The sequence below is a fragment of the Dendrobates tinctorius genome, unplaced genomic scaffold (assembly GCF_039654945.1).
Source record: "Dendrobates tinctorius isolate UK_male_01 unplaced genomic scaffold, ASM3965494v1 ptg000008l, whole genome shotgun sequence".
Classification (NCBI taxonomy): Eukaryota; Metazoa; Chordata; class Amphibia; order Anura; family Dendrobatidae; genus Dendrobates; species Dendrobates tinctorius.
The window spans coordinates 28,852,156-28,924,244 of NW_027361676.1; the positions used below are offsets into that span (position 1 = coordinate 28,852,156).

The window sequence follows — 72,089 nt, forward strand, 5'->3', positions numbered from 1 at the left end:
TCGGCCTTCGACTTTTCACGATAATCGGCCGATTGCGTTCGACCCGACTTTTGAGAAAGTCGGGTTTCATGAAACTCGACCCGAAAAAAGGCAAAGTCGCTCATCTCTAGCAATGAATAGTCTGATGCAAATTATTTATTTCTAAGACTTTTAGAAAATATACACAATCCTGAAATATTATTTTTGGGCCTAGAAATGGCAACGACAGCTGATGCTAATTTTTTTTAATTCCCAGACTAATATAAAATACACATGTGAGAGAATCAGGGATGATTATGCAAATGCCCTAGTGTTAAACTCTGTCAGCGTTTTATCCGAGTATTAGGGCACTGTGCTCCAATTGTATAAAAAAATTGGAGCACAGGTGCGCAGAAGACGAAGAAAGTAATTTCTCCATCTTCCTCATTGCCTGTGTCCACAGTACTTGCACTACACTCAGATGACATCTGAGTCAAATCTGATGTTTCACACACACCCATAGACTTGTATGAGTGCTTGTGAACCAAGTCTGTAATAATGAGAAATAACACAAGGAAAAAGTGTTTAAAACATGAAGAAAAAGAGGTGCAAAAGGCCATGGAAAGTAATGACACCAGCTAAAATCTGCCGTTAATTATAAAGCAATCCTTCAACTTAATGAAAGCCTATAATAAAGGCACCCCACCTTGATAGGTAAAACAAGTGATCTGTCTCAAGACTTTTGCAACCTTATTGTTGTAAAATGTACTGATGGCAATGGTTACAGAAGGATTTCTAAACTAATTAAGGTTTCAGTGAACACTGTTGGGGCCATAATCCAGAAATGGAAAAAAAACATAACTTCACTATAAACTAGTGAAGACCAGATTTTCCCTGCAAGTTTTCAGACAGAAGAGTGAAAAACAATTATCAGAAGAGTTGTCAAAAAGCCAAAGACCACATGTGTAGAGCTACAGGAAAATCTGGAACCAGCAGGTACAATCATTTCGAGGAAAACCATAAATAATGCACTCAACCTCGATGGTCTGCATGACCTTACACTTCGCACACAACATTCTCATGTTGATTCTGATGTTGATTGTTTAAGTAAAAAAAATTGTCTTTCTTCTGAAACTTTTTTGCCTGGTATGATATCTGAGTGAATGTAAGGATGTGGTTTGTGTTTCACATTTAAGTAAAGCTTCTGCTCTGTGTTTTGAATGAATGCCAAGGTCCAGTCTGGAATTTACATTAATATATGGTTTATTTCTGGGGTCAGAAATTTTTTAAGTGTCTTGTTGCAGTCTAATTTATTTTAGGGACTACAATCATGTCCAACTGTCATATTGCTAAAATACTTCTTGCAATTTAACATGCAAAGCTCCTGAGAGTGAAGAAGAAAATGGTGATATAACAATACTTTATAACTGCACCATTGGCTTAGAGACAACAGTGTTAATCTCTATGAGAATCCAGACTCTAAGGCAGGTATGGATTGTTGAGCCTGACAATCACCATTTATTCGTACATATGAACTCCATCCTAGCTAACAAAACTTCAACAGTTTGGCAAGCAAGTATGTCAACTTTTAGAAAGCTGCTAAGTACACCCAGACCTATACACTCACACTCTACACTGGAATTACCACTTAATATATGCTTCTTGAAAGAAAAGAATAGGTTTGAATTTAATTTTGCAGCAACTAATTATTATCCATTTTTTAAATATTGTTTTCATTCTGACTCTACAGTTTTTGTAGGTACAGATAAAACCTGATTTAAAACACGATCTTTATTATTTTGTATGTAAAACATAAAATTTGTTTTCTTTTAAATAATGCATGTGTTACTGAATTTTCCTTATATCAAAAAAGATTTTAAGAAAAAGTGTTAGCTATTGCAAGGTGGTATACCATGCTCAAATAGAGAGTAATACTTGGAACGCCTAATTTGCTTCAAGCTGTTAGTCTAAACACCACTGTGATGCTCTTTCAGTAAAGGCCCTGTCACACACATCGATCTCGCTAGCGAGATCGCTGCTGAGTCACAAGTTTTGTGACGCAACAGTGATCTCACCAGCGAGATCACTGTGTGTGACACTTAGCAGCGACCCGCCCCCCTGCCGGGTATCGCTGATTATGCTCGAATGGCCTGGACATTTTTTTGATCGCTGGTCTCCCACTGGCCAGCACGCATTGCTGCGTGTGGCAGGTGGGAGACCAGCGATCAGCGTGCTGGAGCCTGGTAACCAAGGTAAACATCGAGTTTCTAAGCGCCGCGCGGCGCTTAGAAACCCAATGTTTACCTTGGTTACCAGCTCCCTGCACCAGCGCTCTGGTCTCTAATGTACACTGTGGGTAACTAAGCAACGCGCGTCGCTTGTTACCCGCGCGTCACTGTCCTGTTCACTGCTGAGATCTGCCTGTTTGGCAGCTCACCAGCGATCATGTAGCGACACACCAGCGATCCTGACAAGTTCATGTCATTGTAAGGATCGCTGGTGAGTCACTATGTGTGACGGGGCCCTAAGTTACATGAAAAAGTGGATTATGCAAATTGTCTCTTCAGATAGGAAGGGGACCTGATCTCCAGAGCCACCTATTGGAAATATCAATCCTACAAGTCATTATTGACCCTTTAACTAACCTTGAAATATGAGAGGCTAAAAGACAATTCTTGATTTGTAGACACAGTGTTCTAGGTATTGCCCCTCCTCAGTACAAAGTATGAGATCTGATTTGGCTAAGTGAAAGGCTAAGACTAGAATCTAAGGGGTAAGATTTTGCATTGTGGAGAGTGACCTGCCAGGTCTGAAGGGCAATACCCGGAAACACTTTGAGATTCTGATTTGGCTTTAACCCTAAGTCATATTTCAAGGCTCATTAAATTTCCCAGAGGAGAATGCAAGCAATTAAGTCTCTTCATACCTGACCTGGCATGTCACTCTTCACAAGGAGACACCTTACCCCATGAAAAATGGACTAAGTTTCATCACTATTTGCGATCAAGACAATGAAAAGTGTCTTTGGCCCATTACAATGTAAACAATAGACAGCACATGTATCATATATGGATGACATCTAAGTGCTGCCTGTGATTTTGATGAAACTGTATACGTACATGGGTAATTTTAGTCATTGACTTGGATCAAAAATAGACATGTCTCCGTGATTTTTTTGGGAAAATATCTAGTCTGCAAAAAAACTCGGTCATATAAACAGCACTCTCAAGTGTTTTTTAACTTCAGTTCTCATGACCCCCCAACAAGTCATGATTTTTGGATATCCTATAAAGAGAACATGTGTCAACTTCTGATACATTGCTAATAGTGAATTTTCTCAAATGAAATGGAAAAATTTCTAACTTTCAACTTCTGAAATGTGTTCTATGTTCTGTTGTGAATAAAATATGGCTGTAAGAGATTTCCAAAGCATTGCATGCATGTTTTCTTTCAAATTTACACATCTTTCCATCTCTTTTGGAACATGGGCTGTATATGCCATCCAATGGAGCATCATGTCATCATATTTGTTGTCAGATGCATACAGAATTCAAAGGAAAAACTATGTGCCTAAGTGTAACATTTGACACATATGGAGTTACAATGATGGCATCATGCACTTGGTTGCAATATATTGGAAATGTGTCTTACTCACTATCAAATACAGAGTACTGTATAGTGATAATACACATTTGTTTCATTGGGATTAAGGAAAGTTAGACATTTTTCCTATTTTGGTATAGCTATGCAGATTTACAGCCCAAATGCAAGGGTTCGCATGCTATGCCTATTAGGTCTGTTCTTAATTAGCATTTTTGTTAGATTTCATATTCTTCTATTAATTAATCCAGCAAATATTATGTTGAAACACCTTGTCAATTTAAGCCATAAGAGCTAAATTTTCTACATATTCATGAAAAATTTTATTTTAATATAGTTACAGATTAACAGTGTGCACACGACTTTCTATCATGATTGGCACCTGAAAAGCCAAGATATGGTTATAAATATTCTTAGAAATCAACTTTTTCAAAAAATCAAAGCTTCTTAGCCTGTTTTGTGATATTGTTCTCTTTTAGAAGTATGAACTCTTTTAATGCTGCCAGTCAGCTTAGTAAACAAGTGTCAGTGGTTTGAAACACAGAAAATGACAAAAGTTTATTAATAATTCACACTGTAATCAACTCTTGAGATTTGATGTTGTGGAAAGTAAACTTTTAATATGTTGACTTTTTCCACTTGGCAAATGCCTTTTTCCCACTATGCTTCCCTCTTGTTCACTGTTTAACAATGGACTGGATAATCAATCTTTATTGAGACAGTTATGAAGACCTTTCAGCTTGAAGGTAAAGTCAGATGGCACAGTGGCTATGCAGTTATAAACTGCACATGGTAAACCTATTCAGTTATTGCACAGACTATGACTGTATTTTTTACTTCTATACAAAGGTCCTTAATATCACAAATGCCCATAAATCAAAGGCTGCACTTACTTCACATTACAATTTTACCACTTATTTTTTTGTATAAATACCTCATCAATTCAGGAAACAAAAAAAATAATTTTGAAGTGACACAAAGGTGATATTACAGAAGATGTGCTCCGTAGCTCAGGCATGCGCCATCATACCTGACAAAGGCTGATGTCATTAACTCAGAGTATTTTCTTGTTGGATGATTTTTTTCCTTCACGCATGCGCACTTTGGACCTAGCAACCACTGATGTCATGGCAGGCAATTTTTCTATTGGCAGAACTTAATATTTATACATAGCAGGACACGCCCCAAAAGAAGCACGTTGGGGCAAGGAAGTTGTGAGTCTCCTGACAGCGGCACCTCATTTTTCATCCAGGCGCTAAGGTAAAGTGTCAATATGACACATTATATCCTCCAAATGATTGTATACTACTTGTGGTTAGAAATCCTACTCGCAGTAATGGCAGCAACAGGATAATTAATTGATTAACAATAAGGCCAATCCAATAGAGAGAGGGCAGAATTTGACATATATATGATGAGGTCTATAGAGCTAGTGAGTGTCATTTGCAATTAACTTGGTATTATAACCTATTTGGGGTATAATAATCCTATCTTGTGGCTAAATGATGAACAGCAAGGTGTTGACATATCATTTAAAGTTGTTTTTCTTTTGAATCTTCTTTATATGAGATACTAAATAGCACTAAGCATTTCTTTTCTCATTTATGAGATTTTGTGAATAAGCCACTTTTGCACATTTGCACTTTGAGATTTAAAATTTGTATTAGCACATCTTTTTGTGATTGTACCATAAGATGGATGTATAGAATATTAATTTAATTATATGTCACTCAAATAGTCATCTGAGAACTCCTGTTTTTTCAGTACCTTTATTCTGCAAATTTTTTAAAGCTTTTTTAATGAAATATGAATAAACTTATTTCTTAATTGAATTCTTTTTGTGTCACTTCAAAATTATTTTTTGTTTCCTTAATTGATGAGGTATTTATACAAAAAATATGTGGTAAAACTGTATTTTTTAATGCATAATGCAAATTTTATAAGTTATTCTGATCAATGTGAAATATGAGTAGCACTAACTCAGTTGATCAATATGCAATTAAAAAAGTGAAGTATATTTATTTTTATAATTTATGCAGCAGCCTGGGGTTTTGACAATTGATAAGTGGTGTGAAAAAGCTAACCTGTTTTAGATTCCCGCTGTACAGCGTAAATACATATTATAGATACTGTACATATTTATACATTCATTATAAAAATATACGTACATAACACAGAGAAGGTTATCCATATTATACAGTATATACAGTACATATACTTTTATATATTTTTCCTGAAGATCATTGTGACTTCCATGCAAGGGAGAGGAGACTTGATTAATAGACCTTGTTTCCTGCCTGAGCTGCACTCCTTGTCTATTAAAGGGGATTTCCAATACTAGGACAACCCCTTCTTAAGCTAAATCTTCCGCCCCTATATAATGAACAAACTGTGGTAGAGTAAAGGGTGTTTTACTGGATGGAAGATATGCTTCTCCTAGCAGATTAATGTTTGGCCAGGTCTTTCCTTAAAGATGGGACCTGCGATGATGTCAGGGTCACGTGATCAGCCCATGTGATGTCTACCTCACTGGTGGGAGGGGTTAGGCCCTATGTAATGGAGGTTGGTGATTGCCACAGTGTGAGTGTGTTTCTGGAAGCTACAGGAACTTGTGTGGACTCAGCCTGGAACTTGTATATAGTATTCCTGTGCTGCAGGACTATCGCAGCAAGACTCAGAAGAACCCTGAGAATGGCACCTGGCGGATGCCGCAGGACCTGGCAGCCGCTTAGTTATGCCCATCCCATGCAAGGGGTGAGTCTGGGACCAGTGGTTCTCCAAGCTGGAGTATGTGTTTTATTTCCCTTATGTTTTGTTAAGCTGCTGGTTACAGAGTGACATTAAATCCAATGAAATTGGACTTTATGCCTGTGTGTTGTCTCGTTACTGCCGCCCAGCTATTGCCTACCAGAGTGAATCCCTACAAAACCTATGCTCACCTCTCATGTCGACTCTGTTCCAGCGGTGCTCGGCACAAAATCAGCACTGGTGTCACTGTCTCTGCCTTTGGACAAACTGAACAGGAAGAGGAAGTCCAGGATGCAGCTGATCCCTGACTTCCTCATCATGGTCAGTTCATATGAAGGTGGAGACAGTTATGCCAGTGCTGATTGGGTGCCGGGCACCGCTGCAACAAAGGCGGCATGAGAGGTGAGTATAGGTTTGCTTATTTTGTCGGTACTCAACATTTAGTTTAAGAAGGAGTTAATAGTGGACAAGCCGTTAAGTTTGTCTCAATATTATTTATTACTATCATAATTATTTTGCTGTACATGTGAAAAGGTGTTTACATACAAAATACAAATATATATATAGGTTACAATGAACTTAAATATCACCTGGTCATAAGTTTTCAGACCCTTTGCTCAGTATTGAGTAGAAGCCATGAGTCTTCTTGGGTATGATGAAACAAGCTTTTCACACCTGTATTTGGGTATCCTCTGCCATTCTTCCTTGCAGATCCTCTCCAGTTCCATCAGGTTGGATGGTGAATGTTGGTAGACAGCCATTATCAGGTCTGTCCAGAGATGCTCAATTGGGTTTAGGTCAGGGCTTTGGCTGGGCAAGTCAAGAATGGTCACAGAGTTGTTCCGAAGCCATTCCTTTGTTATTGTTAGGAGTCAGGTTCCTGCGTCTGCTCTGCAGGAATCCAGACCCTTACATTCTGCGGTCTCTCGCTCTTTATCTATCGCAAAGGAGATTGACTTGCAGCAATCTCCCCAGGGGCTAAGTCCCTCTGTCCTCCTACTGAGCATGCTTATGAGACGGTTTCCCATTGGAGATCGGGAGTCATGTGCTCAGGTCCTGCTCCAGATCTCATTGGTCCATCTCGGAGATCTGGAAGCTTCCGGAAGGTCCCGGCTGCTATAAAAAGCGTGCATGGCCGTTCCACGCACAGTGTCCGCCCACGCACCGCCCACACTCTTCCCCCTCCTGAACAGGATGTGCAAATAAAGAAAGGTTTTTTTTTAATTCCGATATTTCTGTCCCATTGACTTGAATGGGACTTCCGGTATCGGAATCGGCGATACCCGATACTTTTTGGGTATCGGTCTGATCCAATCCGATCTGATACTTCACGGTATCGGATGGTATCGCTCAACACTAATCACAAGGAAATGGACAGCATGTGACTTAAATATGAGTGTTTGAGCAAAGTGTCTGAATACTAATGACCATGTGAAATTTCTGTTTTTCTTTTTTAGTATATTTGAAAAAATGTCTACATTTCTGTTTTTTTCCTTCAAGATGGGGTGCAGAGTGTACATTAATGAGAAAAAAATGAACTTTTTTGAATTTACCAAATGGCTGCAATAAAACAAAGAGTGAAAAATTTAAAGGGGTCTGAATACTTTCCATACCCACTGTAAATTAAGCAGCTGATATTAAATTTATCAAATTGTTCAGTAATATATTGCATATAGTACATAAGGTGTAAACAATACTTGAATAAATCTAATTCGAAATGTCTGCTAGATGGTTAATGACTTGTGCCAAATATTGTCTCAAACAACAGAAACAAAAAATATATTAAACAATTAGAAGTATGACTTATCTAGCAAAATGTAAAACAAAAATACAGTAAAAAGTACATATTCTTAAAAGAGTAATCAAAGTAATACACATATTAACATTTGCGTATGTACCATCTGTCTTGTTTGTTTTCATTTTTCATTTAAATCTTTCCCAGTACCACAATTTCACTGTAACATTAGATAATTCCATTCATTGGCACTTTTTTTTCTTGAATAAAGAAAAGGAAACATTTGCAGCATGCTGTTAGTAATTTATCAAACTCGTTTAGGCACTGTGAGATAATTTTTGTAAAACTGCCTTGACACTTAAAATTGTTTGATGAATCATCCACTTAGAAAATTATTTGCTATCTGGAGAGGACCTTTGGAATATAAAGTATATAATAGCTTGAAAGTGTTAATTTATGGTAATGAAAAGTGCAGTACTTCTCTGCATATGTTTGAAAGAAAAGCAAAAATTAATAAAAGAAAAGAATGTTAAATTATTGGGGCAAAATACAACAATAAAAGAGATGTTCTTACTATGCTTAGAATGGCTGTACATTAACCCCTTAGCGACAGAGCCAGTATGCAGCTTAATGACCAGGCCAATTTTTACAATTCTGACCACTGTCCCTTTATGAGGTTATAACTCTAGAACGCTTTAATGGATCCTGCTGATTCTAAGATTTTTTTTCGTGACATATTGTACTTCATGTTAGTGGTAAAATTTCTTCGATAAGTCTTGTGTTTATTTATGAAAAAAACGGAAATATGGTGAAAATTTTGAAAATTTTGCAATTTTAAAACTTTAAATTTGTATGCCCTCAAATCAGAGAGATGTGTCAGACAAATTTATTAATAAATAACATTTCCCACATGTCTCCTTTACATCAGCACAATTTTGGATGCAAAATTTTTTTTTGTTAGGAAGTTATAAGGGTTAAAAGTTGACCAGCGATTTCTCATTTTTACAACAAAATTTACAAAACCATTTTTTTTAGGGACCACATCATATTTAAAGTCATTTTGAGGGGTGTACATGACAGAAAATACCCAAAAGTGGCACCATTCTAAACACTAGACCCCTCAAGGTGCTCAAAACCACATTCAAGACGTTTATTAACCCTTTAAGTGCTTCACAGTAACTATAGCAATGTGGAAGGAAAAAATTAACATTTAACTTTTTTTTGCAAAAAATTTACTTCAGAACCAATTTTTTTTTATTTTCACAAGTGTTAAAAGAGAAAATCAACCACAAAATTTGTTGTACAATTTCTCCTGAATGCGCTGATACCCTATATGTGGGGGTAAACCACTTTTTCAGCACACGGCAGAGCTCGCAAGGGATGGAGCGCCATTTGACTTTTTCAACGCAGAATTGGCTGGAATTGAGATCGGATGCCATGTTGCGTTCGGAGAGCCCTTAATGTGCCTAAACAGTTGAAACCTCCAACAAGTGACCCCATTTTGGAAACTAGACCCATTAAGGAACTTATCTAGATGTGTGGTGAGCACTTTGAACCCCCAAGGGCTTCACAGAAGTTTATAACGTAGAGCCATGAAAATAAGAAATCTATTTTTTTCCACAAAAATGATCTTTTCGCCCCCAAATTTTTATTTTTTACAAGGGTAACAGGAGAAATCATACCCGCAAAGTTGTTATGCGATTTGTCCTGAGTACGCCGATACCCCATATGTGGTGGGGAACCACTGTTTGGGCGCATGGGAGAGCTCGGAAGGGAAGGAGTGCCATTTTGGAATGCAGACTTTGATGGAATGGTCTGCGGGCATCATGTTGCGCTTGCAGAGCCCCTGATGGGCCTAAACATTGGAAACCCCCCACAAGTGACCCCATTTTGGAAACTAGACCCATTAAGGAACTTATCTAGATGTGTGGTGAGCACTTTGAACCTTCAAGTGCTTCACAGAAGTTTATAACGTAGAGCCGTGAAAATAAAAAATCCATTTTTTTTCCACAAAAATGATTTTTCGCCCCCAAATTTTTATTTTTACAAGGGTAACAGGAGAAATCATACCTGCAATGTTGTTATGCGATTTTTCGTGAGTACGCCGATACCCCATATGTGGTGGGGAACCACTGTTTGGGCGCATGGGAGAGCTCGGAAGGGAAGGAGTGCCATTTTGGAATGCAGACTTTGATGGAATGGTCTGCGGGCATCATGTTGCGCTTGCAGAGCCCCTGATGGGCCTAAACAGTGGAAACCCCCCACAAGTGACCCCATTTTGGAAATTAGACCCCCTAAGGAACTTATCTAGATATGTGGTGAGCACTTTGAACCCCAAGTGCTTCACAAAAGTTTATAAACGCAGAGCCGTGAAAATAAAAAGTCTTTTTTTATTTCCACAAAAGTGATTTTTTTTAGACCCCAATTTTTAGACCCCCAAAGTTGGCAAATAGTGGAAACCCCTCAATTCTTGCTCCAACCCTAACCCCAACACACCCCTAACCCTAATCCCAACCCTAACCCTAATCCCAACCCTAATCCCTAATCCTAATTCTAACCCTAATTCTAGTTCGCCCTAACCCTAATTCTAACCCTAGTTGTGACCCGAGCCCTAACCCTAGCCCAGCCCTAGCCCTAGCACAACCCTAACCCTAACCCTAGCCCTAACCCTAGCCCTACCCTAGCCCAACCCTAGCCCAACCCTAACCCTAGCCCAACCCTAACCCTAGCCCAACCCTAACCCTAACCCTAACCCTAGCCCAACCCTAACCCTAGCCCTAACCCTAGCCCTAACCCTACCCTAACCCTAGCCCTAACCCTAGCCCTAACCCTAGCCCTAACCCTAGCCCTAACCCTAACCCTAGCCCTAACCCTACCCTAACCCTAACCCTAATGGAAAACTGAAAAAAAAAAATATTTTCTTTATATTGGCCTATATAAAGGAGTGATAAACGGGGGGGTTATGTACTATTTTTTTTATTTTGATCACTATGATCGTTTATCATAGTGGTCAAAATAATGAATGGAATCTGCCAGCCGGAGCCGGCAGATTCCCGGCGGGCGCACTGCGCATGCGCCCGCCATTTTCAAGATGGCGGCGCCCATCGGAGGACGCCGGCGGGACGTGGGACCACCGGGAGGGGACGGAGGGCCACGGAGAGATACCGGGGGGGATCGGGGACCCTATTTCTCTCTCCTCTGATGTGCGATCACATCAGAGGAGAGAGAAATTAAATGTAAAATCGCGGCTTTTTTTTTTGCGGTCGCCATTATAGGGTTAATAACGGCGATCGCAAAAGCGGGGGTCGGTAAAAAATGACCGATTCATGTTCTCTGGGGTCTCGGCTACCCCTGGCAGCCGGGACCCCGGAGAAAATCTGACACTGGGGGGCGCTATTCACTTAAATCACAGCGCCGTGAATTAACGGCGCTGTGGTTTTAGTATCCTTAATTACCGCCGTTAAAAGGCGTATCGGCGGTCGTTAAGAGGTTAAACACAAATTGCCAAAATAATGCTCTAAAAATTAGTATAACCATATACTTACTCATACCATGTATTTTTCATTTTGCGTACTGTAGTACAGTATAATGCCACAGAATATATTACAACATGTTCAATTTGTCACTTTTTTTGCATTGATGCTGAACATTTGTATGATTTTTTTTTCCAGTAACTCCATATATTAGGTAAAATATACTGCACTTATAAAATAATGACTCCGCCTTATTCCCGCATGGTACTCTGTCAGCAAGTGCCATTGTAAGTGTAAAGGACAGACTGGTGGGCAAATCAGGTGCAGCATCCATACAATGTACATCCATTTTGCCATGCTCAGAAACTCAGCTTCTACTCAATTTTAGCCCTACGTGTAACATAGAATTAACTATATAATGGCGGCAGTGCTAGTTATTAGTAATTTTTATCATAACATGATTTTCTTGCCTGACATCTGACACACATAATTACCTAAAAAAGTGTGGACTGGGAGATGAAACAACCTCGAGAGGCGAGGGCTTGGAAAATGCTTTGTTATGCCTAAAGCATGTGACACTTCATTTGTTTATGTACCAAAATAAAGATTTTTTGGGAATGTAGCCACAAAATGAAGATAAATTTGTCAATGAATTAAGCTTTCAAAACCCTGCGTGAACATTTACAAAGGCATGTAAAAGTTTGGGCACCTCATCTCTAATCGTTAGTAGCCCTAATAAGAGTTGTTGGTGTTGAAATAAATATAATTGTAATATAATCCCAGACTATTCGCACTTAAAATTTTCTCTCTAATTCACCAGCACTTCTCCCTCTCTCATGGCCTCATGGGTCTTAAGGTACTGTCACACTTAGTGATGCACCAGTGATCCCGACGAGCGATATGACACGGTCAGGATCGCTGGTGCATCGCTAAGTGGTCGCTAGCGAGCTGCCACACAGGCAGATCTCACGAGCAACATAGCAGCGGTCGGGGGTCGCTATTTACCTGTCAGACAAGGCGATCCTGACGTCCTCCCGCCCACGTCCACGCGCCGCTCATCGGCGCCACAGGAAGCCCAGCAGGAAGCTGATGACGAGAAACGGCCCAGGACGTTCTCACACGATCAGCGATAGCCAGCGGGGGAGCTGGTCAGAGGTAAGTATCAGACATAGCGATATCGCTAGCAATATCGCTATAACGTCACAAAAACAGTGACATTATAGCGATATTGCTAACGATATCGCTTAGTGTGACAGTCCCTTTATATAGACCCGATGATGCTATGTGGCCAGCCAATCACAGTAATGCCACAACCAAGATGTTTGCAGCATTACAGTGACTGGCAGGCAATCCCCGCAGGTTTACAAGCTAAAAAGCACCAAACATGCCAGACTGGGACTCGAGCATTCAAAAAATACTTGTCGAGTAATGATCATCTCATGCACACTGATGCGTGAGCGAGTAACTAGTAATGATGAGCATGCTCGCTCACCACTATTACTAAACTAAATTATGCAAAATTCCATGTATTTTATGGTGATTTACTTGGCAAATACACTCTTTTCCATGTCTCTGCACTCAGACTATATGATTGTCCCCATGGCCAAAAACAGTGGACATTGATGGTGTTTGCACAAGGTGCCTAAAATTCACTGACAATGTATGCTACCAAAATGTCCTCCATTTTGCAAAATTGGATTCCTTCATATCCAGAGTTTGTGTTGCTCCTGTATGCGAATGATTTACTGTTTTGTTGTCCTGATCAAATATCATGACATGAGTCATCTATCTCTTTTTTGTGTTTCCTAGCCGAACATGAATATAAAGCCTCTAAGAACAAACTACAGTTCTGTCAAGAGAAGATAGTCCTCTTAAAGAGAACTTGTCAGCAGGATTGTACTGAGTAACCTACAGACATTGTTAGGTTGGTGCTGTTATGCTGATTAAAATGATACCTTTGTTGATTAAATCGGTCAAAATAATTTTTGATATTCGTGTACTCGCACCAAATAATGAATTCAATGCAAATAAATGGGAAAGCCGAATATATTTCTGCTGGACCCAACAAACAGGTCTAGGGGGCCTGAGAAAAAAGCTGAAATGGATGGGAAAGTGCTAAAACTTAATGAAAACAGCATGGAGAAGATGCTTGCATGCATTTTTTACTCACATATGTTATCTGGGAATAATGCCAGTTTTACAGATTTATAAGAAGACCTAACAAAGCAAACTCATTTTTTTTTAAGGAAAAGTGCTAAGAAACATTTTTTTCTTCATAACTACTTGTATATAACATAAAATAAAAATTAAAAAAAAATATTAGACATTCTGCCACCACCATAACCTCCACTGCCATGTCATCATGCAACCCTCATTTCACATTTTCAGAGGGCCAGCAGATGCCATGAAACCTGAGGTTGGTAAGGGCCCTCAGGTGGTCCTGTATCATTCATTTGGGAGGTTCCTCCTTCATTCAAAATTGTTCGCTAGATAGTGGAATACATTTTCCTCAGCACTTTGTATTGCCAGCTAAAACATGCCCATTTGAATTCTGGGCTTCACCCTCCACCACCACCATGTCCATTTCCATGTCATTATACTGCCCTTGCTTCAAGTTTTCAGAGGGCCAGCAGGTGCCGTGAAACCTGAGTTTGGTAAGGGCCCTCAGGTGGCCCTGTGTCATACATTTGGGAGGGCTTTCACTCCTATATTTGGGAGGTCCCTCCTTCATTCCAAATTGTTAGCTGGATTGTTGAATACATATTCCCCATCACTTTACGATGTCAGCTAAAACATGCCCATTTTAATTTTGGGCTTTGCCCACCACCACCACCGTCCACCTCCATGTCATTATGCGGCCCTCGCTTCACATTTTTAGAGGACCAGCAGGTGCTGTGAAACCTGAATTTAGTGAGATCCACAGTTCATTATGGCCACCGGATCCCAATGGAGCCGCTGTCACAGCGGGTGAAGCCATTGTAAGTTGAATATATTACAGGAGTTGGGGGAGCTGTATGATCAATGTCACTAAATTGGTAAATACCAGACACCAAAAGCATTAGAATTCATTTCTGAATACAGTGTATGCAGGCAAGGGCCTGTATTGTGGTCAGTCTGTCAGGCCTGACACCCATGTCAGAAAAACAAATAGAAATAATGAAAACATAAGGTAAAAAAATTCAATTATTATTTATCAAGGAACCTTATATATAGAATAAAAATATATACTTTATTAAACCTATTTAAGGACAAGATAAAACCACACAGAAAACCACCCAACCGTGCTGCCTACCATGGCCCTGCAGTGGAGCCCTGATTGCAAACTACCTACCAGTGGAGGTTGGCACCCTATACACAAATGAGATTGACGCCCCCGCTCCACATCGGTTGTCCCTCAAAAACTCCTGTGTCACCCTGGACTGGTGCAGCATACAGTCATCAAATTATAGCCAGGAAAGCAGCATACAGAGGTTGCAAAATTGAAGGTAGTTGGGTAGACAACAATGAGGCTATGTGCAAAAAAAGTTAAATCAATATGAGATCCAAAATAATTATGTCAAGTGCCACAATACAATATCAAAACCCGTCTGTTCCACCGGAGGTGTTAATTATCCAGGAACAGAAACAGCACTATACAAAAATCCTCATAAAACATATATTTTATTAAGACATGTAAAAACAATGAAACAAACTGATGAAACCTCTGTTGTGGGACACGAAAAGAGGCTATATACATCTATGAACAGAGACTAATGGTGCAAAGAATGAGAGACCCAAAAGATGCATGGCAATATAGCAATCACTAAATGCAAAAAGTTCAGTTACCATTCAATAATTAGCCAAACTAAAGAATAATAGCATTCAGCCTGATAAAGCATCACAGTGAAATGCTATATTAAGTAAGGCTCCCATAATTATAACAAAACTTACAGCATAAATAACGATATACAAATATCTCTCCAAATATCATTGACCGCTGGGTATTTATCCTTGCATAACAGATGGTAGTAAGTGGCCCGAAAAAAAATCATAGCCTGCTAACACCGCTTTAACTAAGCAGATGAGAGCTACATAAATTCATAACCCGTGATCCAAGAAGTGCACAATAATAAGTCAAATGCTTACATAGATCGGGAATAGCCGCGTGTCCCTCACCCCGACGCGTGTTTCGTCCTCTTCCTCAGGGAGCGTGTGTCAGATTCGAGGAAAAGCAGGTCTTTTAAACAGCTCTACACCAATCAGGTGTTAGGTTGCACAGCCCGTGTCAGTCAGAGAAGATTATCCTTTTAGCGGCGCACCGCATCATTAAGCCGCTGCCTTTGAAAGAAACTCATCAACACCAGTCAGCGAGATGCAAACACACTGGTAACCATGGTAATGGTCACGTGTGTGTCAGCAATCCCTGTATCGCCGGGGAACTCTGAGTCATGCAGCAGGCAAAAAGACCGGCGCGCACTTTGGAATTCAAACTGTGATGACAATGCCGTTCATGTTCAAAAAATGCTCAAAGTGAACTAGTGCTTATTCAGACAACAATTATTTCATTATATATTATAATAAAAAAATAATTAATGATGAACATAATTAATAATAAAAATTTAGAAAAATGTGCAAAAGTGCAATTAATAATCATGAATAATATATATACATAAAGTGCTAAGAAATTACTGTAAACTAATATTAATAAATATATAGTGATTACAAAACATAAAATTACTTATATTACTAGACATATTATTTCACATGCATAAGTGTGTTTTGCAAAATAAAGACAACAATTTATCTCTATAAAAATTAATATTAACAGTGAAATATAAACCGATAATCAAAATACACAATTTACACATTATTATGCACAAGAACGTATAACATGTAACACAAATATTTCTTATTGTTGATAGAAGTTTTCACCACTGCATATAGAACCAACCAAAGGGATGCATCTTCAGATGAATGTGTAAATTGTGTATTTCTATCACAATTTTAATTTTAACTGAGGAAGCAACAATATGCGAAACATACGTTAGGGAATGGGACCAACGCCAAGGCAACAGGGGTGTAAATACCAGGGTCTCACCGGTCGCCACTGCGACTGGGCCCGGGGGGAGTCAGGGGGCCAGCAGGTCAGACCATATCTCCTAACGGTGCCGATTCTCGTGGGATAGTCCCATTTTTGACCCCCCCCGCATCCTGCACTGAGCCGCCATGCCCCCCCATGCACCCCATCCTCGCCCTGGCAGATAGACCCACCGCTGCTGGCAATGAAGCCCTTTTCTGTGCGCACAGGACCTGTGATGAGGTCACAGGAGGGAAGGAGTTAGGGGTGACATGATCAAGAGCCTTGTTGTCTGCATGACTCTGCTGTGCTGGTTGTCATGTTTCTGTGTGGGGTCAGGAGGGGTTTACAGGGTGGATGTAGCAGAGCCGTGTGTGTATGAGGTGTGCGGAGCAGAGCCGTGTGTGTACGAGGTGTGTGGAGCCATGTGTGTTCGAGGTGTATGGAGCGGAGCCGTGTGGGTATGAAGTGTACGGAGGAGACCCGCGTGTGTACGAGGTGTACGGAGCAGAGCCGCATGGGTACGAGGTGTACGGAGCAGAGCCGCCTGTGTACAAGGTGTACGGAGCGGAGCTGCATGTGTACGAGGTGTACAGAGCTGAGCCTCGTGTGTCCGAGGTGTACGAAGCAGAGCCGCCTGTGTACGAGGTGTACGGAGCAGAGCCGCGTGTGTACGATGTGTATGGAGCAGAGTCGCATGTGTACGAGGTGTGCGAAGCAGATCCGCGTGTGTACGGGGTGTATGGAGCGGAGCCGTGTGTGTACGAGGTGTACGGAGCACAACCACGTATGTACGAGGTGTACAGAGCGGAGCCATGTGTGTACGAGGTGTACGGAGAGGAGCCGCGTGTGTACGAGGTGTACGGAGCAGAGCCGTGTATGTATGAGGTGTATAAGGTGTGCGGAGCAGAGCGGCGTGTGTGCGATGTGTATGGAGCAGAGTCGCGTATGTACGAGGTGTACAGAGCAGAGCCGTGTATGTAAGAGGTGTACAAGGTGCGGAGCAGAGACGCGTGTGTACGAGGTGTACAGAGCGGAGCCGCATGTGTACGAGGTGGACAGAGTGGAACCGCATGTGTACGAGGTGGACAGAGCAGAGCCGTGTGTGTATGAGGTGGACGGAGAGGAGCTGCATGTGTACGAGGAGTACGGAGTGGAGATGTGAGTGTATTTTGGCATGGGGGCCCTATTTGAAAGTTCGCACTGGGGGCCCATAACATTGTAGTTACGCCACTGCAAGGCAGGACTCTAATTATGGGTAAATACTAGAAATGACACTAATACTTCTCTTTCTCGCAAATGTACCCTCTAACATATAAGAGTTTGACACAAATCACCATTTTTCTTGCCTTGCCATTGGCCCCTTTTTTACCCTGGGTCATGATAATAGAGATATATATTTACCCATAGAACTCCTTTATTTAAGTGTTTCACATCTATTATAATATTATAATAAACTTTTGTATCGAATTTTACATTGCATAATTAATTCTGTTTCTCCTTGTTTACTAATTGTTCTGAGTCGCCAACATATGGTTACATTTATCATGGTACATTTATTATGTGGAACTGGTACCTGTGTCAAACGAATAATTATAGTGCTGCAGACACAAACTCCTCTCTTCATCTCAACTCACCACTAGAGATGAGCGACTTTGCCTTTATTAGGGTCGAGTCGGGTTTCATGAAACCCCACTTTCACAAAAGTCGGGTCGAATGAAATCGGCCGACTATAGGGAAAAGTCAGAGGCTGACTGAAACAAGAATCCCAATGCAAGTCAATGGGGAAGCAAAGTCGGCTGGGAGTGTAAGACAGTAAACACACCTACAGTGCCCATTTCAATGCCAAAAATATCAATTCTTAGTACTGAAGCTTGTCAACCTTAATTTCCTTCATAATAATAGTTATGCATTGAAAACTGGGGCTTATTTGGCTAAAGTTGTGGGGGGGTAGGGCTGGCTCCTGGTTTTCGTGTGCCCTGGGCCAAAGAGTGTCAGTGCGCCCCTTTAACACATACCACAACTCATGATGCTCCGATACGGTACAGAAATATAGGTATAGTACAATGACAAATGCTTCACTGCTTACATGACATGACTGATCTATTTTAAATTGTACAATAGCTCAAAAAAAGGACAGTATATTACTCCATACAGTATTATGGCCACCACATTGTGAGCCATACAGAATAATGAGCCCCAAATATTTCTCCATACAGAATAATTGGTCACATATAATGTTCCATACAGTATATGATGAGCTCCACATAATGCTCCAGTATATGATTGGCCTCATGGATGATGCTCCAGTGTATGATGGGCCCTAATAATGCTCCATATATAATGGGCTCCATTTCTAATGCTCCAGTGTATAATGGGCCCCTTAAATACTGCTCCAGTGTCTGATGTCCCCAACCTGGAATGCTCCAGTATATGATGGGCCTCATGGATGATGCTCCAGTGTATGATGGGCCCTAATAATGCTCCATATATAATGGGCCCCATTTCTAATGCTCTAGTGTATCATGTGCCCCATAGATGCTGCTCCAGTGTCTGATCTGCCCCATTTATAATGCTCCAGTATATGATGGGCCTCATGGATGATGCTCCAGTGTATGATGGGCCCTAATAATGCTCCATATATAATGGGCCCCGTAAATGCTGCTCCAGTGTCTGATGTCCCCAACCTGGAATGCTCCAGTATATGATGGGCCTCATGGATGATGCTCCAGTGTATGATGGACCCGAATAATGCTTCATATATAATGGGCCCCATTTCTAATGCTTCACTGTATAATGGATCCCATAAATGCTGCTCCAGTGTCTGATGTCCCCCATTTGGAATGCTCCAGTATATGATGGGTCCCATTTTTAATTAACCCAGGCATGGTATGTGAAAAGAGCTCCATGGAGTAATCTGAAGTGTGTGGTACCGCATCCTTCACTTTTGGTGTGGGTGAAGGACACAAGGAAAGGGGTTGCTCCTGACCAGAAGCCTGCACTTACGACTCAGTTCTTGCATTTTTTTAAACTTCAGAAGAGGAGGTGATAGAGCTGGAGGCTGTTTCAGCAATGTAAGCCAAAAACAGTTCCTGATGCTCTGGCTTTAAAAGCAGTCTACCTACTCCCAGAAAACGGAGCCTTATAGGCCTTCCAGAGCTACACCATGATGCAGGCTCAACAACTCCTGCCTTAGCTGCTATTGTGTTTTTGGCACTACCAGCAGATGTACCACCATGACCATCAGAACCAGGTGTCCCCCCCACGCCCACGTCCGTGTCCTCTTCCACTATACTTCCTTATGTTTTGGAAAATGGACCCAAAATACCAGCAGATATATGGTACTGTATCAGAAATGTACAGCTCTATACAGTCTAGGGATAACTGTAAATCTGCGTATATATTTCATGAGTCATACACAGATGCACACAGGCTTTTTATCCAATAAAATAAAAAGTTGAAAAAAGGTACAGTATCACCAGATACAAGGTATATATAGTATAGTGTAAACATTCTGAATCTCCGCATACATTCCAGGAGGCAGACACAAACGCTCTCAGGCCCAGTATGGATTACACAAGAATATGAAAAGCTGTAAATGGGTAATGCAACACAAGCGTATAGCTGTATACAGTGTTGGGGTAATCTTAAAGCTCCAAATATATTGCCGGAGTAACAGTCAGATGTTCCCAGGCTCATTATGGATTACACCAGAATCTAAATAGCTAAAAAGGTTACTGTATCCGAAGTGTACAGCTGTATACAGTGTTGGCCAAATTTGAAATCTCGGTATATATTTCCGGAGTCACCCTCAGACGCTCACTCAGTCTGGGTTTGACCATATTAAAAAATGTTGTAAAAAAGGTACTGGATAACAAGTGATATAGAAGAGTTAATGGTTTGCTTTTATATCCCTTTAAATGCCTTTAAGACTTCAATTGCCTTTTGCCTTATTATTGCTAGAATTATTCTTATGTAGACTAGTAGTCTCTGTCTTCAAGGAAACTATACTTGTTATCATATTTGTTCTCAACAACGTGTTCTGGGTATATTGTAAACAAGGTACGTACGACCCTGAGGTGATGGTGGGGGCCAAATGAGCTCCAGAGTCACATATTGTTGTAAATGGTATAAAAACATGTCTTATATTTCATTACGTCAGATAAAGTGATTTGACCACGACCCGTGTGTGTTGAGTCCTTTGTCTCCAAGCGCTTGTCATCAGAAGGGCGACAAAACCTCTCAATCCGGCCTCACTGGTGATCTGGAAAGATCTGACGCTTGGTCAGAACAAAAACAGCTACGACAGTTTGGCGCTCGACGGGGACCGTGGAAACCAGTCTATTCGGAATCCGTATGTGGGAGCTTCCTGGGAGGTTGAAAATGCAGAATCCAGGCTGCAGCAGGTGAGAACATTTATTCTTACATTGATTCTGCATCTGCAACCTCTCAAAGGATGTCCACATACCTCTGGGTAAGACTGTAACAGCACGGTTCAAAAGAACCCACATCACCAGTGAGGGGTGAGTATGTCTGTATGAGAGTTGAATAATAGAGTAATAAGATAATAATTGTCATCTGTATTATCTGTTAAACTGTTCTGGCAATATACTAATATACTAACTGGTTGTGTACTGGTGTACTGTGTAGCACAAAGTCTGGGATAGACTCTGTGCAGTGGTTGTTGTTTTGGATTGGCAGTAAATCATATGAGGCTGTATTTTGTATAGGGCTGTGGTTTTTTGGTTGCTCTGGTTTTCAATGTTTCTTGATGTTTAAGAAGTTGGCTTTGGTGTTCTCGGAGTGTCAGTGGACACTGCTGTAGGTTAAAGTGTCAATCAAATCCAAAGTGCAAGATAGGCAGGCTGTGTGAATCCTTGTATGTATGTCTATGAGAACCTCTGAATAAGATGAGAGATGAGTAATTGAAAAAAAAAAAAAAAAAAAAAAAAAATCCGTGAATGAGCACGTATAAATGAATCATCACACATCATTTTTGTGTCAAGAGATTTGTTACCTTTCTAGTTGTGGTGGAATCCCGGACAGATGCGTTATAGATATTTCAAATCTACATCTGAGACTGAATGAATTGAGTAATGATATAGCTTGTGTTATATGTGGCATTACATTGTAAAGTTTCCTGAATGCATTTGGCCATAAAAGGGGCAAGACTCAGTTAATCTCATTATACAGTCATCTGCTCTTACAGTGAAATCCCGTGATTTTGAGTTTCTTTGTAGAAATTGATTTTGATAACTCTAAAGAGCTACAGAATTCAGTGAAGAACGCTGCATTCTGATGGGAGGGGGGAATGATACCGCTGCTCAGTTTTTTTTCTCCCTTCGCTCTTATCTCTGCTGAGTGTGAGCTGTGCTCAAAATTCTCTGTATCGTTCCAATTTTGTACGCGCTGAAAGATTTGTGCATTTTAAAGCAACAGTACTTAATTGAAGTTGGAAGTTAAAAGTAAAATATGGTGCCTAATTTAGAAGGAAATTGCAAGTGATTGTTTGGTCATTAATGTGTTTGAACCTGCTTCTAGTTGTGTGATTGATTTGTATAGCAAATTGTGTATCAACAGAGGAGGTAGCCGACTGTACGGCTGATAAAGTGGGTTAGAGTCCTATCACACCTGGGACTTCTTACTTTAGTCAGCAGGTTTTATTGTTGTGGGTGAGAGGCGAGGGTGAGGAGCCCTCTGGATATACCTTGGCAGGCTCACTCTGACTTGCTAAGTGTGGCCTGTAAGACAGAGGTCCAGGCACACTGGGAGGGCATTTCAGAAGAAAGGTGAGCTGTCTAAGGTTGAAATAGCCTTCCCACAACAATCCATGGAGCTGGGCTGGAAGGATGCAGGCCTGATCCTATTCTAGCCAGCTGATCTAGCGGGTGAGAGGCAGAGAGCCTTCCCGCTACATCCTGTAGGTCTACCGGGTGAGAGGCAAGGAGCCTTCCCGCTACACCTTGGCAGGCTCTCTCTGACTTGCTAAGTGTGGCCTGTAAGACAGAAGTCCAGGCACACTGGGAGGGCATTTCAGAAGAAAAGTGAGCTGTCGGCAGAAAAAGGTTGAAGCCATGGCAACTTTTTCTGTGTACCGTCGGTGCCCCCAATGAGATCCAAGAGAGCTATGCAAATTGAAAAAGACAGAGAAGAAAGGAAGCAGTAATACAGGTTGGACCAATTTAAAAAAAAAAAAAAGGCAAAAATACCAGAGTGTGAATGTTTGGATGTACAAAAAGGCACAGACAAGGGAAGAAAATAGCAAGTGAATAAATGATGCTTGAGAATGAATGTGCAGCAGTGTGGAAGGTGTATTATGAATGTTTTGATTGACAAAGAGTAACCAGAGACTCAGACAAAACAGATGGACTTGTAAACACTGTGATCAGACTCAGACAAACCCAGACTGAATAGCTACTTGTGTGACCTGTGCTACTGACCTAAGCGAGTTGCGCTAAATCCTGTCCAGACAAGATCATATGTAGTGACATAAGAAGCTGACATAATAGAGTGGGTAGTGGGGACATTGACCTTTGAGGAGTAAGCTGACAGTAGACATCAGACGACCAACCCCATCAGTGCGACTAGAATAAGAAAGATGCAGGTGTATTATCCCTGGAGCCCCTCTGACCAGCTAGCTTTGTTGAAACAGTTGCCTGACCCTGAAGACCAACCATTCCCATTTTACAGACACATACAGGAAATACAGCAGACATATAAGTGTACCTGGGCAGACCTAGAGAGGTTGGTGAGTTTAAAGGCAGGTGACGCACTAGGACATATAATTAAGACACACACAGATGTGACAAAGAATCAGGCTTGGGGCATGGATGATAAATCTGCACTGTCTGGGGAGACATACTGTGAGTCACTAAGACAATGGGCTACAGTGGAACAATCAGAGCAGTCTGTACTCCTGATTAACGTGACACAGCAAAGAGGAGAGAGTGTAGAGATGTACTTTGGACGGTTACAGCTGAAATGGGCAGACATGGGGTACATTTGCATAAACCCACTTGATGTTAGAATACTGGTGAATACATTCATTTACGGTATGAACAAAGACTTGCGAGACGCAGTACAGACAGCCAGACCTGAATGGAGACATGTAGATCCGAAAGACCTCCTTAAGGTAGCTAAAGAAATTGAGCAAACAAGGACAATAAGACGACCTGTCATGTATGCTGGAGCACAAGGAAAACAGTGGAGACGTAGTAAGGTACCAAGGGACCTAGAAACAGTGAGGTGCTGGAATTGTGGTACTTACAAAACTTATTGTTAGTGACAATACCCCTATGAATTTACTGGGAGCAGATGTGCTGAGTGCGATCCAGGCCACCATACAGTACTCTCCTGAGGGTATTAAAGTCACAAGTCCCCTCTCAGATAAACATTTGTGTAAGATTGCGGCAATGGTGTATATGACAAAAGCGGTGAAACTAACACCTGACACCAAAATGCCTGAGGATGAGGAAATGGGACAGGTGCCAGACACTGTTTGGGCAAGGGGAAAAACGGATGTGGGTCAGTTGCCCATTCCCCCTGTCATGATTAAAATGAAAGAAGGAACCACTCCCCCTTGTTTAAAGCAATACCCCATGAGTCTAGCAATATCAATAGCCAAATCAATTGCCCCGAGCAGAGATATTAGAGAGTATGTTAAGGCAGGGGTTCTGGTGCAAAGAAACCCCCCCTTTGGACTGCAAAGATCTTCCCCCTGTGACACCACTTTGTATCCCATTAGGAAAAAAGAGAGAAAAAAAAAAAAAAGGAACTCAAGGGTTTGCTGACACTTACAGAAAGGTTCATGACTTAAGGGCTATTAATGATGATACAGTGAGTGTGACCTCAATCGTCCCTAACACACACACACAATATTGTCACAGATCCCAGTAATGTCAAAATGTTTCACAGTCATTGATTTAGCAGGTGCATTTTTCTCTGTACCCCTGCACACAGACTGTCAGTATCTTTCTCCTTTACTCATAGAGGTGAACAATATTGTTGGACAGTCCACCCACAAAAGGGGGAAAGAAACCCCCTGCCATCTATTCAGCAGCGATGGCAGGGATCCTTGAGTAGTGGCAATCACCTCATCCGCTGATTGTACTATTACAGTACGTGGATGACCCTAAGGGTTGCAAGGTCTCACGTGACAAATTACAGTATTACAAACAAAAGGTGACATTTGTTGGGACATTATATTGCCGAAGGTACCAGACACCTGACAGGAAACAGGCAATTCAAGATCTCCCTCTACCCAGGTCACCTAAGCATCTATGCATCTTCCTAGGTTTAGTGACCCGGGACCTCACACAAAATTGATTGTGTCTGTGCGGTAGGAGCAGCCGCACTACTAGGAAAGGCATGTGAGATCACACTGACGTTTCTTTTGACAATCTATTCCCCACATGACATCTATGCCATACTCCTACAAGTTCAACCAAAACATCTGTCTATGGCCAGACAGCTCCGACTTGAGTGTGCTCTACTAATTCCTGAGTATGTCACCCCTCAAAAGATGTAACGTTCTGAATCCAGCCACCCTCCTGCCTGTGGATTCAGAAAAGGGGGAATTGGTGACCGTATTAGCAAGTGAGGAAGGATACTTTGACATGACGCATGAACATGTCTGCATAGAACTGATGAGTCAGGAGACAGTTGGGTTTGCACACATTCATGAAAAACCTGTTCCTAATGCAGACTTTGAGTTTCTTTTTTGTAGATGGCCCCAGATACCACCAGGATGGACGATTCTACAGTGGATATGCAGTAGTATCCTCACATGAGGTAATCCGAGCGGAACCACTCTCTCCTCACATGTCGGCCCAGGAGGCAGAGTTGAAGGCACTCACTGAGGCGTGTAGAGCCGCTGCAGGTAAAGTCGCTAATATTTTCACAGATTCGAAGCCCATTAAAAATGCAGAGCTGGTGAAACAATTGATGGAGGCATTGATGTTACCAGTCCAGGTTGGCATTGTCAAGGTAAAAGCACACACAAAGGTGACTCCGTGGAGGTAGAGGGCAATAGAAGGGCGAACGAGGCTGCTAAAATAGCACAAGGCGGCCTAGAGAGAGCAGTGGACGGTGGCAGGGAGTCAGCGTATTCCAGCCACATTGGGTCTAGATGTCCTGAAATCCCTCCAGTAAAAGGCTGCCCAAACAGAGAAGGTACACCGGGGGAGACTGGGAGCTGAGCTGAACTCAAATGGAGTATGGGAGAATAAGGATAAAATGTGCCCACCAAAGTCCCTGTTCCCAATCATGGTGCAAGCAGCACATGGCCCCAATCACACCTCAAAAAGTCACATGTGTGCCATGGTAGATGCCTTCTGGATCGCTCCTGGTTTCAGTTACGCAGCCGCGAAACTTGTACAATCATGCCTCATCTGTGCACAGCACAACCCAGGTAAAACAGTAAAAGTCCCTAAGAAAGCGACACCTAGGCCTCTCTACCCGTTTCAGAGATGGCAGATTGACGACATACAGCTACCAAGGTAGGAGTGTATGCAAATATCCCAGTATGTGTAGATCTCTTCTCTGGTTGGCCGGAAGCCTATCCGGTAGAACGTGCAAATGCTAAAATGACTACAGACAAACTGATGAAAGAACTGATCTGCAGGTATGGTGTCCCAGAAACCACAGAAACAGATAGGGGTGCACACTTCACGGGAGAAATAATGAGGGAAGTCATGCAGGCCCCGGGTGTACAGCAAGCATTTCATACACCATATAGGCCACAAGGTAGTGGGAAAGTGGAAAGACTAAATGGGACACAAACTGAAAATTCAAAAGGCCATGGCAGACACAGGAAAGAGCTGGGTGGAGTGCTTGCCTCTTGCACTCTTTTCAGTCAGACACACTCCAAATAGAAACACAGGCTTGTCTCCCTTTGAAGTCCTGTTTGGTAGTGCACCAAAGACTGGTCTGTACTTCCCACAGGTGCTACAAATGCAACACGGTGCTATGACAGCCTACGTCCAGGCCTTGCAGGAAAGACTTAATGTGGTGCATAAACATGTGTTCTCATACATTCCAGATCCTAATGCCAGTGCAGATGTGCATCAGCTGAATCCAGGTGATTGGGTGGTTATACGCAGACACGTGAGAAGGATCCGGGACCCACGATTTGACGGCCCCTTCCACGTCCAGCTGACCACATCCACTTCAATAAAACTTGAGGGAAAGTCCACCTGGATCCACGCCTTTCACTGCAAGAAGGTCCTGTCAACAGCAGAATGACTGTTCTCCTCATCACCTTGCTGGCAGTGACAGGGTTACTGCACTCTACAGAGACACAGGACAAACTCTTAAATGCTGATTGGGACAACAAACTTGTTCGGCATCATGCTCTTCTTATAAAGGACATGGAAGGACAGAAACCGAAAGACTGTTGGATCTGTACACACAGCCCTGTATCCGTGAGGACTATGCCGTTCTTAGCCTTACCTCTGGAGACATGGGAGGTATTAACCCCACACTGCATACACAATGAGACTTGGACTCAACCTAGGTGTGCCCCATGATATATCTGCCTCATTGGCTATAGTCGAATGGGCCGCTAATCCCTGGTTTCAGTTTAATATAACGCGGCCTAAAGGTACAAATGTGGTGGCGGGAATATGATTCAGATGTCGGAAATATGGTCGCCAGGAGGAGGACTGAGATCCCTCACTCAGACCCTATTCCCAATGATGGACGGTGGTTCAGTCTTCAACACACTGGAGCAGACACCTGTGGTGAGGACAATAATTACACTCATGATCAAACACAGGTTAATAAGACGATGTACCAGGATGGTATTGAAGGCTGTAGAGCATCTACGGGTAAAATAATAAGGAAAGAAAGGGGTAAATGTACATCTGGTATAAGGGGAAAACCAATGAATAATACTTGGTGTGCCCATAAGCCTGCAGTAGGTCAGGACTTTTGAGTTTATACCAATGTATACAGACCCCTGGTCACGTTTGTGTTCTCCCTGAAGGAGTATTCTTGGTTTGCGGACATCGTGCCTACAGGTGGGTGAGCCCAGACATAAGAGGGGTCTGCACTCTTGCTAAACTGACACCAGCCACTTTCATAGTTCCTCATAGTAAAATAGACACAGCAGCAGTCCCAATTCACACTTTGTATAGAAGGGCTGCAGACAATAAGCCCCAGCCAAATGGTAGGCCGCATCTAGTAGAGATGGGGATAACAAAATATTCAGTAGTATGCTAATATACCCCTTCATAACACAACTGTGGGATAAATTAGTGGAAGGTACCGACTACCTGGACGATCAGATTTTCCAGATTCTTGAAGTTCTAAATGAGACTAATACAATACAGAGACAATTAATCATAGTTACTAACCAACATACTATAGTACTAGATTACCTGACAGCAAAAGAAGGAGGAATGTGTCAAATAATTGGTCCCACCTGTTGTAATTATATCGACCCTGCTGGCAATCTCCAGATCAAGGCCAGTATGGACAACGTAGGTGAACTTAGAGACCAATGGTTAAAACAACACAGTGCAAACAGAGACTCCTGGTAAGGTAACACATTCTCTTTCCTAAATCCAGTAAATTGGTTTAATGGCTTAGTAGGATGGATTTTTGGCATTATATAGACTTGTATGCAAATTTTGTTGGTTTGCTTATTGCTTTATGTAGCCGTAAAAGCGCTAATATATGTATTACTTAAGCTACTGAATAATGTATGCATAAAAAAAGAATCTAAGGCTGAACCTTCTGTAGTGTATCATAGACCCCAGGTAGCCATTGCTGATGGGGAAGGTGAGTGTCCACACTGAGGGTGGATGGGTGAAGCAGGTAGGAAGCCCCCTTATGGGTACTAGACCCATGAGAGAGTAGCTCCTTTGTGGACATCACCTGACCCTGTGGCAAAGGTTATACCATTTACAAAAGGGGGAAATTGATATAGAAGAGTTAATGGTTTGCTTTTATATCCCTTTAAATGCCTTTAAGACTTCAATTGCCTTTTGCCTTATTATTGCTAGAATTATTCTTATGTAGACTAGTAGTCTCTGTCTTCAAGGAAACTATACTTGTTATCATATTTGTTCTCAACAACGTGTTCTGGGTATATTGTAAACAAGGTACGTACGACCCTGAGGTGATGGTGGGGGCCAAATGAGCTCCAGAGTCACATATTGTTGTAAATGGTATAAAAACATGTCTTATATTTCATTACGTCAGATAAAGTGATTTGACCACGACCCGTGTGTGTTGAGTCCTTTGTCTCCAAGCGCTTGTCATCAGAAGGGCGACAAAACCTCTCAATCCGGCCTCACTGGTGATCTGGAAAGATCTGACGCTTGGTCAGAACAAAAACAGCTACGACACAAGATAGCAAGTATATATATTATAGGGTACAATTGAAATCTCCGTATACATAGTCCCATAGTCACTCTCAGACGCTTACTCAGTATTAATTTGATCGTAATACTAAATGTCGAACAAAGGTACTGTATAACAAGATACAAGCTGTATCGAGTATAGGGTAAAAATTGGTATCTCCAATTCACCGTATATATAGAAGGCGTAATCCACATACACTCACTCACTATGGATGATAGCGTAACACAAAATTTTGAACAAAGGTTCTGTATCAGCACATACCAGGTGTATCCAGTCTAGGGGTAATTGTAAATTTCCGTCTATACTTCCAGAGTTAGACACAGACACTCACAGGGTCACTATGTATTACACCAAAATTTAAAAGGTAGAAAAAGGGAAAGGTAGTCAAAGCATACAACAGTATACAGTGTTGTCGTACTTTTAAATCTTCGTATATATTTCAATCTCAGTCAGTAAGAACAGTCCAGACTCTCCGCTACTGGAAACTACATGGATACAAGTACAGACGGAAAGTCGAGTGTTAGCAGAAATTTGGGAATTACTCATCGCGGGAAAACCTCCCGGTAGAAGTTGCAGAGGCGATGCAGACCCTCAATTACTGTGTCTGTGGAGACAGCAAAAACGGTTCTTTGTGAAGAAAGGATTGCTTTATCGTAGTAGCGTGGATCACACCACCGTTACTCGTCTCCATCAAATTGTGATCACAGGGAGAGATGTAGACATGGTCCTCCCTGCCTATCATGATGTGTCTGGTCATTTTGGAGTGCAAAAGACAGAAGCCACAGGCCGTAGGTGATTCTATTGGATTGGCATGAGAGGAGACATTGAAAAATGGTGGCAGGAATGTCACACGTCTGTGACTATCACAACTGTGAAAGGTGATCATAAAGCACCACCGCATCCGCTTGTAAGTTGATGTTCATTACAAATGGTAGCCATTGATCATCTGAAGGTAGAGGCCAGCAGGACAGGCCATAGCTACATCTTAACCATCATCGATCAATACACCAAATTTCTAGTGGCCGTCCCTGTGAATGATTTAACTGCCCAGTGTTAGGGCTGGCGGAACGCACCAAATTATAAAATAATAGTAGGTGCATTCGCAGCCCGGGGTCCACCGTGCACAGGTGGTACACTGCTGCTAAGTAATCGCGGAAGAATTAAGCGGTGTGAAACCAGTCACACGTGAGTTACATCACCCAATGTGAACAGGGGCGAATTGTGTTAATGCACAGAGCCGCACAACCACTGAACGTAGATGCCAGAGCCTGTTAAGCTCACAGAGCCCGGCCAAAAGAGCGCACAGTGTACAGCCACAGAACTCTACCCCAAGGACACGGGGTTAGAGTCCTTCTTGGCCCACTGAGCGTGCGGCGTCGCTGCCGCGAGCAACACAAAAGATGCTGGCTATGGAGCACGTGCACTGAGGCGTGCCGAGTCCCTGGTGAGGACTGATGCCTGACTCAACCTCTGACCTACCTACGCCTAAGCCTGGGCGCTAGCAGGCTAGGCTGCACAAGACATGCGTACCAAGGGTAGGGGTTTCTTAATGAGTCATTCACTAGAGACATTCATACGTGCATACATCACTCACTCCACATAGTCTGTAAATACAGTCTATCATAGCGCATGGCCGAGCGGCCATGCAAACCTTTAATAGCCGCGAGCGTCCGGGACATTCCTGGCTTCTCGGATGGGCCAATCCGAACAGGAGCAGGACCTGAGCATGTGACCTTCGATCTCCAATGGGAGATCACTCCACGGGCATGCTCAGTGGCCCGACATGAGGACTTAGTCCCTGGATATTCTCGCTGCTGAGCAGCATGTATTGCCATAGCTGTGCCAGAGGTGGCAGCAGCAAGCTAACCTACGGATCTGTTCTGGGCAGATTGCCTGGACCAACCAGTTTGCTGAGCAACCATCTCTGTGTCTGGAGAGGAATGGGAGACCACTGGAAGTAAAGCTCGGGATTCTCGCTGTGCAGCGACAGAAATCTGACGCCTAACACTCAGACTACACAGCGGTGGAGCAGGGAGAGGTAAGTATTGCAACTTGTAAGTGCTGTGGCCATGACCAAGCAGGGGTGGCACACTAATGGTCGACGGTACTAGCACAGGGTCCCTCATAGTATGCTGGTGTGTCTAACGGTGAGTGGGCCCCCCCATCGTCTGTGACACTGTATTTTACCATGAGGGGCCCTGTGCCAGTGCCGTCGGCCATCAGTGGGCCCATTCCACCTTTTCAGAGCAACGGCACTTGCCCGGGTGTGCCAGGTGTTGACCCCAGCCATTGGGGGGTGGGTGGTCAGCTCACTTAGGGAGGTTAAAAAAAAGGCATATGTTGATGTGTTGGCTGGACATTCAGCTGCTGCAAAGGGTGGAATTGGGCAAGTCCGAGGAAGAGGAGGACAAAAGCGAGGCAGTTTTCTGGCAACCTATGTGTCATCAGGGGAAGGTGGGACAAAATCCTTTGAAACCCATGCATGGTTCATTTTAATGAAGGTTAGATCATCAACATTTTGGGTCGACAGACGGGTCCTTTTTTCTGTCAGGATTGATCCAGCAGCACTGAAGACTCTTTCAGATAACACACTAGCAGCAGGGCAAGCGAGCTCCTGTAAGGCATATTGTGCCAATTCAGGCCAGGTGTCCAGTTTATTGGCCCAATAGTAAAAGGGGAAAGACCTGTGAGGGAGTACATCGATATGGGAGGAGAAGTAGTTTGTAACCATAGATGACAACTGCTGTCTCCTGTGACTTTTAATCGATGCAGTATTAGCAGTCGTGTGAGCGGTACTTGTGAAATCATTCCACAACATGGTCATTAAACCCCTGTCTCCAATGCCACTTCGGCTGTGTGCACCACGAACACCTCTTCCATTGTGCCCACTATGGCTCGTGGGAGAACCAGCACCGCTGCTGTGAATGGGAAAGCCTCAGACGGTTTTCCAGAGTTGCTAGTTTGTTAGCCAATATTATCTCTAGGTTCTCCTGTGGCATGATGTTGTGTAATTTGCCTTTGTAGCATGGATCTAGGATGCTGGTCAGCCAGTAGTCGTCATCCCTCATCATTTTGACAATGCGTGGTCCCTTTTTAGGATCCGCAAGGCATAATTGCACATGTGCACCAAGGTTCCAGGTGTCCATGCTGCACTGCCACTGCTTGGTGGAGGAGCACATTCTGGCAAATCCACATCCCTACAGTCACGCACAAACACTGTATCTGACCTTGGAACGCAAACATTTTCTCTTGCCCCCTGAGAAGCATCCTCCTGCCCAAAATAATTATCCCCCTCATCCTCCTCCTCTTCCTCTTCTTCCTCAACCTCATCCAGGACAGTTCCCTGACCAGACAATGGCTGACTGTCAGCAAGGCTTCCCTCCTCCTCCTCCACTGCAGATGCCTGATTCTTAATGTGCGTCAAACTTTGCATGAGCAGACGCATAAGTGGGATGCTCATGCTTATGATGGCACCATCTGCGCTTACCAGCCGTGTGCATTCCTCAAAACACTGAAGGACTTTACAGAGGTCTTTCAGCTTTGACCACTACACACCCGACAATTCCATGTCTTCCCTCAAGCTGCCTGCCCCTGTATTCTCCCACAAATGCATTTCAGCCTGCCTCTGTTCGCACAGCCTCTCAATCATATGCAGGGTGGAGTTCCACGTTGTTGCAACGTCTATGATTAGGCGGTGCTTGGGGAGGTGGAGCAATCGCTGCAGCTTCTGCATACGAGTGGAGTGGACGTTTGAGCGATGGATGTGCGAGCACAGTCTTCGCACCTCATGGAGCAGGGATGTTAACTCTGGATAAATATTAAGGAAGCACTGCACCACCAGGTTCAAAGTGTGAGCCAGGCAAGGTATGTGTGTGAGTTTTGCACCGGCTGTGGCTGCCACAAAATTACGGCAGTTATCACTGACTACCTTGCCTGCCTCAAGATGTAGACTGCCCAGCCACGACTCAGTTTGTCGCTGCAAGTAGTCGGCCAGTACCTCCGCAGTTTGTCTGTTGTCGTCCAAAGACATCATCTTTAACACAGCCTGCTGACGCTTACCACTAGCTGTTCGATAGTGGGACACCTCGTGTGCAACACCGCCAGCTGTGGATGGAGTGCTCATGCGACTGCGCTCTGTGGACGTGCTTTAGCTCATGGAGGAGGAGGGTTGAAAGCCTACAGCCAACTGTGTCCTATACCGTGGGCTAGGCAGCACTGTTGCACCGCCGCTGTCCCCTGTGGAGCCTGCATCCACCACATTAACCCAGTGCGCAGTGATGGACACATAACGGCCCTGGCGATGCCTACTGGTCAATGCATCTGTTGTGAGGTGCACCTTTCCACTCACAGACTGTTTTAGTGCATGGACAATGCAGTCTTTCACATGCCGGTGGAGGGCAGGGATGGCTCTTCGAGAAAAGAAATGCCGACTAGGTAGGTCATAGCGTGGGACAGCGTAGGCCATGAGCTAGCGGAAAGCTTCGCTTTCAACCAAACAGTAGGGCATCATCTCTAATGAAATTAGTTTGGCAATGTAGGCGTTCAAACATAGTGTATGCGGATGAGAGGATGAGAACTTTCTTGTCCTACTCAGAGTGTCTGGTATGGTGAGCTGGACTGGAGAGCTGCATATGGGGGAAGTAGCGGTGGACCGGACGGAGTGAGAGGGGGTTGGTGATGGTATTGGTGGTGATGGCCTAGATTCAGTATTGTGTTGCAAAACCATTGTGATTCCCTGAGTGCTTTGGCCTTGCGACAACACCTCCACATTTAGTGCTGGTGGTGTGCTTACCAGTGGTGGGAAGCGATGGAGCATTGCTGCCTACCTTCAGTCGGAGCAGGTGCACATGTGCTACCTGAGGTTTTGTAGTCCGTCCACGCTTGCAAGTGCATGTTGATTAAATGTCTAAGCATGCAACTGGTATTCAAATTTCTGAGTTGTTTACCTCGGTTAAAGGTCCTTCCGCACTTCTTACAGGTAACCTTTGCCTCATCAGTAGGATTTTTGACACAGAAGTGCCACACTGCACTCTTCCTACTATGGTATACATTTTCTGGCCTTGCACGCTGTGCTAAGTTGACCGTCTTGCCAAGCTGTCCTGCAACTCTTTTAGTTTTTGGTCCACGTTTTTGGACAGCTACGGGCCTGGGAGATAACCGCTGCTGCGATGTCAATGCCTGCTGTGGATCCTTCTCCTTATCTGAATTATTGCCAGCAAGCACCACCTTCCTCCCCCAATGGATGCCAATCTGGGTCAAGAACTGGGTCATCCATCACCTCCTATTCAAAGTCATCTGCACCTTCCTCTTTACCTTCCTCTGTGTCACCGTGTAAGGTGGTATAGTAAGCGGGAAGGGGCACTTGAGTTTCATCAGGGTCAGATTCTGGCTCAATAGACCGCGAGGGCAATGTAGTGCTCTGGGTCAATGTACCAGCAGAATCATCTAGCAGTGGCTGTGCATCAGTGCACTCCATGTCAGATTCATCTTGGACTGGGGAATTCAGGATTTGACTGGATAAGCCAGGCATGGTATGTGAAAAGAGCTCCATAGAGTGATCTGAAGTATTGGCTGCCTCATCCTTAACTTTTGGTGTGGGTGAAGGACACAAGGAAAGGTGTTTTTCCTGACCAGAACCCTGCACTGACGACACCGTGCTTGCAAGTTTCGAACGTTCAGAAGAGGAGACAATAGAGCTGGTGGCTGGTTCGGCAATGTACGCCAAAACCTGTTCCTGATGCTCTGGCTTTAAAAGTGGTTTTCCTACTCCAAGGAAAGGGAATCTTACAGGCCTTCTTGGGCCAGACAATGATGCAGGCTCAACACCTCCTGCCTTAGCTGCTATTGTGCTTTTGCCAGAACCAGCCGATGCACCACCACCATCAGTACCAGCTGCACTCCCCTGCCCACGTCCACGGCCTCTTCCACCATACTTCCTCATGTTTGGGAAAATGTTCCAAAAATACCAGCAGAGAGATGGTACTGTATGAGGAGTGTCCAACTGTGTAAGTGTGTATTAAAAAAATTAAATCTACGTATATATTTTGTTAGTCACAGACACTCTCACAGTATGTATTTGACCGTAATTCAGCAAGCAGATATACGGAACTATATCAGAAGTGTATAGCTGTATACATTTTTTGTGTAACTAACAATCTCCGTATATGTGTCACATACACACGCTGACTCTGTATAGATGTAACTGTAATGCAAACGGCAGATATACAATACTGTTTGAGAATCGGACAGCTCTATACGGTGTATGTATGGAAAATTGTCAATCTCCGTCTATTTTTATACGGACTGACACACGCTGACACTGTCTAGTTTTGACCGTGATCAAACAGCAGATATACAAAACTGTTTGAAAAGCGAACAGCTCTCTAAGGTGTAGGTCTGGAAAAATGGAAAATCTCCTCGGCTTGTTTTTCCAGAGTCACAAACAGATTGCTTCTATTTGTCCGTGATACAAGGCGGTCCACGGTAGTGTGTGAGGAGCGTACACTGCTATACGGTGTGTGTATGGAAAATTGTCAATCTCGTTTATTTTTATATGGAGTGACACACACTGTCTCTGTCTAGTTTTGACCATCATCAAACAGCAGATATACAAAACTGATTGAAAAGCGGACACCTGTCTTAGGTGTAGGTGTGGAAAAATGGAAAATCTCCTTGGCTTGTTTTTCCAGAGTCACACACAGATAGCTTCTATTTGTCCATGATACAAGGCGGTACACGGTAGTGTGTGAGGAGCGTACACCGCTATACGGTGTGTGCATGGAAAATTATCAATCTCCGCCTATTTGTTACTGACTGACACACGCTGTCTCTGTCTACTTTTGACCGTAATCAAACAGCAGATATACGAAACTGTTTGAAAAGCAGACAGCTCTCTAAGGTGTACATCTGGAAAAATGGAAAATCTCCTCGACTTGTTTTTCCAGAGTCACACCCAGATAGCTTGTATTTGTCCGTTATACCAGCCGGTACACGGTAGTGTGTGAGGAGCGTACTCCGCTATACGGTGTGTGAAAAAATGAACGCTCAGTAACTCACCAGAACAAAATAATAAAAGTTGGAGTGCTTTGAAAAAAGCAGTTTGAACAGCAGTGTGCACACAGCAATGCAGCTAGCAGGTAGCCTTAAAATGCAGCCTAATCACCACCAGCGCTGCTGCACACAACGAAAATCGTCCCCTTTCACTGCACGCTAATTGTACAGTGAAAATCGCTATCAGCAGAAGCAATTTTTTTTCTTCTTCCCTGCCTAACGCTCTCCCTGTTCAGAATCATCATCATCAGCAGCAGTACCTCTCCCTATTCTAAGATCGGCAGAAGTAAGATGGCAGTCGGTGGTCATAGCCTTTTAAACTCACTGTGACGCCACACAAAGCCAGCCAATCACTTCAATGCCCTTCCCTAAGATGGTGGTGGCCGCTGCTCATGTCATCGCGTTGCTCACAGTGTGCGTCCTCCATCATTGGCTGAGAAAAGGCGCTGGAAGCATTATTTGAATGTGACTTTGACGCTCGGTTCGGCGACTTCATGGCCAACCTCACGCTATGGTCGGGTTTCGATTGGCGAAACCCGACTTTAGCTAAAGTCGGCTATTTTTGAATTTGACCGACCCGTTTCGCTCAACTCTACTCACCACACCACAACTGACCTCATCACACCCAAAACCTTTCTGCCAATTAACTATACTGTGAGGTCACATCCTTCTGTGCTGGAGTTTTCTGCACAAAAAAAATGAAAAAAACACTGCGAAAACACTGAAAGAATTGATATGCTACAGATTAAAAAAAGCAGCAGCTTTCCAATTTAGTTGGTAAAAAAACAAGCGTGTGCATGAGGTTGAGCAAAAAACGCCACAAAACGCATTGTGTTAACATAGTCTTATTGTGGTTATTGTAGCTCCTCTATTAGATGCTCCCAAGTTTGACAAAATCTTTACTGAAATTTTGAAACTTAAGTCACTTTGCGTAATATTTTCAATTTTTTTTTTTCAAAACACAGTCACATTTTAACTGAGCTCTGCGCGCTTATATATAACAACATAAATTGTGAAGGTTCTATTTTCATTTTGGAAATAAAAGGTCTTACACATAGTCTGAAACCCAGGGACGATGTGGAAAGATAACTCAATGGCACTTGAAAAATACATTTCATTCTTTACATTTTATTATAAGTGGATTGTAGATTCCTATTATTCATGTAACATGATTATTTCACCCTACATAAAAGATCTAAGATGCTGTATATACAAAAATGATAAAAAAATTAATTGTTTTTAACGTCAATATTTTTTTAACCAAGTAAAGCTACATTACTGGTCATATGCATGTAGCAAAATATTTCTGAAGCATTGAATGTTTTTTTTTTCATTTATTTCATTACATTTTATTTACATAGAAACTGTACTTTCAAAACTTTTCATAAACCAAATGCTACAAGCTAAAATAAGAATATTTGTAATATTTCTTATCAGAGAATTCTGCTTCTTTCTCCACTTATGAACCATTTCTTCCCCTCTTTCTATACCCTACTATCCACTTTGAAAAAACTGCTCTGCTTTGTCTTGCGTAAGACAAATGTTGCTATGCAGAACATCCTATGCCGGGAAGTGCTAGCGTGACGTGGGTGGTATGGCGCGCATGCGCCACAAGAGCAGCGTTATTGGTTGATAGACAGTCACATGGGTTTCCATGTGACCTGTTGCTATAACTACAAAAATGTAGTTCAGTGCACCACTTGTGCACACCTCCTTTTGAGGAAGCAGCGATAATATCCACGCAATACAGGCATTGGTGATTAATTTTGTGTCTTCTCCAGTTACTGGGTCTTTGTCTTTGACTTTGACTTGACATGATGCATACTTGTCCTGACCAGTTGCAATGTTACACCATGTATGTTATTGATATGTTAATCAATCACCTACTTAGGGATCCATTGTGTGATTCCCCACTGGTACCAGTACATTCAAAATGTCTTTTTGATTAATGAATCTACCTTATTTTTCTTGTGTGAACATCATAAATTGGAGATGACTTTCTGATTGCTATATCTGTCTATTTGTGTTATTCATATATTTTTTTTATAAATTATGGCTATTTTTTTCACTAATAAAAAATCAGCATTTTAACCATTGTAATCCATATTTCTCCTGCTTAAAACTTTCAAAATCTTTGCATCAATCAATAGTACAAACAAATATATAAACAAAGTTGCAATGTATCTTATGAGATAAATTTGCTTCTTTCTCCACTTCCGAGCCGCTTCTCCTGATCCCACCATTCAATTTGGAAAATCTGCTTAAATTTGTCTTCAAGAGGAACTGGCAACACAGTGAATTATCAGGTTAAACCTCCCATTATATTTTATATAGAGAGAAGGAAGGAGAAGCATGGAGCAGAGTGAAAAATAGGCAGAGAGAGAGACTCGAAAAGATGGTGTTGAACTTTCTAGCACATATTTTACCTCAACAGAGAGATGGATTCACATCTACACTATGCAGTACTGCTGTATAATGGTCTCCTTGCTGCTCCTGCTCCATCTATGTGCTACAGAAAAAAGAACAGGATTCAGTCTTTATGTGATTCCTGCTCTTATGCCAGCTTACTCCCCCTCAGTTCAAAGTCAATTGAAATGAAAAATAGAGCCTGCAAAAATGGAAAATAGCTGAATAATAGAATATATAATAGTCAGAAATAGTGTTATTTATTGCATACACTCACATGACACCTTATTCTTAAAATGTATTTAAACTTTTCAATTGTGTGATTGGATCCTTCATTTGGAGACATAGCAATAAGATTAAGCTTGCTGTTTATTTCATGTGGTTTCTGTTATTGTGACTGAGATTCTGACTTGCAAAAAATGTTCTAGGAATCCATTTTGGGGACCTGTATGAATTCTGCATTCCAAGTCCCATCACAATCTTCACTAGAATCAACTGTAGAAGAGTGCCTCAAAAATAAAATATGCAATCTAAAATGACATATTTTTCTTTCATTGATTCATTGTGAATGTCTAATTTATTTAATTTCTAATGCTTTAGTTTTTGCAGGTGGGATATCAAGATACTTGCATGAGGTCTATATTTTTGCAGAATCAGATCTGGGTTGTCAATTTTTAACAACTAAGCATATTTATTTGCTGTACACAGCTCAATCATAAATAATATACGATTATGTATATATTATGTACATATACTGTATGTGTATATATATATATATATATATACACAGTACAGACCAAAAGTTTGGACACACCTTCTCATTCAAAGAGTTTTCTTTATTTTCATGACTATGAAAATTGTAGATTCACTCTGAAGGAATCAAAACTATGAATTAACACATGTGGAATTATATAATTAATAAAAAAGTGTGAGACAACTGAAATTATGTCTTATATTCTAGGTTCTTCAAAGTAGTCACCTTTTGCTTTGATTACTGCTTTGCACACTCTTGGCATTCTCTTGATGAGCTTCAAGGGTAGTCACCGGAAATGGTCTTCCAACAGTCTTGAAGGAGTTCCCAGAGATGCTTAGCACTTGTTGGCCCTTTTGCCTTCACTCTGCAGTTCAGCTCACCCCAAACCATCTCGATTGGGTTCAGGTCTGGTGACTGTGGAGGCCAGGTCATCTGGTGTAGCACCCCATCACTCTCCTTCTTGGTGAAATAGCCCTTACACAGCCTGGAGGTGTGTTTGGGGTCATTGTCCTGTTGAAAAATAAATGATGGTTCAACTAAACGCAAACTGGATGGAATAGCATGCCACTGCAAGATGCTGTGTTAGCCATGCTGGTTCAGAATGCCTTCAATTTTGAATAAATCCCTAACAGTGTCACCAGCAAAGCACCCCCACACCATCACACCTTCTCCGCCATGCTTCACGGTGGGAACCAGGCATGTAGAGTCCATCCATTCACCTTTTCTGTGTCGCACAATGACACGGTGGTTGGAACAAAAGATCTCAAATTTGGACTCATCAGACCAAAGAACAGATTTCCACTGGTCTAATGTCCATTCCTTGTGTTCTTTAGCCCAAACAAGTCTCTTCTGCTTGTTGCCTGTCCTTAGCAGTGTTTCCTAGCAGTTATTTTACCATGAAGGCCTGCTGCACAAAGTCTCCTCTTAACAGTTGTTGTAGAGATGTGTCTGCTGCTAGAACTCTGTGTGGCATTGACCTGGTCTCTAATCTGAGATGCTGTTAACCTGCGATTTCTGAGGCTGGTGACTCGGATGAACTTACCCTCCGCAGCGGAGGTGACTCTTGGTCTTCCTTTCCTGGGGCGGTCCTCATGTGAGCCAGTTGCTTTGTAGCGCTTGATGGTTTTTGCCACTGCACTTGGGGACACTTTCAAAGTTTTCCCAATTTTTCAGACTGACTTACCTTCATTTCTTAAAGTAGTGTCAGCCACTTGTTTTCTTTACTTAGCTGCTTTTTTCTTGCCATAATACAAATTCTAACAGTTTATTCAGTAGGACTATCAGCTGTGTATCCACCAGACTTCTGCACAACACAACTGATGGTCCCAACCCCATTTATAAGGCAAGAAATCCCACTTATTAAACCTGACAGGGCACACCTGTGAAGTGAAAACCATTTCTGGTGACTACCTCTTGAAGCTCATCAAGAGAATGCCAAGAGTGTGCAAAGCAGCAATCAAAGCAAAAGGTGGCTACTTTGAAGAACCTACAGTAGAATATAAGACATATTTTCAGTTGTTACACACTTTTTTGTTAATTATATAATACCACATGTGTTAATTCATAGTTTTGATGCCTTCAGAGTGAATCTATAATTTTCATAGTCATGAAAATAAAGTACTCTTTGAATGAGAAGGTGTGTCCAAACCTTTGGTCTGTACTGTATATATATATATATATATATATATATATATACACACATACCTTTTTCTAAAAACAATATGTGTAGTATAACTATGTAAAAGAATAAAATACATTGTATTTTGGGCAACAGTTCAAATTTTTGGGCAGGAACTTTACCCTTATTTTAAAAAAAAGTAAATAACTCTCATATGGGACTGCTTATGTTTGAACAAAAGCAACAGAAAAACTGATCATCCAGAGTTTCATGTAGGTTAATAGTAAATAATTTATTTACTTTCTGAATTTAAATTTTCACATCCAAATATACTATATATGCATAATGCCATATATTATTAAAAAGGTTGAGGATTTAAAATTTCATCACTTTATTTTTATATGAGTTATCCTTGAATGTTTGATATGCAAGGTCTTAGATTGGTGAGCATTGTAGGCTAGCAACTGGATATTGTTACATTGCTTCTCTTAGGAATAATGATGGGATCGAAAAACAGAATTTTATTTTGGTGAAATAAAATAAATCTGTAGAGGCTCTTGGGATTACTGAGATTTTCTTCATTAAAGGTTTAGCTAAAGGCTCTATATAATTTAGGGGTGACCTGGAGCTTCATGAATAAAATGTTTGTGTAAAATCTAAGGAAACTGATGAGAATAAAGAAAAATAGCACCAAAAATCAAATAAGAAATTAGGATAAAATATCTTATCCTTATTAGTTATAGAGAAGGTATGTAACAATTTACACATATATTGCTTAAATGTGACGCTATGTCACTAAGTACAGACAAGCCATGAGACAGGGTAGTCAAGAGGTATGAGGTCAGATACCAAGAGAGTTTGTCATAAACAGAAGGGTAAGACAAAGGCATAGTCAGGTTACAGTTCATGGTCAGAATTCCTGGAAGATAGTGGATCAAGACAAAGAGGTTAGGTAAATGGGTGGTCAAAGGCAAAGTCCAAAGTCAGGCAGCAAAGAGTCAGAAACAGAGCACTGGAAAACACGGCAAACATACACCATTGAGATAAAGCTGCAACTGACAATGATTAGAGATTGACAGCCAGCTAAATTGCCTAGTAATAACCCAGAATGGGAGACTCCTGGAAGAAGCCCAGAATGCCCTTGCCCTGATTGGCAGCAAGATTATCATTCACAATACTAACAGCTCACACTCCCTTTCTTCACATTGAATAGCTGAGCTTTCACTCACAATACTGACAGCTAAGCCTGCCCCTGCCCCTGGTTGGAAAGCAGATCTGCCACTCAAAATACTGACTGCTCAGCAGAACCATCATTCTATAGGGAGGCTGAGCTGTTACTCACTGCATTTAGGACACAGTGAGTGGTGAAATCATGACAGTACCCCCTCTTCTAGGGGGACCAACAGACCAGCAAGTTTACCAGGAAACCTATGATGGAAGGCCCTAACCAAATGATTGGCTTTTACAGAACGAACAGGAACTCAGTATCTCTCCTCAGGTCCATATCCCCTTCAATGGAAGGAATTTCAGACCCTCTGTGAATCTACAATTCTCTGCACCTCATACTCTAAATATCCATCAACAGACAACGGAGGAGGTGGGGAAGAGGGAGACAACACTGAAGGGATAAACTTTTTTTTACAGGGATCTGCGTAAAGCATTCTGAATGTGTAGAGACAAAGGATGTTTTAACCTAAAGGACACTGGATTGACTACTTCCAGAATCTCATAAGAGACAATTAATTTAGGACCAAACTTAGCAGGTGGTACTATTAGCTGCATATTTTTAGATGACAACCAAACTTTGTCACCTACTTTGAAGACAGGGCCAGCTGAAACTTTCCTATAGGTCTTCTGTTTTTTTGGCGAAGCTGAGCCACCCCAATATTTTTTTGAATCTCCATCCAAACATTCCTGAGTTTCTGTATGGCAACTTTCACTCCTGGACACCCAGAGCTCATCCTAGAAAATTTTCCAAAATGGGGATAGAAGCCATAATTATCAAAAAAATGAAGGTTCCATTAAACTGATTGACTCGACTGTTAAAGACAAACTTATCAATTGGAAAAAATGAGGACCAGTTCTCCTGCTGAGCTGCAACAAAACACCTTAAAATTTGTTCCATTGATTGATTTGGTTTCAGGGTGGTAGGCAGAGGAAAATAAATCAATAACCAATTTCCAACAAAAATCTCTGTAGAATTTGGAGACAAATTGCACTGCCTTATCAGATACAATGTATGAGAAATTCCATGTAATCTCAACACATGACTGATACAACCTGGAAAATTTTTCAGCATTCAGTAACCTTGATAAAGAAATAAAATGAGTCTGTTTGCTGAATAGTAGAGATGAGCGACTTTGCCTTTTTTCGGGTCGAGTCGGGTTTCATTTCTCAAAAGTCGGGTCGAACGAAATCGGCCGATTATCGTGAAAAGTCGAATTCCGACAAACACGAAACCCAATGCAAGTCAATGGGGAAGAAAAGTCGGCAGTGAGTGGAGGACAGGAAGCAAATCTACAGTGCCCATTTTAATGCCAAAAACATTAATTCTTATTAGTTAAGCTTGTCAGCCTTAATTTACTTTATAATAATAGTTAGGCATTGAAAACTGGGGGTTATTTGGCTAAAGTTGTGGGAGGGGGGGTAGGGCTGGCTCCAGATTTTCGTGGGCCCAGGGCCAAAGAGTGTCAATGGGCTCCTTTAACACATGCCACAATTCATGATCCTCTGATATGGCAGAGAAATAGCGGTATAGTACAATGAAAAACACTTCACTTCTTACATCTCATGACTGATATCCATTTTAAATTCTCCAATAGCTCCAAAAACGTACAGTATGTTACTCCATACAGTATTATGGCCACCGCATAGTGTGCTATACAGATTAATGAGGCCCATATATTTCTCCATACAGAATCATTGGTCCCATATAATGTTTGAAACAGTATATGATGCGCTCCACATAATGCTACAGTATATGTTGGTCCCCATGGATGAAGCTCCACTGTCTTATAGGCCCAAATAAAGCTCCATTTCTAATTCGCCAGTGCATAATGGGCCCTGTAAATGCTGCTCCAGTGTCTGATGTCCACTTTTTGGAATGCTCCAGCGTATGGTGGGCCTCATATATCATTCTCCAGAGTATAGTGCTCCCCAAAATTAGCTGTCCCAACATTGAAAACAATTAAATAAGTCTCCTTGCTAGGGAATCCCTGTACTAGTCTGGAGTCCTCCTTGTCCCCATCTTCCATCTCACTGCACTTGGACTGTTTAGGCAGAGGGCGTACAGACGTGATGTCATCATGCTCTCTGACCAGAATGTCACTGTCAGGAAACGCGGAAGACATCACGGCGGTGGAGCAGGGAGAGGTAAGTATTTCAACTTTGCAAGTGCTGTGATCCTGAGCAAGCAGGGGGGGCCCACTTATTGGCGACTGCACTGGCACAGGGCGCCTCAAAGTACGGCGGTGTGTCTGACGGCGGGTGGGCCCTCCCACCAGCAGAGACAATTTTGCATACTAAGAAGGGCCCTGTGCTAGTGCGTCACCCATGAGTATGCCCCCCCACCTGCTTAAGGAACCTGCACTTTCATCTGCACCTTCCTGTTTGTCATCATGTAAGGTGGTATAGTATGCGGGAAGGAGAACCTAAGTTTAATCATTGTCAGATTCTGGCTGTGTATAGTGCGAGGGGAATGTAGTGGTCTGGGTCAATGTACCAGAAGAATCATCTAGCAGTGGCTGGGCATCAGTGTACATGTGGCGCCCCCAGGAATACGGTCGCCACAGTGGCATTACCTTCCTCCTTGGGAGTGTGATGTCATGCTTGGGAGCAATGAAGGATCTCTCTAGCAGTTAAACCAACACACAACACAGTTCCAACTCCAGGCCAGCAGGGAGACCTCTGAACCTGACTGCTGAGGAGCTGCTCTCTGTGGTCGGGAGGAGGGACGTTAGGGCAGTCTGTGAAGGGAAGGGGAAGTGTGTGGACGTGAGAAGGGGAGCTGGAGGATGAGCAGAGTTAAGGCTCACTCCTAGCTGGGGCGCATGGTCGGGATTCCGGTCTCCGAGTTTGCAGGGACACTGACGGTCCTGCAGCAGAAACCAGAGGAAGTAGCAGCTGTAAATGCTCTGTTCCCATCTAAGACTCGGAAGCCCCAGCAGTGACGTGTGTGAGCCAGAAGAAAAAAGGCTATGGCTGCCTGCCATATGAGAAAGTTCCAAAAGAGAGTCAACAGGGGGAACTTCAGTGAACTCAGTACTGCGAGTACCTCAGATAAGCGCTAGAACGGAGGCCACACTACCTATCTGCAGAGAGAGAATTCCAAATTTGCTTCCTGGCTGACCAACTCCTTCTCCATCTGTACTCTGGATCCTGGACGGCACTTACCAAGTACAGGTAAAGGAATTGCACGACTGTGTCTGTCATCTTTCTCCTGCGCCTGGCGCACGGCTCTGCTACATCCTGCACTGCACACCATCTACCAACTCTTTCATTTGCCCTGCGACTACGGCCCTACCTGTGCAGGGTTTCTACATCTTAGCTGCACCACAACATCTGTCCCAGAGAAGCGACACTGCAGCGTGGGTCAATCTGATCAGAAACCACAGGTGGCGGCATGTATCATTCACCTATAAACGTTATTCACCCCTTTGCATGGACGCCTAGGGCCACAGAATGGGTCATCCCCACCAACTTGACACATCCCTCTGAGACACCGGCCCGGTACCGACTAACCCCACTGCCCTGGCTGGCCACCCACACTCCATGTCAGATTCATCTTGGACTGGGGAATTCACGATTTGACTTGATAACCCAAGCATGGTATGATAGAAAGAGCTACATGGACTAATGTGAAGTGTAGCTTGCTGCATCATTCATTTTTAGTGGGGGTGAAGGACACAAGGAAAGGGGTTCTTCTTGACCAGGAGCCAGCACTTGATGACTCAGTGCTTGCATTTTTTGAAACTTCAGAAGAGGATGGCATATTTGCTGGAGTCTGTTTCAGCAATGTAAGCCAAAACCAGTTCCTGATGCTCCGGTTTTAAAGGGGTTAACCTACTCCCAGAAAAGGTAGCCTTCCAGGCGTTCTGGAGCCAGACCATGACTCAGGCTCAACACCACCTGCCTTAGCTGCTATTGTGCTTTTGGCACTACGAGCAGATGCACCACCACCATCAGCAGCAGCTGCCAACCCACGCCCACGGCCTCTTCCACCAAACTTGTTGCAGAAAATGAACCCAAAATAACATCAGATATATGGTACTGTATCAGAAGCATACAGCTCTATACAGTCAAAGGATGATTGTCAATCTCCCTATATAAACCATCAGTCACACAGAGACACTCACAGGCTCAGTATGGATTAGACAAGAGTAGAAAAAGTAGAAAAAGTGAAAAGTATCATCAAATATCAGGTATATATAGTATAGTTGAAACATTCTTAATCTCCGTAGATATTTCAGGAGGCAGACACAGACACTCTCAGGCTCAGTATGGATTACAACACAATATAAAAAGCAGTAAAACAGTAATGGATCTGAAGAGTACAGCTGTACCCAGTGTAGGGGTCATTGTTGTCAATCTCAGTATTTATTTCCACAGTCAGAAAATAACTCTCACTTGGTCAGTTTGGATTAGACCAGAATATAAAAAGCAGTAAATGGGTAATGTATCACAAGTGTAGAGCTGTATACACTAGTGTTTGGGTAATTTTTAAATCTACATAAAAACAGATTCACAGAGGGTCTGAAATTCCTTCCATTGAACAGGGAGCAGCGGCAGACCGAGGCGCAGAGCCATGACAGGTAGCGGGTGTAACACACTCCATGACTCAGCACCACCCTACATCTCCTCCCTCGTCTCAGCCTACCACCCTACCCGTGCCCTCCATTCTGCTAATGTCCTGAGGTTAACATCCTCAATAATCAGTACCTCCCACTCCCATCTCCAAGACTTTTCACGTGCTGCGCCAATTCTTTGGAATGCACTATCCAGGTTAATACGATTAATCCCCAATCCCCACAATTTTAAGCGTGCCCTAAAAACACATTTGATCAGACTGGTCTATCACCTCAACGCATTAACCTAAATATCCCTGTGTGGCTCATTCAAAATTTTTTACTATAACCAGGTTCCTCGCATCATGTTCTCACATTTAATAGCCCTCTGTATCTGTAGTTACATATTTAGACTGTTAACTGGTTCATGCAGCAACAGGAAAACCTGATTCTTACACTATGGCTGGTCCAAACAATAAAAGTAATTGTTACCATCCACCTTTCGTGTCTCCCCTTTTTCCTTATAGATTGTAAGCTTGCGAGCAGGGCTCTCATTCCTCTTGGTATCTGTTTTGATCTATGTGTTGTGGTACAGTAAAGGGTGTTTTACTGGATGGGAGATACATTTCTCCCAGCAGATTAATGTTTGACCGGATTTTTCCCTAAAGACAGGACCTGCGATGATGTCATGGTCACGTGATCAGCCCATGTGATGTCTACCTCACCAGTGGGAGGGGTTATGGGCTATGTAATGGAGGTTGGTATTTGGCACATGGTGAGTTTGTGTCTGGAAGTTACAGGAACTTGGCTGGACTTAGCCTGAACTTGTATACAAGGACCCCCGTGCTGCAGGACTATAGCAGCAAGACTCTCAACAACCCTGGGAATGGCACCTGGCGGATGCCACAGGACCTGGCAGCCACTTAGTTAATCCCATCCCATGCAAGGGGTGAGTCTGGGACCAGTGGTTCTCCAAGCTGGAGTACATTTATGTTTTTCCCTTATTTTCTGTTAACCAGCTGTTTGCAAAGTGACATTAAACCACTGAAATTAGACTTTAAGCCTGTGTGTTGCCTCGTTACTGCAGCCCTGCCATTACCTACCAGAGTGAATCCCTACAGTGTTTATTGTTATGCTGTAATGTCTTTTTTCTGTAGAAGTCCCCTTTATGATGTAAAGTGCCACAGAATATGTTGGCTCTATAGAAATAAAATCATTATAAGGCTAGTTTCACATTAGCTTTTACGGCCGCAGCGTCGGGCTGCGCACGACCGCCGCTAAGCCCCGCCCCCTGCCGCGCCTCCGCCGGTAGCTCCGCTTACGGATGCATGACGCTGCATCCCCAATCTTTAGCACTGGGGATGCAGGCCATGTGCAGGTATGCGTTTGGTGGCGCATGCGTTCTTTTGACGCTGCGCCGACCAGCGCCAAACGCAACAGGTCACAAGTTGGTGAGCTCGGCGCAGCGTCAAAAGGACGCATGCGCCGCCAAATGCATACCTGGGCACGGCCTGCATCCCCAGTGCTAAAGATAGGGGACGCAGGACGCATGCAGCGTCATGCGTCCGTAGGCGGAGCTACCAGCTGAGGCGCGGCAGGGGGCGGGGCTTAGCGGCGGCCGTGCGCAGCCCGAAGCTACGGCCATAAACGCTAATGTGAAACTAGCCTTATTATTTTAGAAAGCATCCAGAAATGAAGGGAAACAAAGTCGAGATATAAATCCCATTGAATGGAGAGATATTAAAATTGCTGTTGGGAGAATGCACCTTCAAATATGAGAGATACTGTTTCATATGACAAATGCTTTGGGGAATAATCTTCCAAATGTTCCCCATAGTCATCAAATATGAAGGCTGCTGCCCCTTTACCTTCAAAGTCAAGTTAAAATTAAAAATCTTTAGTTTTGTCCCTGCAAAATTACATTCCTGCATTTGAGAGATATTTAAAACACAATCCAAATGATCTTAGAAGAAAGTGGTTTAACCCATTTTCGACAGCAGGCATAATAGTACGCCGATGTTGGACTCCCTCTCTTTGATCTGGGAAACAACGCTGAGCCACATCTTTCCCGGCACGTCAGCGGTTTTGAATAACTGACATGTGCCTGGAGCAGCCGCGGGTTGAATCACGATCCACCCACGGCTATTAACCAGTTAAATGCCACTGTCAAACTCTGACAGCTGCATTTAACATGTGCTACCAGCAATCGCGCTGGAAATCTGCCCATCGGTGACCCCATAACGTGATCGCGGGTCACCGATGGGTCGGCATGACAACCAGAGTTCTCCTGCAGACCTCTTTGATTGTCAATGCCAGACTGTTATGAGCGCTGCTTGTTGGTTGGCGCTCATAGCAAGTCAGCAGTTCTGCTACATGCAAGCAATCTGATCATTGCCTGCATGTAACAGAGCCGATCGGGTTATGACAGCTTCTAGTCTCCCATGGACACTATTGAAGCATGCCAGAAGTAAAAAAATGTTTTTAAAAATATTTAAAAAATAAAAAAATATAAAAGTTCAAATCACCCCCCTTTCGCCACATTAAAAAAAAACAATAAAAAAAGAAACATACAAATATTTGGTATCATCGGGTTCAGAATCACCCAATCTATCAACTTAAAAAAATAATTAACTCGATTGCTAAATGGCGTAATGAGAAAAAAGTTAAAAATGCCAGAATTACGTTTTTTGGCTGCCGCAATATTAGAATGCAATAACGTGCAATCAAAAGATTGCATCTGCACCAAAATAGTATCAGTAAAAACGTCAGCTCAGCACACAAAAAATAAGCCCTCACCCAACCTGAGATCATGAAAAATGGTGATGCTGCGGGTATCGGAAAATGCCGCAATTTTTTAAAAACAAATTTTGGAATTTTTTTTCACCACTTAACTAAAAAAGAACCTAGACATGTTTGGTGTCTATGAACTCGTAATGGCCTGGAAGATCATAATAGAAGGTCAGTTATAGCAGTTAGTGAACATGGTGAAAAAAAAACTGTGGGATTGCACTTTTTCTGCAGTTTCACTGTACTTGGAATTTTTTTCCCCATTTTCAAGTACACAATTTGTGCAACTTGTCCCACAAAAAACAAGAACTCACATTCCCATTTTGACCAAAAAAAGTTAAGGCTCTGGTCATTAAGGGGTTAATGTAAACACATTTCAGAGTCCATTTGACACCTTGCTCAGGGCAGCCGCAAATGAAAAATGCTGCAGGTGAAACACAGAAACACGAGGTTTGGATGAATGTATATGTAAGTACTAAGTACAGAAATGTGATAGTAAGGCCGGGGTCACACTTGCGAGAAACTCGCATGAGTCTCGCATCTCAATACCCGGCACTGTCGCCGGCACTCCACTCAGACCGGAGCACGCAGCTGTATAGAAATACATGCAGCCGCACACTCCAGTCCCGAGTGCAGGTGGCAGTGCCGGGTATTGAGATGCGAGACTCGTGCGAGTTTCTTCCAAGTGTTACCCCGGCCTTAAAAAGGAATTAATCCAAGTACATGAATATTGCATTTATAAAATAATTTTATTCAAGGTAATGAAAACACATTGGTTATCCTTGACACACCTATTTATGCTACTACCAATAATGACAGGGTAGAAGCTTAAAACTTCTTATTCACAGTGACCAGACAAACCTTTAAAGGTTGTTGAACAGATGGCATTCTTGTAAAATGAAATGTCTTACTTGTGAGATTTGTGTGCATCAAACTTCAGCTGATTCTGATTTGTGAGGAGATCTGTGGTTTTATTTTCCTGAGAGATAATAAATCTTTAATTTGAGTAACTTCATTTCTCTCTGTAAATCTGATGTTATTGCTGTTTTGTCAGCAGAGCGGATTACTATTAGGTACATAGCCTTCAAGGCTGCAGAAATATTTTATTGCTCTTCTTTATTTACACAGATCCTTAGATTTAGAGAGCAAATTGTAATTTCCATTGTATGAACACATTCTGTGTTCAGATGAGTTCAGTGGTGCTCTGGTGTTCAATCCATAATCCTTTTTCGGGGCCAAGAACTGACTAGTTTTTACATTATTTTTAAGATCTAATTTTTACTTTGTATTTTTCATAAAGCATATGAAATACAGTATATGAATTACTATAAATAGCAGCATCTCTGGAACAGAGTACAATAGGGCAACTGCAAAGCTGATGACTATCTGCAAATTTTGAAGCTTTTTTTGTGCAGTTTCTTGAGATAATACACTGTACAATGTAATAAGTAAAATCTGTTGCAAAAAAATCTTCTCGAAATTTACAACAGATCCACAGCATGTCCTAAAATCTGAATAAAGACGTTGTCCACTACTCGGACAACCACATTTCTTTTGCTGTATTTTCCCATATAAAAAAGCATGGAAGATAATTATGTGAGGACAGTCAAGCAGACAGCAAAGAAGGACATCCTGAGGATGAAAGATTCTGTGTGTGAAAGTAACTGGAGATTCGGTCAGAGATCCATGGAAGGGTCATAGTATGTTACTAGTATTGCATTGCTTCCCTTACTTGTAAGTGGCGTTATATTTGTACTCTAACATGTTTTGTTTCGCTTTGAATTCTAGGATTGAATTGTGCAATAAATCTACCACACCTGGAAAACCAATATAACATTTTCCAAAAGTGCACATAAATTAAATAAAAGAAAACAATAGCATTCAGGCATTATGATATGAAGATGGATCAGACAATTACAAAAACCTTGGGAGAAAAGATTAAACAAATATTTTCATTTGACCACATGAATGTCATGAAAATTCTATTTGAAGACAGTACTAAGATGTAACACTTGTTAGTACATAATAATATACTCATTGATCACAAGAATTATTAATAACATGAAATCTAATCAGAGCAGTATAGTCTCATTGGGGAATGTGCAGTAATTTTATTGTTAGAGACAGCATCAGAATTAGGCTGTGGTCATACTATCAGTATTTGGTCAGTATTTCACAACAGGAAGTCAAAACTAGAAGTGGCTGAAAAATGCAGAAGTGGTGACGTGTTTCTGTTCTACTTTTCCTCTGATTGTTCCAATGCTTGTTTTGGCATGCAAACACTCATGTGAAATACTGACCAAATACTGATCGTGTGACCAAGTCTTAATACTGGACAAGATATTCTAGTCTCCTATATTTGAAGGTAGACAGATTGTTAGAATATTTTACAATAGTGCAATTAGATTGCTGTTCATTTTTGCCCTCCGATTGGCATATTTTGACTATACATAAGTTCTTATGGATGTAAAGCTTAAAAGGGTAGTCCAATACCTAAAATGTCCTTTCTAAATATCAATCTTTACACCCTATTCAGTTTTGTAATTAGCTTTATTGTAAACACACTTCTCCCTATTTCTAGCCATTCCTTATTTTTTTATTGCACTTCTTGTGTTGTTTTCATTGAGAGAAGTCTCAAACAGGATGTTACATTAGGATGGGGCTGCACTCACTTCTGTGCAAGGTCCATAGCCACTCCTGAAACAGGATGTCATCAGGGTGCACCAGTGCATTTACTTACTACAGTTTATTGCATTGTCACCCTCTGAAGATTGTAGAGCAAATTTTAGTGTGCACTCTGTCAGGGAGCGAGGTCCTGGTGTAACGGTCCAAGCGGCGGAAAGGAAGTCAAGATTCACCGTACCCTCATGGGTTCAAGTGATGCAAAATGTTTTTATTCAAGTCCGTGAATTATAGGGAAACAAATGGTAAATAACAGTGCAAAGCGACTATGGATTATAACCTAGATGTTTCGACCCATCACGGGTCTTAATCATTACGTCGCTGTAAGAAAAGAGACCATGTACTGTATGAGAGTCTGGTTAACAAACACAAGAGAAATATTATGTAACATAGAACAAAATCATAGTAAAATAAAATAACAAATGTAAAATAAAATAAATGCTCCAATTGGTATTGACATCATGATAGAACCAACCAATCAAAAAATACATAATATATAATAAAATGGTTCCAAAAATGAATGCCTGGAGTTTGTCATAAAATTAGGAAAACTTTGGAAAAAAATGAAAAGAAGAACAAGAGAAAAATAAATAGAGAAAAATAAATATATTTTTTTTACAGCAATATGCAATAGATCATTAGAGCCGACCGGAGAATATAAAGATCCCAAGGATGCAGGTAGAGACAGAGTAGAGTCACTGGAGGCATCTACCTGGTTGTGGTAGAGTAGCATTATATCACTTTTACTGGTAAAGTAGGAGGAGAATATCCCTGTCAGGTTCACATAGAAAAAATACTCATTTTGCACGCGTTTTTATCAAACCAGGGCCATTTCCCCTCCATAGAGATATAGACTTCAGTCCTTTTCGTAGGTTCCCATTCAGATGGAGACTACAGTCTTAGTGAGGATTGGCATAGAATAGGGACCTGGAAAATGAGAAATGCCTTAACGGGGCTTCCAGGTACACATAACTTGGCCATTTTATGTGCTAAACTTTCTCAATTTTTCATACTTCTAATGCAGTAATGCAATTCGTTATTCATTTTTCATGTTTGCATGGTTTGGCGCTACAGTGTGCTTCCTTTTTTGCTTGAATGTATATGAGTTGGTGACTCTAGGTTAAGCACCTGTTCACACTATGCTTATGCTTGGATGTGACGGTCAGTTTTTGAAATTAGTATTAGAATAGTGGTCATGGAGAAAGGGAATGTCATAAGTCCAGTGATGGCACAGAGTCTGAGTCAGAGTAACTGGCCCTATCTGGTTTGACAGCAGCACTCTCACATCTTGCTGCTGTTGCTGGCGTGGTAGTGGAGGGCTGGTCGGGTTTTAAACCTTTGTATTAACGGCCGGACTGGAAGAGCATCACTGGGTCTCGGGTACCAGACCAGAATTGACGCAGTGCCCCTGGAAAGAGTCTAGCTGCAACAAATGTGCCAGTTGTCAAGGAAGCACTGATGCTTCCCATGGTGTGGAGGCTCAGCTCAAGTGTGAAGCTATATGTAAATTGTGATGAGGCGCAGTTATCATGAGCATGCCCTACCACCTGCAGTAAAGACTCTGTGACCACTGGGTATAGAGTTTTATAAGGTGTATGTGTGTGTTCTTAGAATAAGTTGATGATAGCCATAGATTTATAGGGGATATTGGGACACTGGGCAGTCAGAGGTGGATGGGAATAAAGGTTGTACCCTCGAATATTGTGGTATGAAATCACAGTAGGATGGGACTGAGTGATACTCTGTATGAAGAGGGAGCGGGCACGGCAGTATGGAGCTAAAAATAAGTCAATCTGGGGAGCAGAGTAGACAGATAACTCACCTAATGTTAGAAGGAGGGTCAACGTGTCTGTTGGGATAAAATTATGGTAGAATAGTTAGAGGTTACATCAGGATAATAACCGTTAGTTGTGCCAGTCAATTTCCTTATTAAGACCCTTAGGTGTCAATGTCTGTAGTGTATGAATCCAATATGTTTCCCTGGATTTCAGGAGTTGCATGTGGTTGCCTCCTCTTCTTAGTCTGGAGATTTGCTCAATGACCTGGAAGCGTAATTGTGCCACTGAAAGTCTGGCTTTGGATAAATGGTCAGGCAATGGTAGCCAAGTTTTTCCTCAGCAGATGGTTGACTTGTGGCTAGTGATTCTGTCCTTAACGTGTTGAGTGGTTTCCCCGATGTATAGGAGGCCACAAGGGCATTTGACCACAAAAATGACGAAGTTAGAATCACAAGTGTAATAACCTTAGATGGGGTAGGTTTTGCCTGTCATTGGATATGTAATATTATCAGATTTAATTATGTTTGAACAGGCTGCGTAGTTTAAGCAGGGAAACATACCCTGTTTCTGGGAGCCGATATCAGCTCTAATTAATTTGTCCCCGATGTTGTAGGCTCTCTTGGAGCACTTTAGTACTGGTGCATTGAAGTATTCGATGTTGGAATACTGTATGTCTTGGAAAAGAGAGGCCAATGTCTCCTGATGGTGCCATATATCTTTGTAATTAATGGGTGATATACATGTATGAAATGCACCCTGAACCTTGTGGTTATTGGAGGTGAAGGAGATTGTGGAATCAGAATTCGGGTTTCTTCCCTAGTCAATAGTGTCAAAGGGTAATGTCTGTCCCGAAACTTACATGAATTGTCACCTAACCTAATGGGAAGTAGATTTTGATCCATTACAATGTGAGAAACTTAGGAATTAGGATCATGAGAGGATGTTTTTTGTTGATTTGGGGTGGCAACTGGAGTAATGTTGAAGGCTGCTACAATCTGTTGGTTTGGAAAATAAGTCTGTCATCAATTTGCAATGAGTGTCTTTGATAACGAATATGTCGAGGAAAGAAATCTGGTTAGTATCATGGGTCTATGTGAATTGGACTTTTGGTCTGATGGAGTTTAGATAGGAAAAAACTACAGGGACTGTGGAGTACCTTGCCAAAGACAAAAAAAATATAATAAATCAATGGTAACTGATGGAGTACTGACTAGTGTTGAGCATTCCTATACTGCAAATATCAGGTATCAGCTGATATTCGCTGCATCGGAATTCCAATACCGAGTACCGATATTTTTACAATATCGTATACTGGAATCGGAAGTTCCCATAATGCAATGAGCCAGTGTTGTGGCTGTGATTGGCTGCTGAAATGATGTCATCATGATGCGCGGTCTGTGCGCATCATGATGCGCGGTCTGTGCTGGCCTGCCGGGGATCTGTACGGGCATGTCGGGGGTCTGTGTGGGCTGCCAGGGGTCTGTGTGGGCTACGGGGGTCTGTACGGGCAATGACAGTGATTGACACATTAGCCAATGATGGGACAGTAGTAGTCCCATCATCTGGCTAATGTGTTGAATGTAAAAAAAAAAACATACATACTACATACATACATACTACATACTACATACAGTGGGGCAAAAAAGTATTTAGTCAGTCAGCAATAGTGCAAGTTCCACCACTTAAAAAGATGAGAGGCGTCTGTAATTTACATCATAGGTAGACCTCAACTATGGGAGACAAACTGAGAAAAAAAAATCCAGAAAATCACATTGTCTGTTTTTTTTTTCATTTTATTTGCATATTATGGTGGAAAATAAGTATTTGGTCAGAAACAAAATTTAATCTCAATACTTTGTGATATATCCTTTGTTGGCAATGACAGAGGTCAAACGTTTTCTGTAAGTCTTCACAAGGTTGCCACACACTGTTGTTGGTATGTTGGCCCATTCCTCCATGCAGATCTCCTCTAGAGCAGTGATGTTTTTGGCTTTTCGCTTGGCAACACGGACTTTCAACTCCCTCCAAAGGTTTTCTATAGGGTTGAGATCTGGAGACTGGCTAGGCCACTCCAGGACCTTGAAATGCTTCTTACGAAGCCACTCCTTCGTTGCCCTGGCGGTGTGCTTTGGATCATTGTCATGTTGAAAGACCCAGCCACGTTTCATCATCAATGCCCTTGCTGATGGAAGGAGGTTTGCACTCAAAATCTCACGATACATGGCCCCATTCATTCTTTCATGTACCCGGATCAGTCGTCCTGGCCCCTTTGCAGAGAAACAGCCCCAAAGCATGATGTTTCCACCACCATGCTTTACAGTAGGTATGGTGTTTGATGGATGCAACTCAGTATTCTTTTTCCTCCAAACACGACAAGTTGTGTTTCTACCAAACAGTTCCAGTTTGGTTTCATCAGACCATAGGACATTCTCCCAAAACTCCTCTGGATCATCCAAATGCTCTCTAGCAAACTTCAGACGGGCCCGGACATGTACAGGCTTAAGCAGTGGGACACGTCTGGCACTGCAGGATCTGAGTCCATGGTGGCGTAGTGTGTTACTTATGGTAGGCCTTGTTACATTGGTCCCAGCTCTCTGCAGTTCATTCACTAGGTCCCCCCGCGTGGTTCTGGGATTTTTGCTCACCGTTCTTGTGATCATTCTGACCCCACGGGGTGGGATTTTGCGTGGAGCACCAGATCGAGGGAGATTATCAGTGGTCTTGTATGTCTTCCATTTTCTAATTATTGCTCCCACAGTTGATTTCTTCACTCCAAGCTGGTTGGCTATTGCAGATTCAGTCTTCCCAGCCTGGTGCAGGGCTACAATTTTGTTTCTGGTGTCCTTTGACAGCTCTTTGGTCTTCACCATAGTGGAGTTTGGAGTCAGACTGTTTGAGGGTGTGCACAGGTGTCTTTTTCTACTGATAACAAGTTTAAACAGGTGCCATTACTACAGGTAATGAGTGGAGGAAAGAGGAGACTCTTAAAGAAGAAGTTACAGGTCTGTGAGAGCCAGAAATCTTGATTGCTTGTTTCTGACCAAATACTTATTTTCCACCATAATATGCAAATAAAAGGAAAAAAAAACAGACAATGTGATTTTCTGGATTTTTTTTTCTCAGTTTGTCTCCCATAGTTGAGGTCTACCTATGATGTAAATTACAGACGCCTCTCATCTTTTTAAGTGGTGGAACTTGCACTATTGCTGACTGACTAAATACTTTTTTGACCCACTGTATATTACTAAGGCCAGAAAGCTTAAATTAGTGGCACCACTCCAGCGCTGAAATAAACAAAAAAGCTGGAGCGGTGCTTTAATTTAGCTGTTTTTAAAGAATAACTACAATAAACAACTAATAAAAGTTTAAATTAGTGATAAATGAAATAATTTACATATTTAGTTATAATGTAAAAAATTATTTACACAGGCTACAATTGTTCAATAAAGAAAAAGAAATAGGCATGCTCGCAACCTAACATTTTTATAATATGCTAATAAAATGAAAAAAAAACAGACAATGTGATTTTCTGGATTTTTTTTTCTCAGTTTGTCTCCCATAGTTGAAGTCTACCTATGATGTAAATTACAGACACCTCTCATCTTTTTAAGTGGTGGAACTTGCACTATTGCTGACTGACTAAATACTTTTTTGCCCCACTGTATATACAACATACATACATACTACATACATACTTCATATATACTACATACATACTACATATATACTACATTCATACAACATACATACATACATACATACATACTACATGCTTACTACATACATACAACATACATGCTACATACATACTACATACAATACATTCATACATTACATACATATACACATACAGTACATATAACACAGTACATACTCACCATCACTTGTCACTTTGATCACCGAAGCCAGTGTCATATTTAAAAAATTTTAAAATAACAAACAACCGATATACTCCCTGATCCGCAGAAATCCACGAGTGTCCCACGACACTGTATGTATGTAGTATGTATGTTGTATGTCTGTAGTATGTATGTAGTATGTACTATGTATGTATGTAGTATGTATGTAGTATGTATGTAGTATGTATGTATGTTGTATGTATGTAGTATGTATGTATGTTGTATGAATGTAGTATGTATGTAGTATGTATGTATGTTGTATGAATGTAGTATATATGTAGTATGTATGTATGTTGTATGAATGTAGTATATATGTAGTATGTATGTAGTATGCATGTATGTTGTATGAATGTAGTATATATTTAGTATGTATGTATGTTGTATGAATGTAGTATATATGTATGTAGTATGTACTGTATGTATGTTGTAGGAATGTATTATATATGTAGTATGTATGTATGTTGTATGAATGTAGTATATATGTAGTATGTATGTACGTTGTATGAATGTAGTATACATGTATTATGTATGTAGTATGTATGTATGTTGTATGAATGTAGTATGTATGTAGTATGTTGTATGAATGTAGTATATATGTAGTATGTATGTAGTATGTATGTATGTTGTATGAATGTAGTATATATGTAGTATGTATGTAGTATGCATGTATGTTGTATGAATGTAGTATATATGTAGTATGTATGTATGTTGTATGAATGTAGTATATATGTATGTAGTATGTACTGTATGTATGTTGTAGGAATGTATTATATATGTAGTATGTATGTATGTTGTATGAATGTAGTATATATGTAGTATGTATGTAGTATGTTGTATGAATGTAGTATACATGTATTATGTATGTAGTATGTATGTATGTTGTATGAATGTAGTATGTATGTAGTATGTTGTATGAATGTAGTATATATGTAGTATGTATGTAGTATGTATGTTTTTTTTTTTTTTTACATTCAACACATTAGCCGGATGATGGGACTACTACTGTCCCATCATTGGCTAATGTGTCAATCACTGTCATTGTAGCAGGCATCGCCCGATGGGACTTGTAGTCCCATCGGACGATGCCTGCACACACACACAACCCCCGGCAGGCCCGCACAGACCCCCGGCAGCCCGCACAGACCCCCGGCATGCCCGCACAGACCCCGCCCGCACACACACACCTGAACAGTGTCCGCCCACACACCGCCCACACTCTTACCCCCCTGCCCGAACTGGATGTGCAAGTAAAGAAAGGGTTTTTTTTTATTCCACTATCTCTGTCCCATAGACTTGCATGGGGCTTCCGGTATCGGAATCGTCGATACCCGATACTTTTTGAGTATCGGTCCGATCCAATCCGATCCGATATTTCTCAATATCAGAAAGTATCGCTCAACACTAGTACTGACTGAATAGTTAATTGTTGTATATGTATTGATCCTCAAACAAGCTCATATAGACATTAGAGTATGCTGGTTTCACATTAGACCCCATGGCAGATCCGTGTGTCTGGAGGTAAAATGTGTCCCTCAACAGAAAGAAATTCTCATTGAGTCCCAGTGTGATAAGGTCATGACAGAGTTGAATGTAGTTGAATGAGAGATGGAGGTATATAGGGTGTTTATGCCAAGGGTGAAAAGGAGGCTTTCAAGTGGGATAGTAGAGAGGTCAATGATGAAGTTCAGGAACTGACCTGTGTCCAGAAGGAATGACCTTGTATTTTTAATCAGAGGAGTCAGTATTTTCTGTAAATAGATAGAATGGAGTCCGTGGAAGCCACTTTTGGCTGTCTGAATTGATCTGTGAGTGATTTATGGACTTTAGGTAGTATGTAGAAAACTGGCATTACTGGATGGAGGTTAGTTAAGAATGCTGCTATTTTCTGGTCAATGGTTTTGTTGTCAAGGTATGTCCTGAGTAGAGCCTGAATTTTGTGGTTGATGCTATTGGGACGGTATCTGAGGATCTCTTTGTATGTACTTGAGTCAGACAACTGGTGGTGTATCTCATTGCAGTACATGGTATGGTACATAGCGACTGCGGCACCCCCTTTGGAGACACTGTTAGAGGAGGTCTCACTCAGTGTGCCAAAATGAGTCTTAAGTTGGATGGAAAGGTAAAATTACTGAAGGTTGTTTTCCAACTGGAACTGATCCCAGTTGGGGTTCATTCAGAAGGATATCGCCTTCTGTAAGACTGTAAGTTCAGTAGGGGAGAATGTGTAGTTGATCATCACCAGGTTCGGCGGCTTACCTGGGAACGATTTGTCATTCTTTCTACTCGATCTTTGGATTGGTTGATGTGGTGGTAACCAACCCCGTGACCTTTTGGTAAAAAATGTCTGCTTTGTCCAGTAGAAGTGTAGCTGTAAGAGCTAAACGACACATTTTGTCATGGACCCTGTTGTCTTTGCCATGGATGAAAATGTCCTGGATTCATGGTTATAGAAGCTGTGGGAAGGTGAGGTAGAAGCAGTGAGTGACACCAGAGCCACAGCACAACTTCTAACATCAAGTACCATGTGGGCAAAAGTGAGCAGTGGAGATGGCCGAAGATATGAGTAGTGAGGTGAATATTTTTTCTTTGTTTCTTAACCTTAGGCGAGCCCTCTACAGTTCAACAAAATGAAGGCCAACTGGAGAAAATTACAAAAAAATCTGCATTCTTGAGAATGTGTATTTATGCAAAATTTGAGTAGAATTCAATTCCTCTTGTATAATTTTGCTCAAGTCCAATATATACCATGCTCAGCATAAATTCAGATTTTACACAACATCTCATTGACCACAAGAACAATTTACAAAATTTGGACAAAACTGAGTTTCATTGAATATTTTTTAAACCCTTAACATGATATAACTTTCATTACAAAATATTCAGTTTTATTCAAATTAGTTGATGAAAATTGAATACACCCCAAATCAAATCTATTACATCTACTATTTCATATGACCTTCATGATTTTTCATAGAATCATAGAATCGTAGAGTTGGAAGGGACCTCCTGGGCCATCTGGTCCAACCCCCTGCTCAAAGCAGGATTCGCTAAATCATCCCAGTCAGATGTCTGTCCAGCCTCTGTTTGAAGACTTCCATTGAAGGAGAACTCACCACTTCTCGTGGCAGCCTGTTCCACTCATTGATCACTCTAACTGTCAAAAAGTTTTTTCTAATATCTAATCTGTGTCTCCTCCCATTCAGTTTCATCCCATTGCTTCTAGTCTTTCCTTGTGCAAATGAGAATAAAGTTGATCCTTCTACAATGTGACAGCCCTTTAGATATTTGTAGACAGCAATTAAGTCTCCTCTCAGTCTTCTCTTTTGCAAACTAAACATTCCCAAATCCTGCAACCTTTCCTCATAAGACAGGGTTTGCAGACCGGTCACCATTCTGGTCGCTCTTTTCTGAACTTGCTCCAGTTTGTTGATGTCTTTTTTAAAATGTGGTGCCCAAAACTGGACACAATATTCCAGATGAGGTCTGACCAAAGAGGAGTAGAGGGAAATAATGACTTCACGTGATCTAGACTGTATGCTTCTGTTAATACATCCTAGAACTGCATTTGCCTTTTTTGCTGCTGCATCACACTGTTGACTCATATTCAGTCTGTGATCTATTAGTATACCCAAGTCTTTTTCACATGTGCTGTCACTTAGCCCTATTCCTCCCATTCTATATATGCTTTTTTCATTTTTATTGCCCAGATGTAGTACTTTGCATTTCTCCCTGTTAAAAACCATTCTGTTAGTTACTGCCCACTTCTCCAGTTTATTTAAATCTTTTTGAATCCTCTCTCTCTCTTCTCTAGTATTAGCTATCCCTCCTAGCTTTGTGTCATCAGCAAATTTAATCAGTTTACCCTCAATTCCTTCATCTAAATCGTTGATAAAGATGTTGAACAATACAGGGCCCAGGACAGAGCCCTGTGGTACCCCACTTGAGACATTCTTCCAACTGGATGTGCAGCCATTTACGACCACTCTTTGGGTCCGATCACTAAGCCAGCTATGAATCCACCTAACAGTTGCCTTGTCCATTCCATACTTAGTCATTTTTTCAATAAGGATTGTATGAGAGACTTTGTCAAATGCTTTGCTGAAGTCAAGATATACTATATCTACAGCATTTCCTTGATCCACCCAATCAGTGATACCGTCATAGAAGGAAATTAAGTTAGTCTGACATGACTTATTAGTTACAAACCCATGCTGACTCTGTTTGATCACTTCATTCTTATCCAGGTATTGACTTACATGTTGTTTAATAATTTGTTCAAAGATCTTTCCTGGTATAGAAGTCAGACTCACCGGCCTATAGTTGCCTGGGTCCACCTTCTTCCCCTTTTTGAAGATAGGAACAACATTTGCTCTTCTCCAGTCTTCTGGCACTTCTCCTGTTCTCCAAGAATTTTCAAAGATTATGGAGAGTGGTTCAGAAATTTCTTCTGCTATCTCCTTCAGTACTCTGGGGTGTAATTCATCTGGACCTGGAGACTTGAATTCATTTAGGTTAGCTAAGTGTTTCCTCACTATCTTTCTGTTTATAGATATCCTGGATTCTTCTATTCCCTTAATAGGACAGTGAATAACAGTTGGTGTTACATTTCCTTTCTGAGAGAAAACAGATGCAAAATAGGAATTTAAAAGTTCAGCCTTCTCAACATCCTGTCTTACCATTTCATCATTTTCATCCTGTAAAAATCCTATAGCATCTTTGACTTTTCTTTTACTTTTGACATATCCCCAAAATCCTTTATTATTGCTTTTGACATCTCTTGCAAGCCTCAATTCATTTTCAGCTTTAGCTAATCTGATTTGTGCCCTGCAGATTCTGCAGACAGCATTATATTCTTCTTTAGATATGCCTCCCTCTTTCCATTTTATAAACATTTTTTTCTTCCTTTTTAGCATGTGCTTAAGTTCTGTGTTCACCCATCCTGGTTTCCTTAAATGCTTCCTATTCTTCCCTCTTTTCGAAATTGTTAACAACTGTGCTTTGAGAATTTCATTTTTCAAGATTTCCCATCCTTCCTGGACATTTTTGTCTTTAAGGATATCCAGCCATTGGATCCCTCCAATTATCTTTCTGAATCCCTTAAAATCTGCCTTTCTGAAATCTAACCTTGACGTCTGAGTCTTCACAGGTCTTCCGCCTCTAGTTATCCAAAATTCTAAAATAGCATGGTCGCTACCTCCTAGGGTTCCAGCCACTTTTACCTCCTCAACCATTTCCTCCCTGTTTATAAGGATTAGATCCAAGGTAGCAGTTCCCCTTGTTTTTAAGGACAGCATCAAGTTTGCAAAGCATAAAATGAAAAAATTAACATATTGCAACATCTAACTTTTTTCAGTCTTCAAGAATGACCCTTTTTAGAGCCTGGATTGTGGATGCAGAGTAATGCTCAATTTGTTTCTTCAGAGTTCCCATAGGTGTTTGAGTTCAGGTCAGAAGACATACTTTGCCACTGTATCAATTTCACTCTGTTCTTCAGAAAAGCAAAAGTGGCCGTTGATGTGTGCTTTGGATCATTGTCATATTGGAAAAGGGCATGCCTACCAAGGGCAAGGCGTTATGATAGCATCTTCTCTTTCAACATAGATCTGTATATCTGTGAATTTATGATGCCGTCAATAATATGTAGCTCCCCAACACCAGCAGCACCTACAGTATGTAGCCCAACATAAGAACACTGACACCACCATGTTTAAATGTAAGCACCAAACCTTTTTTCTTTGTACTCCTCTCCTTTGCAATGGCAGTTTTGAAACAGTTAGTTTCAATAACATTTATCTGGGTCTCATCAATCCAGAGTATAAAGTCCAAGTACTCTTCATATTTTTTGACATGGCCTTAGCAAATTCTAGGCAGGCTTTTTATGCATGAGCTGTTGGTTCAGCTTTTTTCTTCTTTTTTTGTGCTAAATTACAGCATGTTTTTTTACAGTACCAACGAAAACTCTTGATCTTTTTACCTGCCTGAATTTGAGAATTGTAGCATTTTTTAAATTTGCAGCATGTCAAAACTTTGAGCTATTTTTGCATAAATTTTTCACACACAGAAAGTAATGAGATAGTGAAGGAATACAACAAAAAATGTAATTGCATTTTTCGCTTAGTTTTCCAAGCATTTTTTGTGCTATATAAAAAAAATATCTGTAGAGCAATGAACCGCGATCAGGAGTGCGCCAAGGACAAGAGGGGAACACCTGAGGAAGACAGCCTACTGCTGTTGAAATTGTGGAATAAAGACATCAAACAGATTCCCCTCTTGTCCTTGGCGCCCTCATGACCGAGGGTCATTGCTCTACAGTTACTGTCCCTCAATGAGGGTCTGCAGCTGGTGCTGCCTTGGGCTTGTCATCTACCGTCCTTCCCACTGGTGTGGCTCATGCCAGCGCTCCATTGAGACTGCTTTCTTTTTATCCATGTAAAAAAAATAAGCCCTCACCCAACCCCAGATCACAAAAAATGGAGACGTTACGGGTCTCTGAAAAGTGCGCTTTTTTTTTAGCAAGCTTTGGAATTTTTTTTCACCACTTAGACATATTTGGTGTCTATGAACTCGTAATGACCTGGAGAATCGTGATGGTAGGTCAGTTTTAGCATGTAGTGAACCTAGCAAAAAAGCCAAGCAAAAACAAGTGTGGGATTGCACTTTTTTTTGCAATTTCACCGCACATGGAATTTTTTCCTGTTTTTAAGTACACGACATGCTAAAACCAATGATGTCATTCAAAAGTGCAACTCATCCCACAAAAAATAAGCCCTAACATGGCCATATTGATGGAAAAATTAAAAACTTATGGCTCTGGAAAGAAGGGGAGCGAAAAACAAAAACGAAAAATCGAAAAAAGCTCCGGTCATGAAGGGATTAAAGACGAAGTTTTACGTTTTTCTACATTGGAGTACCTTTTTTTTCTTCATTTTTTGGAACTTGCAGGCCCAACTCAGGCGACTTCGTGCGTGGAACTCATTCTTTGAAAGAGACTGCAAATGGTGAGCTGACTTCTCCCATTGCCCATTCCCCTTTTTTCACCTATTTAGGTGTTAACTTTCGTAGTCTGCCTAAAAGGTCACTTTAATAAGGTTTCAGATACAAGTATGTTAAATTTGTAAAGACCTAAGTATAGACTATATGATACAAGGCTCTCCTAAAAACTATACAACCTGCAAAAAACACCAAAAGACTCTCATGTTTCAATGTTAACTTCAGTAGCCTGTCTGGAGGTCTCTGGAAGATTGTTGGAGGTATAACTTTGTTAAATGTTTAACCCCTTCATGACCCAGCCTATTTTGACCTTAATCGTGCATAATATAGTGTGGCACTACTGCAGGGTGCGCAAGTAGGTTACCCAAATCAAAGCTCAATAGTGAAAAGTAACTTGGCACTCAACTTAAGGGCCCAAAGAAGAACATTTTATTATGCAGTCTGCAAAACGTTTCGGCCTACATGGCCTTCATGAGTCCGACTGCTTAAAGAATTGTGGAGAAATGGGGAACAAGCATGAGTTCCTACTGTAATGGAAAACTTGTAGGTGAGCTGTAGGGCTCCCTAGTATCGTATATTAATTCAGAATAGTTGTAGGAAGAACCTGTTACGTTGAATGAAAAGAAGGCTTGTTGCCATTTTCTCTGTAGTTATATTAGTTGCCATGTGGTAGTATAGCAGGTCTTATGAGGCATGGGAGGTCAGTGGTGATGTGCGTCAGGCTGGATGCGGTTTCTGAATTAATATACGATACAAGGGAGCCGGACATCTCACCTACAAGTTTTCCATTACAGTAGGAACTCACGCTTGTTCCCCATTTCTCCACAATACTTTTAAGCAGTTGGACTGATGAAGGCCATGTAGGCCTAAACGTTTTGCAGACTGCATAATAACATTTTCTTCTATGGACCCTTAAGTTGAGTGCCAAGTTACTTTTCACTATTTTGACCTTAATGACCTGGCCATTTTTTGCAATTCTGACCAGTGTCCCTTTATGAGGTAATAACTGAGGAATGCGTCAATGTATCCTAGCAATTCTGAGACTGTTTTTTCGTTACATATTGGGCTTCATCGTAGTGGTAAATTTAGGTCAATAATTTTTGTATTTATTTGTGAAAAAATTGGAAATTTTGTGAAAATTTTGAAAATTTCACAAATTTCAAATTTTTAATTTATATTCTGTTAAACCAGACAGTTATGTGACACAAAATAGTTCATAAATAAAATTTTCCACATGTCTACTTTACATCAGCACAATTTTGTAATCAAAATTTTTTGGTTAGGAAGTTATAAGGGTTAAAAGTTCACCAGCAATTTCTCATTTTTACAACAAAATTTACAAAACCATTTTTTTAGGGACCACCTCACATTTGAAGTCAGTTTGAGGGGTCTATATGGCTGAAAATACCCAAAAATGACACCATTCTAAATACTGCACCCCTCAAGCTGATCAAAACCATATTCAAGAAGTTTATTAAACCTTCAGGTGTTTCACAGCAGCAGAAGCAACATGGAAGGAAAAAATGAACATTTAACTTTTTAGTCACAAAACATGATATTTTAGCAACAATTTTTGTATGTTCCCAAGGGTAAAAGGAGAAAGTGGACTCCAAAAGTAGTTGTCCAATTTGTCCTGAGTACGCTGAAACCCCATATGTGTGGGGGAACCACTGTTTGGGCGCATGGCAGGACTCGGAAGGGAAGGTGCGCCATTTGACTTTTTGAATGGAAAATAAGCTCCAATTGTTAGCTGACAGCATGTCACGTTAGGAGAGGCCCTGTGTGCCTAAACTTTGGAGATCCCCCATAAATGACCCCATTTTAGAAATTAGACCCCCTAAGGAACTTATCTAGATGTATAGTGAGCACTTTGAACCCCAAGGTGCTTCACAAATTGATCCGTAAAAATGAAAAAGTACTTTTTTTCACAAAAATTTTCTTTTAGCCTCAATTTTTTCATTTTCACATGGGCAACAGGATAAAATTGATCATAAGATTTGTTGAGCAATTTCTCCTGAGTACACCGATACCTCATATGTAGTCATAAACCACTGCTTGGGCGCATGGCAGGGCTCTGAAGGGAAGGAGCGCCATTTGACTTTTTGAACTGAAAATTAGCTCCAATCATTAGCGGACACCATGTCGCGTATGGAGAGCCCCTGTGTGCCTAAATATTGGAGTTCCCCCACAAGTGACCCCATTTTGGAAACTAGACCCCACCAAGGAACTTATCTATATGTGTGGTGAGCACTATGAACCCCCAAGTGCTTCACAGAAGTTTATAACGCAGAGCCGTGAAAATAAAAAATCATTTTTTTCCTCAGAAAATGATTTTTTAGCCCACAATTTTATATTTTCACAAGGGTAACAGGAGAAATTGGACTCCAAAAGTTGTTGTCCAGTTTGTTCTGAGTATGCTGGTACCCCATATGTGGGAGAGGACCACTAGTTGGGCACACGTCAGGGCTCGGAAGGGAAGTAGCGATGTTTTGAAATGCCGACTTGATGGAATGGTCTGCTGGCATCATGTTACATTTGCAGAGCCCCTAATATGCCTAAACTGTAGAAACCCCCCACAAGTAACCCCATTTTGGAAACTAGACCCCCCAAGGAACTCATTTAGATGTGTGTTGAGCACTTTGAATCCCCAAGTGCTTCAGAGAAGTTTATAACGCATAGTCGTGAAGATAAAAAAATCATTTTTTTCCAAAAAAATCATTTTTTTAGCCCCCAATTTTTTTTCCCCAGGAGTGACAGGAGAAATTAGACCCCCAAAGTTGTTGTGCAATTTTTCCTGAGTACGCTTATACCCCATATGATGGGGTAAACCACTGTTTGGGCACACATCAGAGCTCGGAATGGAGGGAGCACTGTTTGACATTTTGAACGCAAAATTGGCTGGAATCAATGGTGGCACCATGTCGCATTTGGAGACCCCCGATGTGCCTAAATAGTGGAAACCCCTCAATTTTAACTCAACGCTAACCTCAACACACCCCTAACCCTAACCAAAACCCTAACCACAACAAACCCCTAACCCTAATCCCAACTCTAACCCTAACCACAAGCCTAACCCTAATTCCAACCCTAATTCCAACCCCAACCCTAATTCCAACCCCAACCCTAATTCCAACCCTAACCGTAATGCTAACCCTAATCCTAATTCTTACCCTAACCCTAATTCCAACCCTAACCCTAATTCCAACCCTAACCCACCCCTAACCCTAATTTTAACCCTAATTCCAACCCTAACCCTAATCCCAACCCTAATTCCAACCCCAAACCTAATTCCAACCCTAATTCCAACCCTAACCCTAATTCCAACCCTAACCCTAATGCCAACCCTAATCCTAATTCCAACCCTAACCCTAATTCCAACCCTAACCCTAATTCTAACCCTAACCCTAATGGAAAAATAAAAATAAATATATTTTCTTTATTTTATTATTTTTCCCTACCTATGGGGGTGATAAACGGGGGCGTTTATTTACTTTTTTAATTTTGATCACTGTGATATGGTTTATCACAGTGATCAAAATATACTTGAAATGAATGAACCTGCCAGCCAGCAGATTTGGCGGGCACACTGCACATGCGCCCGCCATTTTGGAAGACGGTGGCGCCCATGAATGATCCGGGAGGGACACCGGGACTTAGGAGGTACCGGGGGTGGGGGGGAGCAGAGAGCAGGGGAGGGGGAGCAAATACTGATGGTGGCGGCAGATCGCCGTCATCAGTCAGTGGTGGGGTCAGATAGCCCCCATCAGTCGGCGGAGGGTCAGATCGAGGTCTCCAGCCATGGCCGGTGATATTGCAGCATCGGTCATGGCTGGATTGTAATATTTCACCAAATTTCATTGGTGAAATATTATAATTGCTCTCATTGGTTGTTTCACTTTTAACAGCCAATCAGAGTGATTGTAGCCACAGGGGGGCTAAGCCACCCTCCCGGGGTGAAGAACATTGCCCCCTGTACCTGCGAGTCGGGTGACCTTTCAGTGACTCCGGTCACCCGACCCGCAGGAACGTGATCTCCCCATGACCCTACATAGGCATCACAGGTCTAATTGGCACTGACTTACATGACGCCTATGTGGAGTCAAAGGTCGGGAAGGGGTTAAAGACTTTAAATTAGACCATACACAGTCATGGCTAAAAATGAAGCATTTCTCTCAGAAAATTATTGCAATTACACATGTTTTGTTATGCACATGTTTATTTTCTCTCTATGTATTGTAACAACACATAGAAACAGAGGAAAAAAAGACAAAATGGACCTGCTTTCACACAAAAGCCCAAAAATGGACTAGACAGAATTGTTGTTAGTTTCATTTTAATATTTGGTTGCATACCCTTTGTTATAAATAACTGCAATCAGTCACTTCCTATAACCATCAACAAACTTCTTACACCTCTCAACTGGAAGTTTGCACCACTTTTCTTTTGCAAACTGCTCTAGATCTCTCATGTTTGCCTTCTCCCAGCAACATTTTTATTATCTCTCAACAGGTGTTCAATGGAATTTAGATCCGGACTCAATGCTGGTCACTTCAGAACTCTAGAGCTTTGTTCACATCCATTTCTGAGTGCTTCTTGCAATATGTTTGGACTCATTGTCTTGCTAGAAGACCCATGATCTAGGACACAAACCCAGCTTTCTGACACTGGACTCTGTATTACGACACAATATCCTTTGGTAATCTTCAGATTTCATGATGCCTTGCATACAGTCAAGTCCCCCAGTGAAAGAGGCATCCAAATATCCCCAAAATATCTTTTAACTCCCATCAAACTTTACTGTAGGAAGTGTGTTCTCTTCTTTGTAAGCTTCATTACATTTTTGGTAAGCAGTAAAATGATGTGTTTTATCAAAAATTTCTATCTTGGTCTCATCTTGTTAGGCGTCGGGTTCCTGACTCTGCACAGGAGGAATCCCGACCCTTGCCATCTGCGGTCTCCCATTCCTCTCCGGCTGCAGAGGAGCCTGCTCAGCAAAGACGTCGGTCCCGGTGTCTTGCTCAGTCTACTACTGCTGGCTTGGTTATCGCTGCCAATCAGAGTTCAGTTATAGTAACCTGCAATAGCCAGCAGCAAGCAGCTCCTTGGACTAAGTCCTTCTTTCGGCCCACTGAGCATGCCCGTGGGAAGTCCTCTCATTGGAGGACTGAGGTCACATGCTCAGGTCCTATTGCTGCTCCCATTGAACCACTAGGAAGGTACCTGAAGGACGCTGTTATAAAAGAGTTGTATGGCCGCACGGCCATTCGCTAGTATAGACAGTAATTGGTAGTGATGTGTGTGATGATGGATGCTTGCAAACCGCTGAATGACTTATTATGAAACCCCTTCCCTTTGATACGCATGTTGGTAGGGTTTAGAGTCCTGAGTCAGCGCCGAGTTGTGGCACTGCCTAGCGCCGCAGTGCTCCCAGCTCCTCACACATGCTAGCGCCAGAGTGCGCCACTCTACCTTAGGCACTAGGCTACTGCAGGTACTGCAGTATCCCTTAGAGCGGCACAGTGCACATCCTATGCACTTTCCAGTCCTGAGTTAGTTAGTGGCATCCGCCAGAGCTGCACTGTACATACTTAGTGCGTTAAGCAACGTGCTGAGCGCTAGTGGGACTAGATGGGCTCTAACCCTGTCCTTGGGGCAGAGTCCTGTGTCTTAGCTCTAGTGCTCTCCTGCCGAGTCCTGTGAGGATAAACAGGCTCTCGCACTTGTTCCAGCGGCTCAGTGAGGTAACTGAGTTCGCTTCTGTACACACTGGGTCAGCAGTTAACCCACCGGTGTCTAGTTAGTAGCCTGCCATCACCAAGCAGCAGTTAACATCTCTGCACTGAAGATCCCGGGCTGCGAACGCACCTCTATACCATCTTATATTATTTGGTGCGTTACGCAAGCCCGTAACACATCTGTTCCCAAGATGCTTTCCTAGAAGGATTTAGGCTTACTCACGCACATTTTGGCAACCTACAGTTTAATTTTTTATGTCTTTGTGTCAGCAGTGAGGTCCTCCTTGGTCTCCTGCCATAGTGTTTCATTTCATTCAAATGTCGACGGATAGTTCGCGCTGACACTGAAGCAGCCTGAGCCTGCAGGACAGCTTACATTTCTTTGGTACTTGATTGGGGCTGCTTATCCACCATCCAGTCTATCTTGCATTGCAACTTTTCATCAATTTTTCTCCATATCCATGGAGATAAGCTACAATGCCAAGGGTTGTAAACTTCTTGATTTTGCGCACCATGGACAAAGGAACATGAAGATTTCGGTAGATTGATTTGTAACCTTGAGATTATTGATGTTTCTTAACAATTTTTGTTCTCACGTCCTCAGACAGTACTCTTCTACACTTTTTGTTCTCTAAGCTGTGGCACACACAGACACACAAAGCATAGATTGAGTCAACTTCTCCACTTTTTATCTGGTTTCACGTGTAATTGTCATATTGCCCACACCTGTTACTTGCCACCAGTGAGTTTCATGAGCATCACATGCTCGAAACAATGTTGTTTACCCACAAGTTTGGAAAAGTGGCAACAGTTTTGTCAGGCCCATTTTTGGGGTTTTGTATGAAAAGATGTCCAATTTGTCTTTTTTTCTGTTTTTTTTCTGTTGTTCCAATACACACAAAGGAAATATAACAAAACATATGTAATTGCAATAATTTTCTGCGAGAAATACTTCATTTTCTGGAGCAATTTTAAGGGTGCCAACACTTTTGACATTGGCAGTAATAAAAGGCTCTCCTGCACACCATAAACCCTACAAAAGACACCAGGAGTTAAACAGCCAAAGTAGAATAAAATAACTTTTTATTGAAAACCGTTTAAACAATATGAAAAAATTGTGCTAAAAGGAGATCTTAAAACAGAGGTAGATTCCATTTTGGGTGCATAAATTAGAGATTGCAAACACTGGGTGTTTTCTGCATACTTTTCCCACCTATATTATAGAATTTATCCTACAGACATTCTTATTAGGACATCATGTCCTTGACTAGCAGGTCATGATATTGTTGCTTTGTTTTGGGATTTTTATAGGATTTATGCACGACTCATTTTTCCTATAAGACCTTTTGTGACATTTGGTCTACTGTTGTTATAATGCCATGTGACTTACTTATTGAAGTCATTATTGAAACATTAAGGTATTTTCCCCAGGGTTCATCTTTATATGGCAAGTGTTCTCAGTTGCTTGTGAACTGTTCTGACTAGTGTTGAGCGATACCTTCTGATATCGGGAAATATCGGATCGGATTGGATCGGACCAATACCCCAAAAATATCAGATATCGCCGATTCCGATACCGGAAACCAATGCAAGTCAATGGGACACAAGTATCGGAATGAAAATAAACCCTTACTTTCCTTGTAGGTTAATTCTACATGAAGGAAAAAAACT

The 72,089-nt window shown here is 41.8% G+C and overlaps 1 long non-coding RNA gene across 1 annotated transcript; it reads left to right on the plus strand.

Annotated features, from left to right (window-relative positions):
- The first annotated feature begins 20,915 nt into the window (after positions 1-20,915).
- LOC141091314 (uncharacterized) lies at positions 20,916-28,794 on the plus strand. Its single transcript, XR_012232486.1, has 2 exons — positions 20,916-21,093; positions 26,610-28,794. It is a non-coding gene; the product is annotated as an uncharacterized lncRNA (long non-coding RNA).
- Positions 28,795-72,089: the final 43,295 nt, after the last annotated feature.